This window comes from Hibiscus syriacus, unplaced genomic scaffold (assembly GCF_006381635.1).
Source record: "Hibiscus syriacus cultivar Baekdansim isolate YM2019G1 unplaced genomic scaffold, ASM638163v2 tig00110503_pilon, whole genome shotgun sequence".
In the NCBI taxonomy this organism is placed as follows: domain Eukaryota; kingdom Viridiplantae; phylum Streptophyta; class Magnoliopsida; order Malvales; family Malvaceae; genus Hibiscus; species Hibiscus syriacus.
This window is the reverse complement of record NW_024062764.1, coordinates 1196745-1268833: the sequence shown is the minus strand read 5'-3', so window position 1 is coordinate 1268833 and position 72089 is coordinate 1196745. Positions and strand designations below refer to the sequence as shown.

General features: G+C 34.2%; 2 protein-coding genes and 1 pseudogene across 2 annotated transcripts; 1 reads left to right on the top strand and 2 right to left on the bottom strand.

Moving 5' to 3' along the window:
• The first annotated feature begins 31820 nt into the window (after positions 1-31820).
• LOC120129676 lies at positions 31821-32925 on the top strand. Its single transcript, XM_039147127.1, has 3 exons — positions 31821-32058; positions 32250-32363; positions 32417-32925. The coding sequence occupies exons 1-3, from the start codon at positions 31821-31823 to the stop codon at positions 32923-32925; spliced, it is 861 nt and encodes a 286-aa protein (XP_039003058.1).
• Positions 32926-39283: 6358 nt separating this feature from the next.
• LOC120129833 lies at positions 39284-44135 on the bottom strand (annotated as a pseudogene).
• A 6150-nt stretch (positions 44136-50285) lies between these two features.
• On the bottom strand, positions 50286-56110 carry LOC120129661 (kinesin-like protein KIN-14I). The gene is made up of 19 exons (XM_039147113.1): positions 55807-56110; positions 55304-55470; positions 55060-55203; positions 54694-54936; positions 54532-54603; positions 54302-54370; positions 54125-54202; positions 53900-54031; positions 53732-53813; positions 53562-53657; positions 53292-53462; positions 53099-53205; positions 52836-53014; positions 52356-52517; positions 52018-52271; positions 51739-51902; positions 51465-51650; positions 50695-51173; positions 50286-50599 (listed from the first exon to the last, which is right to left on the bottom strand). Exons 1-19 carry the CDS (start codon positions 55922-55924, stop codon positions 50467-50469), a joined length of 3036 nt encoding a protein of 1011 aa, XP_039003044.1. The 5' UTR covers positions 55925-56110; the 3' UTR covers positions 50286-50466.
• Positions 56111-72089: the final 15979 nt, after the last annotated feature.

Below are 72089 nucleotides of genomic sequence, written 5' to 3'. Positions count from 1 at the left end.
TCTTATAGTTTTCACCAAAAAAAAAAACTACCTCGGACGTATGAAGTCCCACAATAACCGGGATAAACTGTCATCCACGAAACTGTTGGGAAACCAATACCGGAGCGTAGCCAATACTACCCCAGAGTCTGAGCAGAACTACTCAGTATCTCTTTTCACAACTATACAAAAAATATCTTTGAAATTTCCAGGGGCCCTACCAGACTATATCTTCTTCTCTAAGATTTCTAAATACCCTTATACAATCATATTTTGAGATTCCTTTGGGCCACTTTTTCTTGAGGAAATCTTCCAAGAGGGATTAATATGTTTTAAGGCGATGGTAAGACACACGATTAATCTTTCTGAAATGGCTCTGAATCCATATATATAAAAGATGGGCACAACCTAAGACGCGACTTTCATTCTTCTTTCGACATACCTTTAGGGAGCAGAATGTCTCGGCAAGTATGGCTAGACCTAGATTTGTTCCTCTTGGAAGTTGCTCGAATAACTCAACTATGGAGGATTTGGTGTAACTTAGAGCTTTCAGTAAAATTACAAAACCATAAATCCCTAAGGCCAAAACATACAAACAGACTCTCTCGTTGAAATACCCTCGAAGTACTTGATCCAAGAGATGTCCTCTCCTTCTCCTTTGTGCCTAACTCAAGTAGATACCTAGTCTTCATAAACTCTAGTATTTTTGGCCAACTTTGATTTGAACGACTGAGTCTTTAGAGAACTGACATAAAACTTAGTCTCTCGAACATTCTTGATACGCAACAAAGCGATGTACTCTTCAATGGTGGAACCGAGTCTTCCCCATTATAAGTGAAGCAGACATATCTCATATTGCAAAATTGAATCAAATATCTCAACAAATCATCATTCACCTATACAAAGAGCATGTAAGAGATATCTCCGTAGCACTAATAAAATGTTTTCTTTATGTCTAGTCCCAAAATTTGCCAAATCTCTCGAATATCAGAGATGTCATTTCGGTGCGTAAACATAAGCATAAGAAGGGATAATCGGGACGTAACTAGCAGACAGAATATTTCCCTCCTGGCGTTACAAATCCTCTGACCATTGACGTATTTCAAAGATAGGAGTCATTTGACTTGTTTTCTTTATTTCCATTTACTACAAGTTTTCCAAAATTTGTTGTTGACCGGAGATCGAATATCAAATGTTTAAATGATGACGCAATGTAAATGATAGACATAAAAATCAAGAAAACAAACAAGTCAGTAATGGGAAATAAACAATAATAGCAATAACAATAAGTCATAATCCTTATGATATGTAGTTCGCATGCGAATTCAAAAATAAAATAAAATAAATAAAGGTAGAGATGATTTATCCTCTGTGTGCTTATTCGGGTACTTAGGGAAATTTTGGCAGAGTTTCGTATTGGGTGGATCTATGGTTTATTATATGTTGAGTTTCAGCTCTAAAGGATTTAGGTACTCAAATCGTCCTCAATGCCATCCCCCTTGGGCTAGTCAGACCCTCGATCCTTACATGTTTGTGGATTAAGTTTGATTTCGAGAATATGCATTTCCCTATGCTTGAATAGAAAAATAAATTCCCACAAAGACATAGGTATTTTGGACCTCGAAGGCTAGTCGCTAGGTCTAACATGTAGAATAAATACTCACGAAGACATCACTTTCACCCGTACTTAATAAGGGACGGCTCGGGTATAGAGCTCATGTCATGAAATACATGTGAGGTATGCGAGGAAAAATTCTCAAACCTTTAAATGAAGAAACCAAAGAAGATAACCAAATAAATCACACAATCTCGAAAGAAATCTAATATATGAAAATCGCTCAAATCAAACATTAGTATAACTATTTATAACAAATGAAAGGAAAAAGAAAGAAAAACTAAAGAAAATAAATATATAGTAAAATAAAATTAATTCTTACATTTTAATTAGTGACAAATATAATTGCTTTCATGGCCAAACTCACTAAGAAACCATAGATTCTGGGTTCGATCCCTAGTTGAGTCGCCAAGCTATCATGACGGCTTTTTTGTTCGACGAAGATTTCAAAAAATGTTTGGACAAGATTAGAATCGCCATCGACCTTTGGGACTAGGTAGGTAGAAGGCCCAAGAAATTGTCCTTTTAAATAATCTTAATAAAAAAAATTAAAAAGATATGAGTAGTCTGGGTTTTAAGAGATTCAAGGTCCGGGAGGCAATTACGCTTGGAGAATGATTAACACCTGCAGCACCCGAGATTGGTACCTTCAATTATACTATTGTCCCTATTATTAGAAATTTAAGAATTTTATAATACCTTAATCCTCAAAATATTTTCTAAAAAGATTTTTAGCTAAAAACATCATTATTATTTATTTCCAATTAAATAGGAAAACAACTCTCTAGTTGTGTTAAGAGAAATATTTTTTATGTTTTAATCTGAATATTAGAAATTGTTTCATTTTCTAAGTAATAAAAAACCAAAAAATGTCTATTATTATTTCTAATTAATGAAGAAATTAACTCCCTAATTGTGTTAAGAAAGATTTTAACTATTATAATTGCGGCAATAAGGGTCACTTTAAAAGAGATTGTCGAGTACCGAAAAAAGATACCGACGCACAGGAATCTTCCAACATGACAGAGGAAATAGGTGATGCCATGATTTTAAGCATCAACGGTCCGATTGAATCATGGATCTTGGATTCAGGGGCATCTTTCCATGCCACCCCATGCCAAGAAATCATGGAGAACTAGTCAGTGGTGATTTTGGGAAGGTTCATCTAGTTGATGATGAAACCTTGAAGATCGTTGGAAAATGAGATATCCGATTAAAGTTGTCAAACCAGACCACCTAGAAGCTGAAAGGAGTGAGACATATTCCTGGCCTCAAAAGAAATTTAATTTATGTAGGACATCTTGATGGAGAAGGATATTGTACAACCTTTTCAAGCTATGAATGGAAGATTACCAAAGAAGCATTTGTCATTGCTCGTGGTAAAAAGAATGGTACTCTGTATGCAACCTCAAACTTGGAGAATATCATTGCAGTATAGATAATGGAGGACCATCTCCAGTTCCATCTCTTGTAGGCTCACTATATTATGTCACCTTCATCGATGATTCTACAAGGAAGGTGTGAGTTTATTTTCTGAATAAAAAATCAAAAGTTTTTGATACCTTCAGAAAATATAAGGCCATGGTGGAAAATGAGACTGGTTTGAAAGTCAAGCGGTTGAGGTCTGATAATGGAGGAGAGTACAGAAATAGTAGATTCAAAGAATTTTGCGTAAACAATGGGATTAAGATGGAGACAACAGTTCCCATGACACCGCAACAGAATAGAGTAACAGAGCACATGAACATAACTCTGAATGAACGTGCCAGAAGCATGAGGATACATGCCAGCTTGCCCAAATTGATATGGGCTCAAGTTATCAACACTACAGCTTACCTAATCAACCATGGGCTCTCAGTTCCCTTGGATGGTGGAATACCAGAGGAAGTTTGGAGCAGAAAAGAAATGAACCTTTCACACTTAATAGTGTTTGGTTGTATTTCTTATGTACACATAAATTCTGCTGAAAAAAGTAGACTTGATGCTAAGTTCGACAATTATGTCTTTGTAAGTTATGGTGGTGATGAGTTTGGTTATCGTTTTTAGGACTATGAAAATCGAAAGATCATCAGAAGCAGTGATGTCATTTTCAATGAGAATGTGATGTACAAAGACAGGTCAACCATAAAATCAAGTAGCTCCAATACCGAAGCTAAAACAAAGGAATTTGTTGAGTTTGAGGAGATTTCTGGAAATGATGTTCAGATCAATTCTGAAGCAATCAAGAAGAACCATGCACACTAAAATTGAGACACTCCTACAGAATTCCTAAACCAACCCAGAGTTATTCGCCTTCTTTGCACTACTTGTTGCTGACTGACAATGGTGAACCAGAGTGCTATGATGAAGCAATGCAGGTGGAAGATTCAGTCAAGTGGGAGTCTTCCATGAAAGATGAGATGGACTCACTTATGTCAAATTAGACGTGAGAATTAGCTGAATTACCACCAGGCAAGAAAGTGCTCCATAACAAGTGAGTTTACACGATCAAAGAAGAGAACGATTGGAGCATATGCTACAAAGCAAGATTGGTTGTCAACGGTTTTCAGTAAAAGAAGGTATTGACTGCAATGAAATTTTCTCTCCAGTCGTGAAGTTGTTAACAATTAGATTGGTGTTGAAAATTGTAGTCGCAGAGAGTCTACATCTTAAGTAGTTAAATGTAAAGACATCTTTCCTATATGGTGATTTGGAGGAAGAAATCTATATGAGGCAACCAGAAGGCTTCATAGAGGCAGACAAGAAAAACCTTGTATGCAGGTTGAAGAAGAGCTTGTATGGTTTAAAACAAGGTCCTAAAAAGTGGTACTAGAAGTTCGATAGCATAATGGGTAGCAGTGGTTTTACCAGATGCCAAGCAGATCATTTTTGCTACATCAAGAAGTTCGACAACAACTTCATTATTTTATTGTTGTATGTTGATGACATGCTCATTGCAGGCTCAGACATGCAAGAGATTATAAACTTGAAGCAAAAATTATTGAAGCAGTTTGCAATGAAAGATCTGGGTGTTGCAAAGCAGATTCTTGGGATGAGGATTAAGAGAGACACAAAGTCGTGGACTTTGATGTTATCACAGGTTGAGTACATCAACAAAGTACTCTCTAGGTTCAACATTCAATATGCTAAACTAGTAAGTACACCTTTAGGTGTTCATTTTAGACTCTCCAAATAACAGTCACCAAAGACGGAGGAAGAACGTGCACACATGGTGAAGGTGGCGTATGCCTCAACAATTGGAAGTCTAATGTATGCCATTGTTTGTACTAAACCAGATATTGTTCAAGCAGTGGGAGTTATTAGCAGGTACATGAATAATCCGGGCAAGGTACACTGGGAAGCAGTCAAATGGATCCTCAGATATCTGTAGGGTACCATAAAAAAGCACTTTGTTTCAAAGGTGGAGATACAATACTGACAGGCTATGTAGATGCTGACTTAGCCGGAAATGTTGACATCAAAAGAAACACTACAGGGTATGTCTATACTCTAGGTGTACCGCAGTCAGTTGGATTTCTCAACTACAGAAGATAGTTTCTCTCTCCACAACTGAAGCAGAATATGTCGTTGTTACGGAAGCCAGTAAGGAGATGGTTTGGCTCTAAAGTTTCTTGGAAGAGTTAGGCAAGAAACAAGAAAACAATGTCTTGTATTGCGACAGTCAAAGTGTTATCCATCTAGCGAAGAATCCGTCATTTCATTCCAGGATGAAGCACATACAATTGCGTTATCATTTTATCCGGTCTCTTCTGGAAGATGAGATTTTGAAACTTGAAAATATTAATGGAGCTCAAAATACGACAGACATGTTAACAAAGACGGTGACTACGGACAAACTGAAGTTGTGCTCAGCTTCAGTTGGCATGCTAGAGTAACAAGACCATAAATGTTGTTGCATGGTGTAAAGACATATTAAAATCAGTCTTCAAGTGGAACATTGTTGAAAGTCAAGCTTTCTTTCGGTGCATTAATGCACCGAATAGCATTAGTCAAAAAAGGGTGCACCGAATGACATTAGTAAAAAAGGGCAGTTTTTGTTGAATTTTTGGTAAGGGGAAATTACCAAATTTAGTCCCTGTACTTTAGGCTATTTATAAGATTAGTCTTTCAACTTCAACTATAAATACCCTAACCCATTTAGCTTCAAAATCATCCCAAATCATTCTAGCTCTCTCCCAATACTATAGAAATTAGAGAGTTTTTCTTGAGAGCAATTTTCAAGGTGTAATTGGGTTGTGAGTGTTTTTGTAAACACTTGTAAATTTTCTCCCTTTAGTAAAAGATCTGCAGCAGTCTGGAGACGTAGGCATAATTGGTCGAATTCCGTTATCAATTTCGGGTGTTATTATTCCGCTTTATTTCGCATTCTAACTAATATGGTTATAGGAAAATTACTCGTTTAATTTCCCAACAACTTATATTCATCTAATTGTTTATATAAATTCCATAATATGTCAAATGATCATTTTACCATTAAAATCAATTTTAATGCTAATCTTGTCCTTTCTATTCAATAATCCATATTTAATATCAGAAATAATCTTAATTCAGAGGATAATGTCAATCCTAAAATTAGGAAATGACATCTTTGCCTTTACCTCAAATAACTAGAATATATTTATTAATTTTCTACTCGATCTAATTATTCAAAAATTCCTGAAATCTTAACTATTTATTCCTTTTTAGCAAAAAAAAATCATGGACCAATCTCGTAGTTTCGTATTCAATTCACGCACATAGGTAAATTATCTATTTACGAGATAAAAATATCTTTTGGGTGTATTGTCAAACAAATCATCAAATATTTCTTAAAGTTATACTTTTGATGCAAACGTTTACATTTTTGTCATTTTGGTCACCTCACTTTAGACTTCAAACTTTCACTTTTGTCATTTTAATCACTAACCAAATTTTTTGGGTATTACGTTACTGTCGCCACATGTTTAAATAACAACCCAATGCACTTAATCTATCAAGCATAAAGCCTATAAGTATTAGTTCAAGCCGAAGCAATTTTATTCCTGCACTCGTCCTCCTTTGCCCAACAATTGTCAAATATATAATATAGTTCCCTCTTATACTACGTTGGGGACGAATTGTGCCACTAGTATCTAAAAATATTATCGTTTAAAACAAACATTCGAGTAAGCTAAATACTAACTTGCCCATTGTCGGTCCAAAGAACAGCTAAATTCGACATACAAACATTCATATGTAACACTCTTTTAAGATTATCAATCACTTGTCGTTTAAGATGTGTCGCGAAGAAAAGGCAGTCGTGCACCTTTACGAATAATATATTTTCCAATGGATCGAAGTATCTAAAGATTCTCAAAACCTCATTGGTTCCAACATAAAACAATCATGGCCCCGATTGAGTTTCAGCCAGCCTTCACTGGTAAAACAATAGTCGTGGAGGTAGCGCTCGTCTCAGGTTGGCCATTCCCGTAGTCGATCTCAAACAAGTGTGATTTCTTTGTACAAATCGCAGCTCTGCCATTCGTGTCATAAATATTAAGGTAGTTGAAAAGACAATCTGGGCCCCATCCACTTTAAACTAAGGTTAAATTATGCGTTTAGTTTCTAAACTATCAGTTTTGATTTGTTTTAGTACTTAAACTTTTAATTCTTTCGAAATTATACCTAAAGTTTAGGGTTTTTTTCCCATTTTAGTAACTGCAGTTAAAAAGTTTAGTTTTTGGTTTTTTAGTAACACTGTTTAAATTTTAATATTAAGTTTTGAAAAAAATTAAAGTTTAGGTACTAAAATAGATAACAGATAATAAACACATTAAGGTTTTAACGGCGGGGTATTAAATGAAATGAAAACTAAACGTTAAGCGTGGTTTTGAAAAAAAAATAAATGTTCAGATACTAAAAGATGTTAGAAACTAATGGTTTAAGTACTAAATGTCTAATTTACCCTAAAATTAATGATCTCTTTTGCTTTAATTTTTATTTCTCATTCTTCATTTATTATTTTAATTAAGCAATTCATCCTCTTGAGTAAACAATTTTTTAAACTTTTAAAATATATCATTGTAACCCTATTCACATAAAATTTTATTTTAAATCTATGTTCTATTGACTTATTATTTAGCATTGTCCTTGTGCAACGTATTATGTCAAAAATGTATTATTAAGTTTTTTTTATTTATATCTAATTTTAAATTTAAATATTTAACGTTTTTTGCCCCTTCTCCTAAAAAAGTTCATTAAAAATTCCTAAGGAAAATATTATTATCATTAAAATAAACTTTACCATTTAAAACTGGTACTCTCTTTGTTTTACAGACATGAATTAATTCAGTTATTTGAAGCAATGATTATTAAACTGAATTGTCCTCAAAGTCATATCGTTAAACACTAACAATAATGTTAAATTAATCCAATATCTCCCGAATAATGGGAACTGAAAATTATTAATTTTTCACCATAATTATCATAACTGAAAAATCTTTCATCATAATTTGTTGTTTATTAGGTAGGTTATATGCAATTTTTTACCATTTCTTTTTAAGATGAGGGACAATTTTTTTATTTAATAAATAAATATATGTGATTATGCCTACATTTTTTTAAAAATAAAATACTTTATGTTGTGCATGCAATTACAAATAACACCAGAGAATCAAAAATGCTAGATCTTAACTAAAGAAGCCAACTTAAAATACCATCATCTTCCCTCAAATTAACCTAAACCTCAAAGTTTGCATTAATCTTGACACTTGTCAATGAATCATAACTTTGAAAAATTAAAAGAGCAATTCATTCTTTTAATACTCAATGAACTTTTGTTTTATAATTTGTTCCAATTGTAAACTCAAAGTAAGGGATACCATTAAAAAAATCATCAAACATTCTTCAAAATTCTTTCATCAAATATTCTTCAAAATTCTTTCATTAAACAATCTTCAAAATTCTTTTATCAAACATTTTTCAAAATTCAAATATTATTCCAAATTCTTTCATAAAATATTTTCAAAACTTATTCAAAATATTTTCAAAATACTTTCATAAAATATATTCAAGCAGATTGGTTACTGCAGCTAAGCACCAAATAGTACAAGGACTTAGCCACTAGTGCGAAATAATACAGGGACTTGGTCACCAAGGTTAAATAGTACAATGACCAAGGCTTTCAAAGTATATAATAGGGGAAATTTCATCTTCTATGATTGAAGATTGTTCACAAAAAAAATGATAAAGTCTTAGTTTCAAATCAAATCTTGCCAAACTACATCAAACCCATAAAATGAATCAACCATCTCTCTAGATTTTATCACCTATTCTATATTTTTCAGTCGCTGGGTGAATTTTTCCTTCTCATCTAATTCATTTGGGTCAGGGACCTCATTATTAGTACAAAATTCATCTGGCTTCAACCCAGAAGCAGTAGGATAGTCAGTGGGGAATGAAGCTCTAGCCTGATATTGTGGGTTCTTAACAGTGAAGTGGATAGGTGATTGGATTTCCTGATGCACAGAGGTATGCCTCGGATTGTGAACATGTGTAACACCAAGAATATGTGGGGTTTTCAACAAGACTATTTCCAGTGGTCAAATGCTTCCCAAACATTTCTTCCATCTTGTTCAGTAGATCGAGCTGATATTTTGTGATATCATTCTCAATTTATGCCAACTTGCTCATAACTTCTTGTTGCATCTCTTTCTGTTCTCTTTCAATTTCGTCTAGCCTATCCTCAATTTCTTTAGGCATTTTTCTTGTGTCATGCAGATGCTAAGCATTCTTGCTACAATTAAGAACCAAGATCACTTCGTTTGAAATCCTTATTTTATTGAATGAATGTTTTAATGTATGATTTGGAAATGTATTGAGCAATACAAATATAATGCAAACAAAATAAATTAATATAAACAAGTTAGAGAAAAATAAAATGTATGAAAAAATAAGAAAACAAAGAAAAAAAATGGTTAGTACCAATTAATGGAAAGAAAATATCTTATCTATCATTGTATCTATATATATCCTAGCCTCATGTTTTCTAGTTCTATGCTTTGTTTGGAAAAATTAACCTAACCACATAATTTCTAGTTCACATGCATTTTTTCAGAAAAAATTAAATGACGAAAGTTAGAGTTTATTTCTCCTTTGTGTACACCTACAGACAGAGTTTCAGCATTGTCTTAGATCAGGTGAATTTCTAGGGTTTATTATATACAGGAATTCAGTTATAGGAGTAAAGGTACTTGAATTGTCCTTTGTTGGTGCCCCCTTAGGCTGTCAAACCCTTAATTCTCACTCATTATAGGCTTAAGCGGATCGAGTTCAATTCGAGAGGGCACATTTCCCTATGTATGACACGGAGAATAAATCCTCACGAAGACATAGGGTATATGAACCCCGAAAGCTACTTGCTAGGTCTGACACGGAGAATAAATTCTCACGAAGACATTGCTTTCACTCCCACTTAAAAGGGAAAAGAGCTCGAGCATAAAGCTTATGTTATGCAATACAAGTGTTGTGTGTGAGGAGAAATTCTCAATCCTTTGACAAAGAACCACAAAAATTAATATTTAAAAGTTAATCAAATACTAATATACAGGAGTATAAAATAAATTGAAAGACTTCAAAACATCATCAATTAAATAAAATTGAATTCTCACTTTCCAACTATAGAGACAATATATAATCGATTTAGGTTTGACCATGGTCCCCAATGGAGTCGCCAAGCTGTCGTAACCGGTTTTCCCCGGGCATGAATTGTTTCTTGGCGGGAAAAGTAAGTGAATAAATAAATGGTTTTTATTAAAGAAATGTTTTGGAGTCGCCATCGACCCTTTTGGGTTAGGTAGGTCGAATACCTCAAAATCACCTTTTAAAAGAGTTTTTAAGAAAACATCAGTTAAAAAGTAAACCAGACTGCGTTTAACCAAAAATTCATTTTTTTAGTGATTCGTGGTCGGTTACATTTAGGGAAGGATTAGCACCCCTATAACGCCCAAAGTTGGTACCCTTCGATTATAAATTGTCTCTATTAATGGAAATATAAGAATTCTGTTGAAAACATTTTGATGTTTTGATATAACAAATTAAGTGTTATTGAATTTTAAGATTTTATAATCATTTTTAAAGTACATTCGATTTAATTATTCGAATATCACAAATATTACTCCAATTTTTTCAAATGTCAATTTCAAACCTTACTAAAGTGTAAAATTGTGTTTTAAACTTAAAATATTTTTGAAACAAATTTTACATAGTATTTCGAACCAAAATCGAGCCAAAAATCAAATTTATAAAGGGATGTACCGATGCACTACATGATGTATCGATGCACACCCTACTTCGAATGCATTTTGTGTACTGATGGACAGCCATGCATTGATGCACTCTTGATTTTATTGAAACATTGAATGCATTTTATGTACCGATGCAAACACCATGCATCGATTCACTCCTGGATCTTTTGAAACATCGAATGTAATTAGTGTACTGATACACCCCAAGTGTATCGATGAACTAGGTCAACTAACGGTCCAAATATTTGAATTTTACACATAGTGTACCGATACTACCTTGAGAGTGTACCGATTCACCCACGTTCCCATCAGATGTTTAATTGATAATTACACAATAACGACTCTATTGAATTCACCAATGATCCCCCAATGTTCAGAAGTGATTCAAGGTGTATTTAAACAAGCTTAGGAGCCATTGATCAACAACAATTAAGAAGAGAAGCTAGAGAATCAAAGAGAAAACCTTGAACTTATCGTTTGAGCATTTTCAAGCCTATTTTCATTCAATATTCATTTTGCTTTTAAGAACACCATTTGTACTCAATTGTATTCATTCTTGAGTGTTCTTTCTTTTTTCTATAATTGTGCATACATCATGGCTTGTGAGGTTTTTCTGTAAGTTTGCAAAATTTGTGTATTTCTCTTTGGGAGAGAGTGTTCTCATGAATTTAGGGTGTAATTCTTGAGGGAGTTGTAAGGTTACTCTTTGTCCTAAAAAGAAAGAACAAATTAGTGAATTTGTTGGAAAATCCTTAGTTTGGATAGCTAAGGTAGTGGACGTAGACTTTAGTTGAGAAAATCGAACCACTCTAAACCGCTATGCAATTATTTTCTATTTTCTGCAAAAGCTTCCATCAAAATTTTTATTGCCAATTCACCCCCTCTTGGCTATTTCGTTGATCGATTAACTCAACAATTGGTATCAGCGCCTCACTCATTTGAAGGTTTAACCGCCTCTTGATTTGATTCGGGAAGAGTTATATTCAAGTCATCAATGGCCTCCACTTCAAACTTTGACTTTGGTCTTGATTCAATGCCCGTCAACAAGCCTCCTTTCTTCAATGGAGCTAATTATACTTACTGGAAGAATAGAATGAGGTACTTCATTCAAGCAAGTGACATGGGAGCATGGAATATCATAGAAGACGGATACGTCATACCTTTCACTCATTCAAGATCGTGGAGTGAAGAAGATACAAGAATGTTCCAGCTCAACTAAAAGACTATCCATATTAGATTTTGTGCTCTTGGACCAGATGAATACGGGAGAGTTTCATCTTGTACAACTGCAAAATAAATATGGGATAAACTAGAAGTCACTCATGAAGGCACCAACGAGGTAAAAGAATCTAAAATTAGTATTCTAACTCATAGCTATGAATATTTCAGGATGAAACCGGATGAAGATATCAAAGCTATGATGGATAGATTTTCAACGATTGCCAATGGTCTCAAATAATATGGAGAGATCATTCCAAACGAGAAGCTTGTAAGGAAGTTAGTTTACTCTCTTCCAAAAGCTAGGCAATCAAAGAAGACGGCAATCATCGAGGCTAAGAACTTAAAGTCTTTAACTCTTGATGAGTTAATTGGTTCTCTCCTCACGCATGAAATGATGCTTCAAGATGAGGTAGACCTCGAGAAGATTGACGAGACAAAGAAGGAGACAGAGAAAAAGAAGAACGTGGGAGTTGCTCTCAAATCTACAAAAGTTGAGAGTGATTCGGATGAAGATGACGAGGAAATGTCATTATTTGTTAAGCAGTTCAGAAAATTGATGAAGCCCAACCGAGGAAGAAAATTCAAACGAAATGAAGGCTTCAAAACTGAATCGAAGGAGAAAGACCCTATTATTTGAATGCAAAAGTCAGGGCATGTCAAATTCAATTACCCACAATTGAAGAATAAGGGCCAATCGAAGAAAAAGCAAAAGGCTCACGTGGCTACATGAAGCGATGATGAATAATCCGATGAACAGGAACAAGAAGTAGCAAACTTGTGCTTGATTGCCATCGGGAAAGCTCTCAGGTAACCTCTAGCTCACGTAATTTCGAAGATTATTCTTTTGATGAGCTATTAGAGAAATATATTGGGTTAGCTTCGGATTATGAGAAATTATTTTAAAAATACAGAAATGATATTTAAAAATTGAAAAATGAAAATAAACTCATATCCAAGACCAACAACGATCTTGAAAGTAAGATCAAAGAATTGCAAATCAAATTAGATGAATTTGAAAAGAAAAATATTGATTTGCATAACTTACTTTCAAGAGTCAATGACGATCATCAAAAGAAAATTGACGATCTTAAAGCTTCATTTGATAAAGTTGGAACAAAATGTTTTGAAAATGGAGAAAGTTCAAAATCCAACTTTGTTAGAAAAAGTTTTAAAAACTACAATCATAGAGGTCCTCGATAACCTTTAATGGAAAAATCATTAGAAGTATATGGGTTCCTAAAGAACTCATTACTACTAAAGATAAGGATAATCTACACAAATGGATACCCAAGGGGACTATGATTTTGGAAACTAATGAATATGGACCCAAAAGAATTTGGGTACCAAAAATAAAAAATTAATCTATGTTTGTAGGAAAATGAGCATTGCTACAAGGCACGTGAAACAAATTCAAACTCCTGGTACCTTGATAGGGAATGCTCAAGACGCATAACCAGAGACAAGAGCCGGTTCATAGAGCTAAACGACAAAAATGAAGGAGAGGTTACTTTTGGTGATAATTCAAAAGGTCACATTGAAGGTATAGCTACTATAGGTAATACCTCTTCCATGCAAATTAAAAAAGTGTTATATGTGAATGGGTTAAAGCATAATCTATTGAGTATTAGTTAATTATGTGATAAAGGATACAATGTCTTGTTTGAAACTAATGGTTGTAAAGTCATTGACATTGCATCTAATCGTATTATGCTTATTGGTCATAGAATAGGAAACATTGACATGGTGTATTTAGATTCCATTAATATGACTAATTTATGCCTAGTTGCTAAGGATAGCATGATAGTTGGTTATGGCATAGGAGACTAGGACATACTAGCATGAGTGTTTTACAATGACTAATTAAAGGAGATTTAGTTAGAGGGTTGCCAAAGCTGAAATTTGATAATGATAAAATCTGTGATGTATGTGCTAACGGAAAACATAGAAGAGCTTTCTTTAAGTCCATTAATGATGAATCAACTAGTAGAGTATTACAATTGATCCATGTAGAACTTTTTGGGCCAACTAGGACTACTATCTTGGGTTGAAAACAATATGCATTTGTCTTGGTAGATGACTATTCTAGATATACTTGGGTTCTATTTTTAAGTACTAAAGATGAAGCATTAGAAAAATTCATCACGTTTTTAAAAGTAATCCAAAATGAAAAGGTTACTCCATAACTAGTGTTAGGAGTGATCATGGCACTGAATTTGAAAATCTTGGATTTAATGAGTTTTGTAATTCTAATGGTATTAGCCATAATTTTTCAGAACCTAGAACCCCTCACAAAATGGAGTTGTTGAGAGGAAAAATCGAACTTTAGAAGAAATGGTTAGAACTATGCTTTGTAAAAACAATTTGCCAAAATATTTTTGGGCGGAAGCCACAAATACCACTTGTTATGTTATTAATCGAGTAATGATTAGACCAATTTTAAAGAAAACTCCATACGCAATTTTTAAAAATAAAAAGCCTAACATTAGCTATTTTCATCCTTTAAGATGTAAATGTTTTGTTTTAAACAACGGTAAAGACAATCTTGGCAAATTTGATGCTAAAAGTGATGAAGGAATTTTTCTGGGTTATTCTCTAAAGCTTATCGGGTATTTAATAAAAGAAATTTAGTAGTAGAAGAGCCTATACATGTTGTTTTCGATGATAATCCCTTTCCGAGGAAGGATTCTTGTGTGAATGATGATGTAGGTATTGTAAACACAAATGATGTTAGACATGACGTTAGAGAACCATCATCAAAGGAAGAAGTAAAAGATGTGGAAACTCATGTTGTTCTCGAGAATCCAACCATTGTAGAAAGGGGAGTCTCTTACCCAAGAGAGTACAACTATGTCAAGGATGGTGAAATTATAGGTAATTCATCCAAAAGGGTAACAACTCGATCTTCTCTTAGAAATATATGTAATTATGTTGCTTTTATCTAATGCATAGAGCCTAAGAATATTCAAGAAGAATTAGATGATGAAAATTGGATAATGGCTATGCAAGAAGAGTTAAATCAATTTGAGAGAAGTAAAGTATGGACATTAGTTGAAAGGCCTAGTAATAAATCTATTGTAGGTACTAGATGGGTATTTAGGAATAAGCTCGATGAAAGTGGTAATATAGTAAGGAGTAAGGCTAGACTTGTTTCTCAAGGCTATACTCAAGAAGAAGGAATAGATTTTGATGAGACATATGCTCCCGTAGCTAGGATGTAAGCAATTACAATGTTATTAGCATTTGCATGTTTTAATGAATTTAAATTATATCAAATGGATGTTAAAAGTTCATTTTTAAATGGTTTTATAAAAGAAAAAGTGTATGTGGAACAACCTTCAGGTTTTGAAGATTCAAAATTTCCAAATCATGTTTTTAAATTGAAAAAAGCACTTTATGGTTTAAAACAAGCTCCTAGAGCTTGACATGAAAGATTGTAAAAAAATTTAATCAAAAAAGATTTTTCAAAATGGAAGGTTGACACTACATTGTTTTTAAAGAGAAAAGGTAAAGATTTATTAGTAGTTCAAATTTATGTTGATGATATAATATTTGGTTCTACTAATGATGCTTTTTGCCAAGACTTTTCTAAGCTAATGCAGAGTGAATTCGAGATGAGCATGATGGGGGAGCTTTCCTATTTCTTGGGATTCCAAATCAAGCAAAGAAAGGATGACATCTTCATCAATCAAGCTAAGTACGTCAAGGATATACTCAAGAAGTTTGGATTGGAAAATGGAAAACCTCATGCCACTCCAATGAGCTCATTTACAAAGCTTGACAAAGATCAAGGAGGTAAATATGTGGATGTTAAATTTTATAGGTCAATGATTGGTTCTTTACTTTATTTAACCGCAAGTAGACCGGACATTATGTTTAGTGTTTTCTTATGTGCTAGATTTCAATCATGCCCTAAGGAATCACATTTACTAGCTGTTAAGAGAATCTTTAGATACCTTAAGGACATTCCTAGTTTAGGACTTTGGTATCCTAGAGACTAACTTTAGCTTGCATGCCTTCTCTGATGCGGATTATAGAGGATGCAAAATAGATAGGAAAAGCACCTCTGGTACTTGTCAATTCCTAGGAAATATGTTGATTTCATGGTTTTCAAAGAAAAAAAATTGTGTTGCATTATCTACCACTGAAGCGGAATACATTTCAGCCGATAGTTGTTGTGCACAAGTTTTATGGATGAAATAACAACTTTTAGATTACGGAATTGAAGTAGGTACCATACCTATCAAGTGTGACAATACTAGTGTTATTTGTCTCACTAAAAATCTCATCCAACACTCTAGAACTAAGAACATTGAAATTAGACATCATTTCATTAGAGATCATGTCCCTAAAGGAGATATAGTTCTAGAATATGTTGATACTTTTCATCAATTAGCGGATATTTTTACAAAACCTTTAGATAAAGAAAGATTTTGGACACTTAGGAGAGAATTAGGTTTAACCAACCTACCTTGACTTAGTGTTTAAAATAATTTTAGCACTTTTAAATTAGAATTGAAAAATGCTTATAAAATAATATTTTTGATTGCATTCTTTGCTAATAGTTAGGGGTAGTTTATGATCTTGAGTGAAAATTAATTATATGTTCAAATAAAATTTAAGGATAGATTTGATTAATTGAACATTGTTAATTTTCGATCTATGAGTTGCCAATACCACTAGAGTTGATTAATTTAGCATTTTGAATTATTAAAAATGGATTTTAACATTTTTATGCGAAATGCATCGATACACTATGACAGTGTACCGATGCATCCCTTGAATGTGCATCAATACACTCTGCAGTGCATCGATACACTCTGTAGTGCATCGATACACTCGTCAGGTTTTTGGCTTTAAATCCTTAATATATTACTTTTAGCAAAAAACTAAACACCCAAAACACTATGTTGTCGCCTCCTCTCTCGCTCAAATCTTCACTTTGCCTCAAATCAATGTATTTTAGTCGGAATCAACTTGGTTCTCAACTCCCAATCCTGCTACTATCATTAAATCATGCAAAAGACTTATAATCTCTCTCAAATCCAATTTTTCAAGGTAAATTTTCTAAAATCACTATTTTATTAATTTTTGAACTTAAGACTAGATTTGATTAGTTCTAGGTTGAACTATATATCGAGCATTGATTGTATAATGTTTAGAAACTATATTTTACAAATAATTTCATCAAAAACACACAATTTTTCAAAAAAAAATGGAATTTTTGAAATAAAAAAAATTGATTTAAAAAAATGTTGTTTTTGATTGAATTATATTATATTATGAAAACTATACATATTATGATTTTTAAACATTGATTTCAAAAATAATTTTCAAAATTTTGTCCATTAGGATTCGGTTTAGAGAACCTTGAATATTGCGGACTCATATTGAGTTTTGGGATTGATTATATTGTATACATGTGTTTCAAATTTGCAGGTTACCTTACCCATTCTGATTTTTAAACGTGTCTAATCTAAAATGCCCTAGGTCGTCATCTAGTCGGTCTTCAAACCAAAACCGACCTCCCATTCCTCCTCCACCTCAAAATCCAAATCCAAACGAACCCGAAATGACCATTCTTAATTCTTGCTTTAACCAACATGGTCGTCGTCGAGAATAACTCTATCATAGGTTTGTTAATTCTTTCCAATCATACAAAATCTAGGAAGAATGTATCCCCTCTATTCAAGCAATGGTCGATATGAACTTCGAATATCTTCATATCCTCCATTCTTGGAAATTTGATAAATTGTTTCAAATTCAGCCCAATGTTTATCACCAATTAGTCCGCATTTTCTACTCCAATGCGGGCTGTGTCCAAAACAAGCTTCAAACTAAAACTATAGGTATTCGATCCTATCTCTTAGATGAATTCATTTATATAGACTCCGACACAATCGTTAATGCCTTTGGTTTAGATAACGTGGGTCTAGATAATGAAAGAGATATTGTGGCTACTCCCTATAAAGCTAAGGGTAGTGTAAGTACCTTAAGAACTCATCATGAGTGATTCCTTCACTTGATCATCTCTTGGTGGTGTAGACCATCTGGAGGTAGGTACTCATCCCTTAGAGTCTTAGATTTATGGTGGATACATTGTATCCAACATAAAAAGAAAAAAAATTACCATAGATCATTTTCGATGAATTAGTAGATACCGTAAACATTGTCCCATCCAAAAATGTAGAAACTTTAGTTTACGGTTGCTCCTTAGTAATCTGTTTATAAAACTCGGGCTTAAGGTTTCGCTTGATATTCCCATCCCTCTCTAGAACCAAATTAATCTCACATCCTTAAAGAAATCGGGATGGAAAAAGGAAAATGATCAATGGGTTCGAATCACTGAGAAAATATCGAGAGCTAGCTCTTCACAAGCTCCTCCGGCACATGTACCCGAGGATCAGCCGACACAGCAAGAAAGTCATATGCCTCCATGTTTCTGATCGCTTATGGAGACTCTAGACATGAGGTTTGCTTCCATCGAGTCACATCTAACTGCTAACAACAAAGCGATGAATCATCGTTTCGACGCTATGGATGAAAGGTTCGTTGCTCTGACACGAGATTTGGCCAATATATGGGCACATTTATCACCTCCTGCTCCACCGATGGACGATTAGACCGTTTTCTTGGTTAGTTTTCTAGGATTGAACTTAGGATTTATATTTTTTATTGTTTTAACATTTTGGATGTTTTTGGATTGTTATATCTTTGGATGATATGGATGTTGGATGATTTAAACTTGAATGCTTATATATTTGCTTTGGTTGAATTCTTAATTTAAACTTATTGTTTATTAATTTTTGCATCATTTACATCATTTAGGATATGACCAATTTACCATTACATATTATTTATGAATATTGATTTATGAAACTAATGGCTAACCTTTAACAGCTTAAGTTTTAAATTCTATAAATATCAATTGGCTAATTTTACAAAATCTTGTTTTAAAACTGATTATAGAGTTTTTTTTTATTTAACAAAAAGGGGGAGAATATAGTAAGGGGGTAATTTTCAAAATTGATTTCAAAAATGATTTTCAAAGAAAATCTTAAAATTTCTTAAATGTTTTGTTATATAAAAATGGAGAGATTGTTGAAAACATTTTGATGTTTCAATATAACAAATTAAGTGTTATTTAATTTTAAGATTTTATAATCATTTTTAAAGTATATTCGATTTAATTATTCAAATATCACAAATATTACTCCAAGTTTTTCAAAGGTCAATTTCAAACCTTACTAAAGTGTAAAATTGTGTTTTAAACTTAAAATATTTTTGAAACAATTTTTACAAAGTATTTCGAACCAAAATCGTGCCAAAAATCAAATATATAAAGGGATGTACCGATGCACTACATGATGTATCGGTGCACACCCTAATTCGAATGCATTTTGTGTACCGATACACAGTCATGCCTTGATGTACTCTTGATTTTATTGAAACATCGAATGCATTTTATATACCGATGTACAGACCATGCATTGATTCACTCCTGGCTCTTTTGAAAACATCGAATGTAATTAGTATATCGATGCACCCCAAGTGTACCGATGCAGTAGGTCAACTAACGGTCAAAATATTTGAATTTTACACATAGAGTACCGATGCACTCTTGAGAGTGTACCAATGCACCCACGCTCGCACCAGTTTTTTAATTGATAATTACACAATAACGGCTCTATTGACTTTACCAATGATCCCCAACATTCAGAAGTGATTCAAGGTGTATTTAAACAAGCTTAGGAGCCATTGATCAACAACTACTAAGAATAAAAGCTAGAGAATCAAAAAGAAAACCTTGAACTTATCGTTTGAGCATTTTCAAGCCTATTTTAATTCAATATTTATTTTGCTTTTAAGAACGCCATTTGTGCTCAATTGTATTCATTCTTTAGTGTTCTTTCTTTGTTCTAGAATTGTGCAAATATCTTGCCTTGTGAGGTTTCTATGTAGGTTTTCAAAATTTGTGTATTTCTCTTTGGGAGAGAATGTTCTCAAGAATTTGGGGCATAATTCTTGAGAGAGTTGTAAGGCTACTCTTTGTCCTCAAAAGAAAGAACAAATTAGTGAATTTGTTGGAAAATCCTTAGTGTGGATAGCTAAGGTAGTGGACGTAGACTTTAGTTGAGAAATTTGAACCACTCTAAATCGTTGTGCAATTATTTTCTATTTTCGGCAAAATCTTCCACCAAAATTTTTATTACCAATTAACCCCCTCTTGGCTATTTCGCTGATCGATCAACTCAACAAATTCGAATATAGATTTAATTTATGATCCTGTTATTTCAGATTCAATCGAATAATTCTAAAGAAAATCATATTAAAATAATTTAAATAAAACTAAAGTAAATATATATTTTTTAGGTTTTTATAAGTAAGGTATTTATTCATTTAAAAATATCAGAAAATGACATCTAGTTACTTTAAGACAACCCCTTTCTTAATATTAAAAAATAAATAAATATTATCCTTTAACTCAAATTATGAAATAGGTCAATTTATACCTGAAATATAAAATTATAGGATTAAATTAAAAAGTAAAAAAATTTATGGTTAAAAATAAATTTTTTTAAAACATCAAGGATTAAATTGTAAAATATCAAATTTAAAGGGTCTAATTCAAAATATCATAAAATCTATGTGCTAATGGTGTAATTTAGCATTAATCAATTATTCGGGATTAAAATATAAAGGACTAAATAAGATATTTACCCTAAAATATATATAAATATTGGTAAGGACTAAAATATAATAAAATAAAATTAGAAGACAAAATTAAAATATACCAAAACTTGATTTCAGTGACCAGAATGTAAAGTTAACAAAATATAGGGACTTCTATCGTAATTTTCCTAATAGGGAAATTACACAGACACCCCTCCCTAAAACGACGCCGTTCGGAGAGGGGTTTTTTAAACCTTTTATCCAGCCCAAAAGGGCCATTTTCCTTTCATTTTGTTCAATTTCCTTCTCTCTAAAATGAGGAAAGGATGAGATGCGGTTGCATTTCTCTAAAAACCCTCCGCTTGAAGGCCATGCACTACAGCTGGGGCCGACTTTCTTGGAACACCCTTAGTGGCGGTGCATCTAGCTGAATGAGCCATGGAACTAGGGTTTCATTAACTCTAAATGTTCACGGGTCTGCCCGATTGGGCTATGGGTTGCTGGACATTGTAGGCTTGCATTTAGGTTGTAATATGGTTTGAGCCTATAGCAATGAAACATGTAATTACATAATGATATGCATAGATATATATATAGCGTTTCACGTAATCAATATTAGTAACTAACAATTTATTTATATCAATAAAATGTGGGGATGATAGTATACCCAACCAATGATAATAACTAACAATAATATTTTATATATATATATATATATATATATATATATATATATATTATATAGACACATGCATAACTAATAATAATAACTAAGAATTAATCCTAATATAACTAGTAATAACTAACATATATATATATACCCGAATAAAAATTCAAATGAAATCCCGGGACAAAATGAGCATCTACATTGAGTATCCACCTTATTTATTAGGAAAGCTTTACAACCTTGTAGCAATAACTTTGTAGTAGTTCTGCTAAAATCGCATTACAAAATAGATTTACTCTGTTTCCCTACCACTAATATCTCAAAACATTTTGAATTCTTTAAGATCAATCGCTTTAAGCGATAATTTATTGTGAGATGGTAGAGATAATCAATCAATTCTAAAAATTACCTTCGAAAGGTAATTCTATCAAGTCCATTAAAACTCGACACTTTTAATCCTTACTAGACAGTTACTATATACAAATACGACTCACTCTCACACTATGGCCTAAAGGGTTAGTCGTACACATGTCATTTAGGATCAATTCTATCATAATGTTCCATTCTTTAATCAATATTGTACTTATTCATTAACAAGGGTTTCCTTAAACTCACATTGACACTTCTTTCTGTGCCGATGCATCATCTTATTAAACTAAACACGAGAATCATAGCTAGTGCTTTACTATTACTATTAGCTTATTTTTTAACATCACGCTCGGTCACGTACTCCAAACCCTAGATTACACTACATTTATTCACCTTTATTAGTAAGGAGTGGCATCAATCGAACCTTACAATCACCAAATCAGTAACAATGACATCTTAGTGGCATGTATACACCATTTAACTCAAAACAAGCTCAGTTTAGTCCTAGAATTGGTTAAACTTGCAGCTCTGATACCAATAAATATAACACCCTTAACCCTTACACATGTACTATTACAAGTTAAAGCTGTCATATTAAATATCCAAAATGTTTAATAACCCAAAATGGTAAAATTTGTTTCCTTCACAAGTTTCCAAAATTTAACAATTATTATAAAATAATTAATCTGAGAAAAATTCAAAATATAATATTTCAACTTCTATTTCAAGTTCGGTTTCAAGCAATAACAAATAGTTCTGCTCTATTTCATAAAATAAATAAAATTGTCTACTTTAAAATCACATTTAAAGTAATATTTAAAACTTAGTTGAGTATCATAATATTTGTGCACATTAAATTATATTCGATACTAACTATATAAATAGTTTGTAGACATTTCTTATTCGTATACATGCAAGCTAAAAACATTAGAACACCATAGGATGTCATCAATATTACCTGAAAATATTCTTTGGTGATTGACGCCAAGTTCAGTTCCTTACTCCTCTCCCATTCTTTTACCTACGTGCGAAAATCATCACACGCTAAGTATACAATTTCTGAGGCAATTATAGAAATATTGAAAACAAAGCAACAAATAAATGAAATGAGTAACAATATTCAATGCATTATGATCATTTTACTTGCATTCCAACCATGTTACTATATATCAATATGATATAAACCGGATATAAAACTTCTTACCAATATACTTACCATTTATTCTATAAGAACATAACCTTATTCACCTATTTATCATTTATTACTCAATAAACCATAGCCCAAACATAAACCTATGAAGACCCTGGGTATTCGAGTTAAATACATGCACTCAGTGTCCTTGCACACTAGAGTACATAATTAATTATGACACATAAAGTCGTGCCCACAACCTGCACTAAGTGTCCTTGCACACTATAATGCTTAAACCTGCAGCTGTTGGACTTTATGGCATGCCAGCTATACTCTGTCCTTCAATGACTCACCTGGACATCGAGTCTATTTTTTGTTTCATCCATGGCAATATGTATCCATTTAATTTAACAATGGGGCAGTTCATACTCGAAATAACATTCGTAATAATCATCATCATATATATATTCATGATAACCATCATATATAATAAACAGTGATCAGTGCATTATATATCCAACCTTTGATATATTTAGAATATGTCAATTATATGATAAAGGACATAAATATCATGTTAATGACTTACTATTTAGAACAAAAATCTAGGTAGATTTCACCAATTTGCATTTTCAGTTTTTTCACTAATTCTATTAGCTCACCAAATACACAGGTATGCATAAACCATAAATCACATAGCAATTAGGAGTCACTTCTTATCATAGTAACTCTGGCTCATCGCAAGCCAATGTTCGTTTGATAACATAAGTACAAATTAAATTTGCACTTACCTGGTGTCCTTAGCTTATAAACCTTCCTTAGAGATTCACATTTCATCCTTAAGCTTCTCCTTAGCTTTAATAATGTTTGATCTTGATTTCAAGCACACAATCTAAATGAGCATCATTATAAAACATATACAAATTCAAACCACATGTTAGAATCTTACTAACATAGACACACAATATAAAATAAATTCCCAAAAATCTTTCGATGCTCATTAAATACTAATTCCATGTCACAACGTAAATGTTGACCTTAACACTTATAATTGACCAATCAAATTCCTTTTTATACAAATTTCACATAACATTTCACTTAAGTTCCCAGCTTTTCCATATTTGTGATTTGAACCTAAACTTTTACCACCTTCCCAAAATAATCAAATTTCACATCCTAACTTCAATTTCAACTCTCAAATATTAATTTCTAGCGTAGTACATCAGCCATTGCACATTTACACGTTAACCTATAACTTTTTTATAATTACCAAATAGGTCCTCTAACTTTCATAAAATTATAGAAGGGTCCCTATAACTTTCTAAGGATTGAAGAATCCTTCCTACTTTATTTCCAAACCTTACATAATTTTCCATATTTTTTTCACTTCTTAAAGATTAGGTCGAATATCAAGAGTGTAGGGTTTCATGATTTCACTTGATTCAATTCGATTCGAGCATGAAACCAACCACTATTCAACATTTCAAAACCACCACAATTAAACCCCTAACTTAATTTCATCAAATCACATTATTCCCCCAAATTTAGGGTTAGGTCGAAACTTATATACACATGTATAGGTGATTTTAATCATCAATCAAGCTTGGGAATGAATCTACAACCTCTATAACCTCAAAATCCATCATCAATTCTTAAAACCCTAACATGAACATAAACCCTAGAATTTGGGATCTTTGAACTCAAGCAAAACTAGTATGCAATAATGGTACCAAATGATAACGTTTTTCGAATAGAATAATTTTCTTTTTCACGACTCGATCCAAAATCCAAAGAAAATTGCTCAAAAATAAAAAAATTTAATTTAATTACATTGTTCATGGGGAACACGAAATGGAGGCTTGAAGATGAGCTTGTCTCATGAAATTTCTAAGTAATTTCATGTTAATTTGTCATTTATTAAGCTTTAAAATTCATTTAATGTGAAATGACAAATTTACCATTAATGAATCCTCATATTTACATCCATACCAAGCCACATAACCCTTATCATCTTTCCAAAGTCAAACATGGACAAAATATTATACCCTTTACCATTTTATCCCTGAAACTTTCCAAAAATTTCAATCTTACCACTTTAATCCAACGATCCAAAATGAACATGAAAGTAATTCTCAAACCCAATGCTCTATATTATTTTCCATCATTTTAAAATATGGAAATAATAATTTCTAAGCTTAATTTATCATCCTTAAAAATTTCTCAAAATTTATATTTGATCTGATTTACTAAATGTTTATCGTATTTTATCATTTTATAGCTTTTAAGATAAGCTTCAGATAAAAAATTCTAATTCCCACCAAACATTATTCTTAGGGGTGAACTATTTATTTACAGGGCCAAAATACATAACTTTTAAAAATTACACTTATGATCCCTAAACTTTTAAAAATTACCCTTTTAGTCCCCTAAACTTGTTAAACTTTATACTTTGACCACTAAAATTTTAAATTTTACATTTTGGTCACTAACCAAAATTTTGAGATACTGCAGTTTCGGTTGATCAAATATTTATTTTTATTTTTGTATTCAGTGTTAATGGTGTGATTTTGCAGTCAACTTTACCAACATAGGGTCAGTCCTTTTGGCAGATTCTAAGATCTACTTGTGGTGTATAGGTATGGGAGAAGCTTTTGAACATGTTGTTGGAACCGTCTTTCGGTTGGGCCCCGGAATTGGGCTTCGACTTGGATTAAATGAATTGGAGCTGTCACCGACCATTTTAAAACGAATTTAGGTGGGTTGGACACCATATTACCTGATCTGCGTTGTACCAGAAACGTGTCAGGTTCGGGAGTTGGTTATGGTCAAGGAAGGATTAGCATTCCCGCCCTGTCAGTAGCAATTAATTTTTCGGTAGTCTTTAATTGCAAAAATTGAAAAATTTAAATTTAAATTTAAAAACCAGATTCTAATTACTTACCTGAATGGTTGAAATTACTACTGAAAATGAAGAAGAAAAATGTTAGATTAAAATAAAAAAATGAATACAGAAAAGGAAAGAGAAAATGTTAGTATAATAATAAAATTAAAGAAAATGGATAAAGATGAATAATAATAAATATTAAAGAAGTAAATAAAATAAGAAATCAAAAGGGTAAAATGAAGAAAGGGTTAAATTTTAAAAGAAATAAAACATTATGGAGAAAAATGATGATAAAATAAAATAGAGGATTAAATTGAAACGAATGGGAAAAATGGACTGTAAAAGAGAGAAAAAAAGTTAGGGGGTCAAATCACACAATATAAAAATATAAACTGGGACAAAATTGATTAAATTGGGAATTCGGAGGCGAATTTACAATCGGTGACCAAATTGCAAAGCGATTCAAAATACCAGAGACTACGGAAAGGATTTAAGAATCTTATATTTTCGATTTAGTACTCGGTATATAAATGGGCCAAGAGACCCTCTCCCAACTTCATTTCTCACATTTCTTCCAAACTTCTTCTTCTCCAAACGAGAGAAGCTCCCAAGCTCTCTCCCTTTCCCCATGGCCGTTCAAAGTCTGGTGGCTTCTTGCCGTTCCACCGCCATCTCGGCCGCCAACCCTTTAGCAAAATACTCCCCTCAACCTCGTGCACACAAATCCGAGACCCAAAACACCAAGACTCACCCCTACTAGCGTAGATCTAAAAAAACCTTCGGTTTTTTACCTCCCCGGCGAACCTTTCGCTTTCCAGGCGACCCTTCGTTTCCGGCGTGTGCGCTCCTTTATGATTTTTGTTGCTTTGTTTGCTTCCTTTACACTGTTGTACCTGTGTATTTTGCGTTCTGGTTGTTTTTCGTTTGGACTTGTGTTTGGTTATTCCGTACCGTTCTTGTTGTGGGTATTTTGGCTCGATGTTGTGTTTTTGGTTTTCTGTGTTGTGATTGTTTCGGCTTATGATGGTTTCTCGTGTACTTCTCTTGTGGCTTGTTAGCTCCGTTCATTTTTTGATTTGTTTACTGGTTTGGCCTCGATGGTTCTTGTTCGGTGTAGTTGTTTGGCTCTGTTTTGGTCGATGATCTCTGTATGATCCCCCCTTGCATGGCCTCACCGAGGCTTTTATATCTCAGTTTTGGCCGTTTGGGTTCCGACGATCTCGGGATCGTGGTGGGTTGTTGCCGAGTATCCCGGGATGATTCAGTCCCAGGGATCTCGGCCGGACACTTCTGGCCGTTTGGCATGACTGTTGATTGGCTGTGTTGCTTTCCCATACGGCGCAGTGCTGTGAGACGTGTGGGAAACCCTAAGGGTCTTGGGCTGGTTCAGGCCCAACTGCTTGACCTGTGCACTGGACTGGATTCTTGGACCTGTACAAACACCGAAAAAAATGATAAAATAAATAATGAATAAAAAAGAATAAAATACTATATGATAAAAAAAATGTTTTAAAACTTTATATAATATATATTTCGAAGATATTTTCAAAACCATATATTACATAATTTTAAAAAACGTTTTCAAACAATATGTTATAGTTTTCAAAAACGTTTTAAAACTATATTATATGTTTCAAAAATGTTTTTTTAAACTATATATTATATAAATTTTAAAATGATTTTAAAACTATATATTATATAAGTTTTGAAAATGGTTTTAAAAACTATATAATATATATGGTTTCAAAAATATTTTCAAAAACTATATAATATATTTGTTTTCAAAAAATGTTTTCAAAAACCATATATTATATATTTTCAAAATGTTTTCTTTTTAGAAAACCATATATTATATAGTTTTCAAAATGATTTCAAACTATAATATATATATATATAATAAAAAAGATTGACGAAAATGAGTGTCTACACATGTAATCGATAGCTACGGGGGTTTTGAGTACGCTCATTGATCCTTCTATTTCGTTGGCTAGGATTTGGTGTGCTTTGCACTTGCACGGGGTAGGAGTTCCTTAAGATTCGCTGGTCTGGCATTCAAGCCATATTCCAAAGAATTCGGTGATTTCTTGGATGGTGGTAAGGGACAGATTTCCAACAAGGAGTCGATTAATTTCTTTTGGTTGGAATAATGAGGGCACTTGCTTGTTGTGTTTGAGTGAGGTTGGGACTCGTGGCCATCTCTTCTTTGAGTGTTCTTCCTCGAAGTGTGTATGGGAATGGATTTTGAGAGCTTGCAACCATTTTAGGCTAGTTATGTAGTGGAATAAGGAGCTGAGTTAGGCATGTAATAATGCCAAGGGTAAGTCTCTTATTTCTTTCTTGTTTCGTTTGGCTTGGAATAGGCGCATTGGTTTGTTACAGAAAGAAATGAACATGAGATATTTGGGGGAGGGGGGGTTCCAAATCGAAGGCTGATTTGGTGGGTAAATTGAAGGAGAATATTCGTATAAAAGTGGCCAATAAACAGCCGATAAGTTTCTTACAGCTTAATGTTGCAGGTAGTATGGCTTTAAATATTAATGAGTAAAGTATAGCGTATGTCTTTTTTATTTAGTTTTTGTTCTTGTACAGACTTTGTTCTTTGGATATAGAAGTGTAACATTTATCCTAAAAAAATTGGACTTTTGTCAAATGTTTTTGAAAAAGGTAACCGTTTTTTGGTGAATCTTGAGCTTATTTTCTTCATGGGTTTTGTCTAAATTCTAGCCATTTTGATACACGTTTTATTGTGGATACCCATAGTTCATTGCACTTTTTCGACCTTATACAAGAAGCGAAAGAGAATGGATGATTCTAAATCTGCTGTTGAAACAAGAACTGTTCATCTCCCAATAACTCCATGAAAGCAAGCTCAAGAACTAAAATTTCAAAGTTAATGCATTTCATTTTAGAAATGAAAAAATGAAAAATGAAAGAAAGTGAGTGTCACACCCCAAATTAGGGCCTAAATTTTTTTAAGAATTAAATTGAAATTTTAATTAAATTTGGGGATGAAATTAAAATTTTGATTAAATTCGGATCCAAATTCAAAAATTATTAAAAAAAACTGAAGGACCTATGGCATGATTTTGTCATTTTCTTTTTAGGTTTTATATAACCCCAAAATCTGGAAATTTTCCATTTGAAAACTAAATTCCTCTCTTTTTTCAGACATTTTCTCTTATAGAAGGAAACCTTTGATCGTCGATTCATCGTCGAATGTTGCTCCATTTTTGACACCTCATGCACCATCGTGTTCTTTGCATCGTCCTGAGTCCTTCGATATCCATTTTGTCTTCGTTAATCAAGCGGGTAAAACGGTGAAAAAGATTAAGTTTTCGACTTTTCGAAATCGAGCTCTCCGCCGTTCACCGTTGTGAACCGAGCTTGGAAAATGTCTCAAAATCCCTTAAAACGCAATTAGGAATTATTTTTAGAAAATTTTCAACCCCCTAACCGCCGGGTGGACTGCTTGGAAATGGGCTGATCTGACCTGACCTGATCCAACCGCTGATCGTTGGCTTTGACCAAAAAGTCAAAAATTTTGAAAAAGTCATATTTTAATTTTTCGACGCTCTGAGTCTGATTATTCAAACCATTTTGTTAAATTTTGATCCGAAAGCCCCAAATCGAGCTTGTTAACCCAAAAATGCTTAGTATTTTAGCATTTTGCTTATTTATTTGAGACTTGATTACGGAATTGGTCCAAGAAAATATTTTTATGAAGGAACATGTGTTTTACCTGACCGATGGTCAGTTAGATCCGGTATTTCCCTTCCGTCAGATCTGTACGATCCGCACAATCTGCGTTTCTCGAGGGTTACTTGTTGGTGTCTTTATATTATTTAAATAGAGGTTATTATTATTTATATTAGGATTTTGATATGGATTTTTCGATTCACAAGATCTAGCACTACCACTGATTGCGATCGGCAGACTCAGTAGTAGGTTTTCCTATCAAATTACTCAGACTGGTACAAGTGTGTTTCATGATGGTGTTATATTACTGTTTTAAACTATATATCCGAATTGCTTTAGATTTCTGATTATACTAAATATTTTTTATGAGACAGTACATGATTTTCTGAATATTGTTTATCTTATATCTGATTTACAGCATAATTCTAATATGATCTCTGGTTACGGTATTTCTGTACCTGATTTCTAAATATGGAACATTTTCATGTTTTAATGGATTAACTACCGTTTTCACTCGAATACATACATGTTTATTACTATATTAGGGGTATTATTGGAGAAAGTATATCAAGCCTAGTCTATTACTTGTAATACCTTACCGTAGGCTCCTCGGCTTTGTGATCTAGGTAAGTCATTACCGTATGTCCATTTTCTATATGTATAAGGCCCTTATCTGGTGTATAGGTTGGTGTATAGTTCATGGGAACTTACACATTCTGGTGATTAGATTGGGGTAGTGTTCATATTTTTAAAACATGTTTGATAAACCGATTTTGCTGAAATATTTTATATGTATGTTTTTATACACCATAATGAGCACACTCGGTTTTTTAGCTCATTCTTTAAATTTTAAATCTTTCAGATAACAACAGACCTTTATGCTAGTAGACTAGGCATCAGGAGGACCGATTTCTCCTAATTTTTTACTATTGTATATTTCTATATGCATTTCTGTTATATTTTGGTGACAAGTGTTTTTGCTTCTGTCTTGATATATATGTATTATCGGTATTTTGATATGTATATGTTTTATACAGGTTTCTGAGATATGTATACATATATGTTTATCGTATACGTATATGTTTATCGTATGAATATTTTTTATGAATTTTAATGTTATTTTAAAAATGAAAAGAATCTTTGAATAAGATATGTAACTACCTAGATTTGGGCAAAACGTCCAGGCCGGGTCTAGGGGTTACACTTGGTGATATCAGAGCTTTCGGTTTTAAACATTCGGACTATGTATGAGTTATAGACTTTGGATTTTTAAGAAATTTTAGATATTTTCAAAAAATTTGTCACCTTATTTTATGAGTTTTAAATATATTTGAAATCTCTGATGCTAGTCTGACTTAGCTTCAAAATCTTTCTGTTGAGCCCTATAGATTTATCCGATGAGTGTTGCTAGAGGTTGTAAGCCAGGTCATGGTCGTGGTCGTGGGCGAGTGACTTGATATTATATTACGATAGACGATCTTATGCCTCTACAAGATCCTCATGTTCCACATGTAGATCCATCTATTTCTCATGATGACCCGGTTACTCATACGAGGGACCCTCCTGTCACTAAGGACGATGACACTAACATGGATGAACATGCCATTAATAGATATGCCTTTTGTATGCTAAGGAGAGCTGCTAGAGCCCCTGGTAATATGTCTGCTATCTAAATTTAGAGGTCTTTAGTAGTTGCTGAAGTAGTTCTATTTGAGGGCATTACTGGTGGACCTCCGATTGACGATGAGTATTGGTTGGAGGATACATAGAGAATTATGGATGAGATGGACTTGAGGCCTGAGAAAACGTTAAATGGGGCCCTTGTTATACTAAAGAAATAGATTTTTTTATGGTGGAAATCGATTTCCGGTAGTATTTCGGGAAATCAATTGACTTGGGATCATTTCAAGATACATTTTCGGAGTCGTTACATCAGAGAGAGATACTTCCATGAGTGATGCCAGGAGTTCTAGAATTTGGAGCTGGGTGATATGTTTGTTATGGATTACGAGATTAAGTTTATTATATTGACCCGCTATGCTACTAGACTTGTTGATATTGAGTTGGATCGGTACTTAAGGTTCGAGAATTAACTCATGTATGAGATCAGGATTCGAGTTGCTACCCATAGGGAGAGAAACTTTGATGCCTTGGTTGAGATAGCCAAGACTGTTGAGGAGATAGAATGAGTGGGTATAGAGTGAAGGAGATATAGAGATCGAGATCGAGACCGAGACCGAGACCGATTTAGTAGATCTTCTATTTATGTTGACTCTTCTACACGCCCCAGCAAGAGATGTAGGGGTGAGTTTTTTCAGAGAGTTGGTATGAGTGCCAAGCCTCTGGCATCAAGTTCGTCAGCTGTGACGCCTTCTATTCAAGGTGGTCCTTTTGGATCCAAGACTTTGTCGTCATGTGAGCATTGTGGGAGATGTCATTTTGGTGAATGTAAGAAGAAGTTGGGTACCTGTTTTAGATGTGGTTATGGTGACTATTTCTTAAGGGATTATCCAGAGCCAGCTCCTATAGTTCAGACACCAGCTCGTACTCCCGCACGTACTCAGAGTAAAGTTTAGACTCCAACAGGGGTCGTAGTTAGGAGAGAGCATCTGGATCGACTAGTAGAGGCCGAGCATCTCAGAGTAGGGGTCTAGCCAGATCTGAGGCCAGACAGTCTACACTGGTTTACACTGCTAGACGTCGACAGGATCGCGATGAGCTTTATGTGATTTCATGTATTGTTATTATTCATTCAGTTTCCTACTCTACATTGTTTGATAATGGTTCTACCCATTTCTATGTGTCGTATTCCATTTTTGAGGGATTTAATATCCCTGTTGAGAATACTGAGAATTCAGTGATAGTTCAAAGTTCGTAGGTCAGTCCATAGAGTTAGATCGTATTTATAAAGGTTGTCCTATAGGCATCCATGGGAAAATCTTTCTGGCCGACCTGATGGAGTTACCTTTGGAAGAGTTTGACTTGATTCTTGGCATGTATTGGTTGAACAAGCATCGAGTTAATCTCGATTGTGAAACCAAAAGAGATTTTTTGAAGACTCCGGATAACCAAAGGATTGTGATGATCGAGGAATATTGTGGATTCCTGACGATTGTTGTGTCGGCATTTCTAGCTGAAAGGATTATCAGGAAGGGTTTTGAGGCGTCTCTTGCTTATATTCTGTATACTAGGAGTTCTCGATCTGACATTGAAGGCATCCAGATTGTTAAGGAATTTCTTGATGTTTTCCCTGAAGAGTTGTCTGGATTACCATCGAATAGAGAAGTTGAGTTTGAGATTGAAGTTTATTCTGGTTCTACCCCGGTTTCGATGGCTTCTTATCGTATGGGCCCAAATAAGCTTAAGAAACTGAAATTCCAACTCCAAGTGTTACTGGATAGAGGATTTATTCGACCTAGTGCTTCACCGTAGGGAGCCCAAGTTCTCTTTGTCAAGAAGAAAGATGGGACATTGAGACTCTATATTGATTACATGAAGCTGACCAAGCTCACGGTTAAAACAAATATCCTCTACCTTGAATCAATGATATGTTTGACCAATTTCGAGGGGTTTTTACCTTTTTGAAGATTGACTTGAGGTCTAGTTATTACCAAATCAAGGTGAAATATTTTGATGTCCTAAAGACTGCTTTTTGTACTCGATATGGGAATTACAAGTTTTTAGTTATGTCATCCGGGCTAACTAATGCCCCTGCTGCTTTTATGGATCTGATGAATCAGGTGTTTCGAGCCTATCTAGACCAATTTGTAGTTGTGTTCATCGATGACATAATGGTGTATTCTCAAACTGAAGTAGAACATGATGAGCATTTAAGGATCATTCTACAGACTCTGAGAGAATAAAAATTATACACCAAGTTAAGCAAGTGTGAGTTATGGCTCCGCGAAGTGACTTTCCTTGGATATATCATTTATGCTGAGGGTATCCAGGTGGATCCGAGTAAAGTGGAGGCTATTTTAAATTGGAAGCAACCCAAGAACATCTCATAAATCCATAGTTTCGTGGGCTTAGCTGATTATTACCATCATTTCCTTAAGGGGTTATCCATTATTGCAACTCCTCTCACGAAACTGTTAAGGAAAGATGTTCCATTTGTCTAGTCTGATGACTAACAAGCTAGCTTTGAGAAACTGAATATTGTTATAACTCAAGCCCTAGTGTTGATTCAGCATGAGTCGGGGAAAGATTTTTCTGTCTACAGTGATGCTTCTCACTCTGGATTAGGATGTGCTTTGATGCAAGATGTGAAGGTTGTTTCTTATATGTAAAATCAGTTAAAGTCACATGAGCGTAACTACCCCACTCACGATCTAGAGTTAGCTGCCGTGGTTTTTACTTTGAAGACCTGAAGACACTATCTCTACGGAGAAAAATGTTATATTTATACCGATCATAAGAGCCTTAAGTATCTGCTTACTCAGAAATAGTTGAATTTGAGGCAGCGTCACTGGTTGGAGCTTCTAAAGGACAATGATTATGAGATAAAGTATCATCCAGGGAAGGCTAATGTGGTGGTTGACGCCTTGAGCCGTAAGGCGATATCCGATCCAAAACCCTTATTTTCCAGTTTGAGTTTGTTTGATGATGGCAGCCTATTAGCAGAGTTACAAGTTAAACCCACTTTGGTCGAGGAGATTAAGGCTAAACAACTCCTAGATAGCTCCTTACTTCCCATGATTAGATAGATTGAGCAAAGAACGAGTTCAGAGTATACTTTTGATCAAGATAGTATTATGTGCTTTCATGGCCATTACTACATCCCTAAAGATGATGAGTTACGACGGGGTATTCTACAAGAGGCTCATAGTAGTCCTTATGCCATGTATCTTGGTGGGGGACAAAATGTAAAAGAATCTCAAGGAGCGATACTTTTGGAGTGGCATGAAGAAGGATATTTTAGATTTTGTGGTGAGGTGTTTGACTTGTCAACAGGTTAAGGCTGAGCACCAATATCCGTCGGGACTGTTGTAGTATATTAATATTCTTGATTTGAAGTGGGAGCGTATTACGATGTACTTCGTTATTGATCTTCCTCTAACTCCTTCCAAAAAGGATTCTGTTTGGGTGATTATGGATTGACTCACAAAGTCAGCTCATTTTATTCCTGTTCGGGTTAATTATTCTTTAGACAAGTTGGCTAACTTGTATATCTCCAAGATAGTTAGACTCCACGATGTTCCATTGTTCATTATCTTCAACCATGATTCGATGTTTACTTCTAGGTTCTAGAAGGCTTTGAACGAGGCTCTGGGTATTCGTTTGAATTTCAGTACGACTTTCCAATACTGATGGTCAATCAGAGCGAGTGATTCAGGTGTTGGAGGATATGCTAAGGGATTGTGTGATTGACTTTTTTGGTAGTTAGAAAGATTTCTTGCTTTTAGCCGAGTTCGCTTACAATAACGATTACCAGGCAAGTATTCGCATGGCACCGTATGAGGCTCTATATGGACGTCATTGTCGTACTCCTATCTGTTAGACCGAATTTCATGATAGGAAGACTTTGGGTCCATAGTTAGTTCGAGAGACTAGGGATACTGTCAAATTGATATGTGATCATCTGAGAGAGGCGTTCGATAGGCAGAAGTCATATACAGATCAATGACGGAAGGATATTGAGTTTGAGGTCAGGGATCAGGTTTCTTTGAAGGCATCTCCGTGGAAGAAAGAGTTGAGATTTGGACATAAGGGTAAATTGAGCCTAAGATTTATTGGGCTATACCGTATTCTGAAGAAAGTCAGACATGTTACTTATTAGCTTGAGTTGTCTCCCCATCTCAGACGTATTCATGATGTTTTCATATATCCATGTTGAGGCGATATCGTCTAGATCCAGGTCACATCATTCAGATGGGGGAGGTAGAGTTGAGACCTGATTTATCTTATAAGGAGGAGCCTATTCAGATTTTAGATCGGGATGAGAGAGTTCTTTGGAATACTTATATTCCGAAGGTCAAAGTTCAATGGAGTAACCATGGACCCTCAGAAGCTACTTGGGAGACATTGGAGTCAATGGAGGCTCGGTTTCCGCATCTATTTCCATCAGGCAAACTTTAAGGATTAAATTTCTTTTAAGGGGAGAGTTGCCACACCCTAAATTAGGGCCTAATTTTTTTTTAAATTTTTTCGATGACTAAATTGAAATTTTAATTAAATTTAGGGACCAAAGTGAAATTTTGATTAAATTCATATCCAAATTCAGAAACTATAAAAAATTAGAGGACCTATGGCATGATTTTTTTGGTTTTCTTTTTAGGGTTTATAAACCCCAAATCTAGAAAGTTTCCATTTAGAAACTAAATTTTTCTTTATTTTCAAACATTTACTCTTATAGAAGGAAACCTTTAATTGTCGATTTATCGTTGATTGTTGCTCCGTTTTGACACCTCTCGCAACATCGTGTTCCTTGCATCGTCCCGAGTCCTATGATGTCTACTTTGTCTCCATTACCGCCGGCGTGTGAAGGGGTGAAAAAGATTAAGCTTCCAACGTTTCGAAATCGAGCTCTCCGCCATTCACCGTTGTCAATTGAGCTTGGTAAGTGTCTCAAAATCCCTTAAAACGCAATTAGAAATTATTTTAGAATTTTTTTCGACCCCCAACAGCCCCACATTGCCCCCCACGCGCCGACCCTGCACGTAGGGAAAGTCCACCGCCTGGTGGACTGCTTGGAAATGGGTCGATCTGACCTAACACGTCGACCCGATCTACTAACCCGTGTCCGACTCGATCTGATCCGACCCAGTCCGACCGTTGATCATTGAGCGTTGACTGGTCGTTAAACGTTGATCGTTGACTGACTGTTAAACGTTGATCGTTAACTGACCGTTAAACGTTGATCGTTGACTGTTGACAAAAAAGTTAAAATTTTCAAAACGTCATATTTTATGTTTTTCGATGCCCTGAGTTCGATTCGGCGATTCATTTTGCCAAATTCTAACCCGAAATCCCCGAATCGAGCTCGTTAACCCAAAATTGCTTAGTATTTTTAGCTTTTTTGCTTATTTATTTGAGATTTGGTTATGGAATTGATCCAAGAAGATATTTTTATAAAGGTGCTCGTGTTTCACCTAACTGAGGGTCAGTTAGATTTGGTATTTCCTATTTGTTAGATCCACACGATCCGCGTTCCTCGAGAGTTACTCGTAGGTGTCTGTAAATTGTTTAAATAAAGGTTATTATTATTCATATTAGGGTTTTGTTTAGATTTTCTGATTCGTAGGATCTAGCACTGTCACTGATCGTGATCGACAGACTCAGTAGTAGGCTTTCCTATCAGATTACTCAGATTGGTGCAGGTGTGTTTCCTGATGGTGTTACATTACTGTTTTAAACTATCTATCCGAACTGTTTTAGATTTCTAAGGATACTAAATATTTTTACGAGACAATACCTGATTTTTGTAATATTGTTTATCTGATATCTGATTTACCACATAATTCTGATATGATCTCTGGTTACGGTATTCTTGTACCTGATTTATAAATATGGAACATTTTCATGTTTTAATGGATTAATCACTATTTTCACTCGAATATATACATGTTTATTACTATATTGGGGTGTATTATTGGAGGAAGTATATCAGGCCTAGTCTATGACTTGTATGACCTTGTCGCAGGCTCCTCGGCTTTGTGCTTAAGGTAAATCCTTACCGCACGTCCTTATGCTATGTGTATAAGGCCCTTACCGGGTGTACAAATGGGTGTATGGTTCTGGGGAACCTACACATTCTGGTGATCGGATGGGGGTATTGTTCATATTTTTAAACGTGTGTGATAAATCGATTTTACTGAAATATTTTATCTGTATGTTTTATACACCGTAAGGAACACACTAGGCTTTTTAGCTCATTCAGTAAATTTTAAACCTTTCAGATCGCAGCAAACCTTTAGCTAGCAGACTGGACATCAGAAGGACCAATTTCTCCTAATTTTGTACCATTGTATATTTCTATATGCTTTTTGTTATATTTTGGTGACAAATGTGTTTTTGTTATTGTCTTGATATATATGTATTACCAATATTTTGATATGTATATGTTTTATACTATTTTCTGACATGTATACATATATATATATTTATCGTATGAATCTTTCTTATGAATTTTAATGTTGTTTTAAAAATGAAAAGAATTTATGAATAAGATATGTAACCACCTAGATTTGGACATAACATCCAAACCGAATCTAAGAAGTTACAGTGAGAAGTGACAAATGCCCATTAGAAAATTCATAAAATTATTTCTCTATTTGAGAGAGATAATGAAGGGGACAAAAAATATACATGCTGCCATGGATTGTTTTTCTTAATATATTTTCCCTATAACGATGAAGTTTTTAGGGTTATAAAGTTTAATTCTAAAAATACTAATTTTAAAAATATTAATTTATATTTTATTAAATATAAATTTCATATTACTAATAGAGTTTTAATAATAAAATTAATCATGTCATAACAGTGTTATAAAGTTTACAGTCAAGTGAAAAAAAAAACATGTATAAAGTTAATAAGTAAATTGAAAGCTTTTAAAATAAAATGAGTGAAATAGAAAAAAAATTAAATTTTATTAAGTAAATTTATAAGTTACCTTTATTTAATAGACATTGTTCACCAATCGCCGTTTAGTGGCCCAAAGGTGACCAAAGTTTACCAAGAATTACAACTCGATCTCCAGAGTCCAGATGAAGGCATTGATTTACCATAAAACGTTTTAACTCTAACGAAATAGTCGAAAATCAATCGAATCTCATTTCTTTGATCTATTGTTGCCCATCATTGAATCACTCCGTTTTTCAAGTATATTGCTTCGAGTGATCTTCCCTCTCTTCTCATTGTTCAAATTTGTCAACAGAGTTCCCTAATAGTTGTGGATATCTCCATTCAAACATAAAAAACTCTTTTTTTTTCTTCATGTTTTCTCTCTCTCATTCTTCTTATTTTGTTTAGTAGGTTTGTTCGAAGGCCTCCTCGATCAGAGAAGAATGCAAGCAAATAGAATACGAAACAAAGAAAAGTATTTCTCAAAAAGAAAAAGAACTCTTTTATTTATTGAGATGTACAATTGTTGTTTCCAGCTGGCTCTGAATTCTTCTAGAAGGGTGATGTTGGCTTGCTAGGGTTTTGGATGATGTGATTAGGTTTGGGCCAATTGAGCACCGATTAGTTTGGGGCTAATGGGTCTTTGTTGTAATTTGGGTTTAGGTAGTTCGGTTGAACAGCTTGAGGGTTTTGTAATGTGTACTATCAGGCTTTGACCTAACTTTATAATAAATAAATTAGACATTTGTTTATTATAATCAGATGTGGAAAAGGATGAGAATGACTGGACCAGTATGGCTAAATAAGAGAGATGGATAAATGAAGTACGAAAAAATGGGCTAAGAATAAAATGACAAAAACAACGGAGATAAAAAATAATAATGTCAAACGAAAACGAGGTATTGCAAGGGACTAAAATGCAAATTTTGGCAAATATTTTTTGTTTATCTCCAAATGAAAGGTCCCCCCCCCCCCCCGTTTTGGTGTTTAGACAAAATATGAAATTTGTGTGCAACAGAATTGTATGCATAATAACTTGATGATGTCCTCTCTTTTATTTTGTCTCCTCACAAAAATATGGGAGGCTTTCCCCTCGATCCATGGCTATTTTTTTCAGCACAGAAAATGCCCAAACAATTTCAACCCAATGGGAAAGCCTCAAAAATTGGTCTCAAAACTAAAATCTAAGCAATTGTTGCTTAAGCCTTCTCTAGCTAAGAAAGCTTCTTCAGTCAGATTGGCCAATCATTTTCTCAGGCACCACGAGACTGTCAAATTCTTCGCATGTGACGACATCACTGCTCAATGCTGCTTCCTGCAAAAAGATAAAGCACAAACAAGTGTAGGAAAGATTTAGCATTTCAGCCATCAAAGAAAAGGATTATGACAAACGTTTGTCGTCTCCGCTATGAGCATAACTTAAGTGACCAAAATAGGTCAAATAGTTAAGATTGTTGTCGGTAACTACAATGAATATTCTACTAAATTCAATGACGTGTTATTGCTAACAAATCTTACCTTCAAAGTGTAACCTTCCTTGTGCGCTTTCTTGGCAACTGCTGCAGAATTGTCGTAACCAATTTTCTGACAGCAAAGGCATCGTTAGAGGTGAGTTCAAAATGCAAAGACTCCTGGAACAACTGAGCTTAGATAGAAGCAGGGATGAAAACTTACAGGGTTCAATGACGTGACGAGCATTAGAGACTGCAAGACCATTCAAAATGCCATGCAATGTATGATCATTATCTTCGCAATCTATTATACGGTATCAAAATACACTTAAAATATCCAGGATGTACCATCGACTGACCTTGTGCAGTAATTTTGAAATTCTTTCCCTATTAGCTTGAATTCCCTTAACGCAGTTCTTCTCAAATGATGCAGATGCGTCACCCAGCAATCTTAATGACTATAGCAAAGAACGGCAATCAAGAGTGAACAAAAATGAGCAACTCGTAGAAAATTTCAAGTCATGTCAAGCAAATAATTTTCAAAGGTCAAATTCTAAGAATATTTTCATTGCAAAAACTCACATAATTAATATGCATTTAAAAAGTCCCAGCTAATATAAAGAGAGGTAAAGTACACAGATAGTCCCCCAACTATAGGACATTGTTTTGTTAGGTCCCTCAACTATTAAAAATTACAAAATAGTCCCACGATTATAGGATATGATAAAACATCATCCTATAGACGGGGGACCATTTTGTAACTTTTAATAGTCATAGGACAAAACAAAATATCATAAAATCGAAGGACCATTTGTGTACTTTATCCTAAAGAGATTTGACCTTTCAAATTAGTGCAGAAAATTTACATATTCGGTTTTGGAGGTGTTGAAAGTATATTAATCCAATTTTTCAAATTCTGTAACAAAAACACATACGTGCATGAGTGCAGTAGCGATCATTGGCTTGAACACGTTCAATTCAAAGTGGCCATTTGATCCACCCACTGTGATAGCCACATGGTTACCCATTACCTGCAAGAAACTTTTTATTTTTTATAAACTGATAAATGAAATATAGACAGTTTAACCACTCGAGAGACGATACCATTTGAATGTGAAAATAATAGCAACAGAGATTTACCTGGGCACAGACCATTGTAAGAGCCTCACACTGGGTAGGGTTCACCTTCCCCTGAAACAGGATAAATTCAGCCAAACTAATAAGATTATATGGGAAGAGAAATAGTCAATAGTACATAGAATATGAAGCAAAAAGGACTTTGCCGATAAAGGAATCCGTAGAAATCAAGATGAGAATCTTACAGGCATAATACTGCTGCCTGGCTCATTTTCAGGAAGAATGAGCTCACCAAGGCCGCATCGGGGACCACTGAACAAGGAAAATGCTGAAACCATCAGAATAATGCTAAACTGGGGAAAAAAGAAAAGGTTATCGAAGCTGCACGCAAACCTTCCGAGTAAGCGTATGTCATTAGCAATCTTCATAAGGGATGTAGCTACAGTATTTAGGGCACCACTGGTTTCAACAAAAGCATCATGTGCAGCCTGATTATAGAAAAATAAATATTCATGCATGTGTAACTATTTTGCATCACAAGTAGGAGATTGAAAGTAATAATCAGTTCCTTCAAACTAAACTAAAACAGAAAATAAATAAATAAAAGCTTAATCAGATAGTGTTAAGAGATTCACCAAAGCTTCAAACTTATTTTCTGCTGTGACAAAATTCAAGTTTGTTTCCTCAGCTACAGCAGCAGCTATTTTTACATCAAACCTAGATCAATTTCAACATTGGGCACCATCAATTCAGCACGAGACAATCTAAAGGTTCACATTTAGGCCTTTAGCAGTTATGATGATAACTAATGGTCTCAGAATATGGTTCATTCTTCATAATAATTTCATTTTAAGGTTCGCATTTGACAAACTTAGCGATAACTACTTCAGTCCATGACAACAGATGCAGCATCTACAATCTGAAAATAATACATAGAAAGTGTTCACAGGTGCAACAGCTTTAAAGAAACTTTCAATGGTCGATGAGTATCTCCGAGCATAAAGTATAAGAGATAAAACATAAATTATAACTCACAAGAATAGTAGAATCATAAATGGCTAGGAACTTAATAAATCAGAGAGCAAAATTGAAGCAACTAGATAAAACAAATCAGAACAAAACAAATAAAATAAAATTGACAAAGGGTAACAAACACACCCTTTCTTTGTATTCAGTCCTGTCCCAACAGCAGTACCACCTTGTGCAAGCTGTCATATAGCACCCCTATATGCCAGTAGTCAGAACAGGTTACAAGGAATACCATACAATCAAAACGGGATTGCATGCCTGATACATGCGTGGAAGGGTGCACAAAACTCGATCAATTCCATACTTGACCTATAATAATACGAAACCACATAATAATTAAAAGTTGTCCCTCATTGTGGTCCCTCCTTTAAACATAATCAACCCCGAAGTACATAAAAGAAAAGGCATAATGAACTTACTTGTGTAGTATAGCCACTAAACTCTTGACCAAGAGTCAAAGGTGTTGCATCTTGAGTGTGGGTGCGACCAATTTTGACGATATCTTATAATTCAACAGACTAGTGAAAACAACACAAGAAAAATTGAACTTAGAAGTTTGAACTCATCCAAGATAAAATTTCACCGGTATATAAGCAAACATAAAACAAAATTATAGGGTTAAGGTTTAACGTGCCCGGTAGAAAATATGTAGATTCCAAAGCAAAGTAGAAAAAGAAAAGATCGGCTTGTGGCAGAACATATTACTCACAACGATTCACCAGAAGAGACCATGATATTACGGACTAAAAGACAACAGCATTGACAAGAGACATGTTAAAATAACTAATCACACAGTCAAGAACTCAAATAAGAAAATATCAGCATCAACAATCGGCTATGCCAGGAAAATCCTGTTTCTGGCAGTAGATGCTGATGTCTTAATTAATGTGAATAAGGACATGGAGGAAACAACAGCATGTAAGGCGTAGATCTCGATTTAAGAATAAAATAAAAGCTCTTATAAAAAAAAAGAATAAAACAAAAGCAAGTTGAGGATGAGAAAGATCTCACAAAAATAACATCAGAAATTAGAGGCCAAAGTACAACAGACCTTTGAATGTAGAGCAGAATGCAAAACTTTCAATTTGGGTATTAATCTTGAGTTTATTTCCGTAGCAGCTGCAATGTGCATTACATGGATAAAGAAGAAAATGTAGAATAAGTAAAGAGGCAGTTCAAAACATACCATGCTAAACCGAGGATGAACAAGTTGGCGTAAGTGAATTACTGAATTTTACAAATATTAATATAAAGAAGGAAGAAACCAATATGGGTAATTCCAGCTTACAGTCGGGAATGTGTCGTTAGAAGATTGAGATCGGTTCACATGATCATTTGGGTGCACATCCTTTTCACCACGCTTATGCCCAAGGATCTCAGCTGCTCTATTAGCAATAACCTGAAAATTTTCAAAAAGCCGCAAAATAAGCTATAAAATTTAGTATAAAAACTTTTCGCAAATGAGAAAGAAACATCATTTCATTCATGAAGTCGATCAAAAATCAAAGCTGCAAAGACCTCATTGGCATTCATGTTACTCTGGGTAACAAGCGGGAAGTGATCGTTGAGTTTCCCTTCGGCTACTTCATCAGCTGCTTGCATTATAGCTTTCCCAATGGTTGGATCAAGACCATACTCCATGTTAACCTAAATAAGTACAACAATTAAAATATATTCAAAACACTTCAACATTGAGAAATATCAGGATTCACTTAACAGATTAGAGAAGAACCTTGGCGGCACATTTCTTGAGAACACCAAATGCACGAATAATAGGTTCGGGCATTCGTTCACGCTCACCCCCTATATCAAAATTCTGCAAAGATCTTTGAGTCTGCGCTCCCCACAATCTATATAAAGCATGACAACAAAACTCACAAGTACAAAAATTTTTTTGAGTTGATTCGAGTTTATATATTAATTATAAATATTTATAATATTATGATACTATTTGATTATAATTTAAACAGTTATCTATAATCATATATATATATATATATATTAATTATTAAAAATGTCAAGACATTCAAGTTAATATTCGAGTTATTCTATTTTATAACTCGACATGAATTTTTTTTTTAGTTAGAGTCAAGGTTTTTCGAATTAAATCAAGTAAAAAAAGATCAATTTTTCAGTCCAGTTGAGCTCTGCTCAACCAATAGTGGTGCGAATGAAAACAAAAACAAAAAAGAGAGAAGAATACAACTTATCGGTGGGGACATTAATGGGGCCGAAAGTGTCTCGTTCCTCCCTAAACGATGTGGAGTAGGATCTCCAACATGTGGTGTAACGGAGAGAGGTGGCTAGCTGGGAAGAGGTGGATCCAGCTGAGAGTCGTCGAGATACGATATACATCGCCATTTCTTACTTCCAAAGGGGGGAACCCTTAATCCAGAGAAATAATAAAAAGCCAACAAAACATTCAAGATTAAGATTTTTCAAACGAAATGAACTGCAAAAGAAAAAACAATACCTGAGATCAAGAGTTTGGGAGTATGGGTAGTGGAGAATGACAGAGATGGGGAATAGGTCAATGGAATAGGGGATGGGGTGATAATTATTGTCGGAGTTGTGGGGAATTTTTCGGGGTTTTTGGAAGGTAAGCAAATCAGAGCAAGCAATAAAAAAGTGTTGTACTTATATGGGTAGCTTGCTATCTTGGTCTTAGGCTACCGTCTGGGTCAAAGGTGAGCTATGAAGAGTCAATATACGCCCAATATTATAGGCGGGCTAATTATTTAGGTTAATATAGCACCAAACAAATTATTTAGGGATTTATAACAAATGATATAATATATGAGAAACTTATCAAGTCAATTTAACAAGTTTTAATAAAAAATATTTTTATTCAAAATTTTCATCACGCCAATTTAACGAGTTTTCCTCGCACACATTTACTGTAAATCCCAAAATAATTTAAAAAATGATCTAATGGATAAATTTTTTACCCGACTGACATATTGGGTAAGTTTTGCCCATGACGATTGTGTTTATTGGAGATTTTTCATCATCATTCCGTTCGCCAATGGCTATTATCATTCACGCAATCGAAAATGACTTTAGCATCCCAATTTACAATATAGTAATAGAAGTCCTAATTTTAAGATTTGAACTTTTTATTAGGATGCAAATAAATATAGTGTTTGATGAATTGTTTGTATAATATATGTTTATTAAGTTAAATAAATGAGTATAAAAAAATTATATATATTTAACAAATGAACGAACACCAATAAAAGTTTGTTTAATTAGTTTATCTTCACGAACAAGCTCTTTTGTTGGTTTGTTTATAAATTCATTTATTGATTTATTTATAAACTCATTTATTCGGTTTTACTTTTCCTTTTATTTTTTACATTTTAAATATTAATGAAGATAAAGACTAAATTGAACACAAGGTGAATTTTGAAGTTCAAACCATGAAACCTAAGGAACTTAAAGACTAGTAGCAAAATTCATTTTTCTTTGACATGCAAATAAAAAAGGTAAGAAGAGAGTGTTAGTTTTAGAACATTAAGCAAGCGTTAAACGTTGAATGAATGTGTTTGTGAACACTAAACGAACGAATACCAATACCTTCAAAAATAAATAAACGAACACAAATATAATACAGAAAATTTAAACGATCACAAATCAAACATAAATAATTTCAAAATAAACAAACCAACACAAACACAAATCATTCAAGTTCAATTCATTTACACCGGTAATTCATTTTACAACGTTGGCTCATCTTATCGAATATGTTCTTGTCAGCTTGTACAAATTGTAATATAGCATTCCTATGAATGAAGACACTGATATTTTCTCTTGCCTCTAAACCCAGTTTACGCAAGCCAACAACTGTTATTATTAACTGAGATTTAAATCTGTTATTATTAATTGAGAATTCAATTATAATATAACATTTGCAGTTCTGTTATGATTATGGTAATAGCATATACTATTGTAATAATAGCAACAACAACAACAACAAAACCCAATTCCCATATGTATGGGGTAAGGGGGAGGTAGGGTAGTAGGCTGCCCCCAACGCCAGGTTGAGAATAGCTTCCGTGGAAGACCTCCGGCAGTCAGAAAATTAAAAATATAGATAAAATGCAATGCATGTATAAATAATTACATAAATACATAGCTAAACAATATTCATATGCAGTCATTAATATCATATGTGCTTCTGTAATGGGGAGTAATCCCTGCAAAATAATCCCTGCGAAAGAATCTCTGCATATAGACAGAAACATAAGACCCGGCTAAATTTAACAGAGGAAACATGACGAGAATGACGAGAATGATACACAGAAGTCAACGATAGCAAGCCCAGTTCTAATATTTCATAAATACCAATAACAGAAAAGTATAAGAAGTAAAAGTCATGGAAATTACTACAAATGCATTAAAAGAAGACAGAGATGATACACCCTATAGATGTGACCCACACTACTCGACTACCCTAGTCACAAGCCTCCATAATTTCCTATCATAGGTCATGTCTTCGGTAAGGCCTAAATCCATCAAATCAGATCTCAAGCAGTCTTCCCACTTCCGCCTTGGTCGTCCTTTCCTTCTGGCACCGTCGACTGTAATCAACTCTACCCTCCTGACCGTATCCGACGGTAGTCACCTAAGGACATGCCCAAACCACCGTAGTCTTCCCTCCCTCAATTTTTCGGAAACAGACACCACCCCCAAGGACATCCTAATAGCAGAGTTTGTCGTCATATCCCACAGAGTCCTACCACATGTCCATCGAAGCATTCTCATTTCTGCGGCCTCTATCCTCCTTACGTGATCCTTCTTGGTTGCCCAACATTCTGATCCATACAACAGCGCTGGTCTTATTGACATTCTATAAAATTTTCCCTTAAGTTTTAGAGGCACCTTCTTGTCACACAAAACTCCAGTAGCGGCCCTCCACTTTAGCCATCCCGCCTTTATACGGTGTGTAACGTCATCATCTACACCCCCATCTTTATGTATCATAGACCCTAAGTACTTGAAACAATCCTTTGAGGGAAGAACGTGTCCTTCTATGCATACTTCTACATCTTCATCGTTTTGGTTCCCATTGAAGTTTGAACATAAATACTCTGTCTTTTCAATATTGATCCTTAAACCTTTTTCTTCCAAAGCAGTCTTCCAGGTAGCCAGTCTACTATTCAGCTCAGATTTTGTTTCAGCAACTAGGACAATGTCGTCAGCGAAAAGCATACACCAAGGTACACCGTCTGGTATTGCACAATAGATGTCGTCCATAATCAAGGCGAAGATGTAAGGGCTAAGAGCCGACCCCTGGTGGAGTCTGATTTCCACCGGGAAAGCCTCGGTGTCGCCAACTGTAGTCCTGACGTAGGTAGTAGATCTACAGTACATATCACGAATCGCCCGGATATAAGCAGTTGGGATCCGTCTCGTTTCCAAAGTCTTCCAAATCGTATCGCGGGGAACGCTATCATAAGCCTTCTCAAGGTCAATGAACGCCATGTGAAGATCTCTCGACTTTTCCCTATATTTCTCCATAAGCCGTCGAAGTAGATGAATCGCCTCAGTGGTAGACCTGCTTGGCATAAAGCCAAATTGGTTTTCCGAAACCCTAGTAACTTGTCTCAACCTAGCCTCTATCACCCTTTCCCATAGCTTCATGGTATGGCTGAGTAGTTTAATACCTCTGTAGTTACCACAACGTTGGGGATCTCCTTTATTTTTATAGATTGGTATCACCGTAGACTCTCTCCACTCCTCTGGCATCTTGGCAGTCTCTAAAATAATATTAAAGATGTTAGTCAACCACTTAACTCCCTCTTCTCCTAGGGCTAACCACACAGTGATAGGAATTTGATCAGGACCGACAGCTTTCTCCCTTCCCATCTTTCTAAGAGCCATTTTTACTTCCTCAAACCCAATACGACTTGTAGGGCAGTCATTGGCCGTAGTATGATGGTCGCCTGACCCATCAACGATACTATCTCTACATGGAGAGGCACCATCATTAAATAAGCCAAAGAAGTAACTACCCCAAACCCTCTTAATATCATGATCTTTCGTTAAAAGAACACCATTGTTGTCCTTAATAAACCTAATGTTACCTAGATCCTTTTTCCTAATCTCCCTAGATTTTGCAAGTCTGAAGATGCCATTTTGTCCTTCCTTGGTGTCTAATCTCTTGTACATTACCTCATATGCCTTATCCTTTGCTTTAGCTACCGTTTTCTTGGCTTCCCGCTTTGCCTCCTGGTATCTTTGTTTAGCTCTCGACCTTTCTTCGTCATCATTGCATTGTAGAAACTCCTTGAATCAAGTTTGTTTTTTCTTCACCTTAGTTTGGACTTCGTCGTTCCACCACCACGATTCTTTATGTTCCTTGGCCTTCCCCGTCGACAACCCAAGGGTGTTTTTGCCCACCTCTCTGATGGAATTTGCCATATTTTTCCATAACATATCTGCGTTATTTGAGTTTGTAGTTTCAAAACCTGTATTAGACAAAAGCTTACTCCTAAAGTCATCAGTTGTCGCTCCATGTAAGTTCTTCCAGAGGATCCTAGGTTTACCCAGTTTAGCCCTCCTATGAGTGTTCCGCCCGTTGGGTACGCGGAACACCAAAACCAACAATTTGTGTTGTGATGCACATGCCTCTTCAGGGAACACCTTACAGTCAATGCAAGCCCATAGTTCCCGATTTCTAACCAAGATGTAGTCGATTTGGGTACAATGTCCCCCGCTATGAAACGTAATCAAGTTCGCATCTCTCTTATTAAATAAGGAGTTAGTGATCACCAAATCGTGAGCAGTAGCAAAATCAAGAAACGTATGCCCCTCATCGTTCCTGCTACCATAACCGAAACCCCCATGAACACCGTCATACCCGTCGGTTGAACTACCTATATGACCATTGAAGTCTCCCCCTATGAAAACTCTTTGGTCCTCCGGAATGCTCCTAAGTACATCATCTAACTGATCCCAGAAGCAACGTTTTTCCCCCTCCCCTAGGCCAACGTGTGGGGCATACACTGAAAGGACATTTACCACTTCCGCTTCTATAACAACCTTAATCATCATGATTCTATCTCTTCATCTACAAACTTCAACTACATTTTCCTTGAGCTTAGAGGATACCAAGATACCCACCCTATTTCTAGCGTTATCTACACCTGAATACCACAACTTGTACCCATTACACTCTCTGGCGCGAGCCCCTTTCCACCTAGTCTCCTGAATACATGCAAAATCTATTTTCCTATTACTAAGTACGTCGGTCAGCTCCAGCAGCCTAGCATTTAATGTGTCTACATTCAACGAACAAACTCTAAGTCTAGTGTCCTTGACACCACTCTGTCGAGCCCTCCCCCTATACGTCCTATGGGATCTAAAAGAATGACATGACCTCAAGTAATCATATATAGCCGAAGCTATGAGGAACTATGAAAAAAGAATCCAAAGAAGACAAAAGATGCACCAAATAAAACGCTAGAAATATAAGATACTAGGAGTCTAGGACAATGAAAAAATACAGATCCAGTAAATCCTACTCAAAAGAAAAGTACAAAAATATAGATCTAGTAGATCTTACTCAAAGCAAAACTGTTTTCAAGTAAATAACAAAATTCTATAGAAGTTTAATTTTTTTTTAGGTTCCACTTTCTTACCTCCAATAGGAAAGAATAATAATGAAGAGAGAATTACTTAAAAGCCATAAACAAATCATATAAAGAGCAGAGCATAAAAGCCAAAAATGAAATGAAAATTCAACGAATTTACCGTCTAGAAACAGATTTGAAATGAAACCTGCAATGGTTTCCAGTTCTGGTCGACCACTATACGTACCTAGTCCGCAAGTAGGAAGCAATTGCTATTTTTCGGGTGGAATGTGGTTGCCGATGACATTCACCTGCAAGATGCAAAAAGCAAAAAGCACAAGCAACTCCAACGAATAGAGTTCGGATAAAGGAAAATTTTCTGATTTCTGCACTAAATCAAACACACTAAAATCTTGGATTTAACCCTAAATCCGATATAGATCAAGCAAACGTGATGAAGATTGCACCTATATAGCAACTCATAAGACAATGAAATTCAGATTAGAGCGTAAATCTAAATCAAAATTGAAAACCAAAAATAGATCAGAACCCTAATTTCTTCACAAAGGTATGGAATTTGCTTGGTGAATTCAACGAAGACAGATCTCTTCAACAATGGGCGCTTCCGGCAGCAAGAAAATGCGGAAGCCTTGCCACGAGGGGAGGAGCGTGAGGTATCTGATGGACAAGATGAGGCCTCTCAACAGCTAGAGAGAAGCGGCGATGGTGGTGGCGTGCAAAGAGGCGGAGTGGGCGAAAGAGAAGAGGAAGCTGAAGTTTAGATACTTAAATCAAACGAACGATTAAATCAACCAGAAGATGTTATCCACGGATCTGACTTGATACTCAAAATGGAATTTGGAAATTTCGAACGAAACTCAACAAAACCCAGATCAAAAGAAACAAAAATGAAAAATGGATCTTTTTCTAAAGAAACTGTTGATGATGGAAACGATTTTGTCACCCTTCCAGAGTTCAAAAAAGAATAAAAAACCATCAAATGCAGTGTGAATACAGGAAAAACATGGAGAAAAGCAGTCTTTACACGCACAAGTCACAAAACCAAACAAGGCAGAATGCATTATTTACACAGTTTGTCTTCAATAAACAAATACGCACCTTGAATTATTGTTGCATTTAACTATACCACAAAAATTACAGTGAAAAAAAATTGCATGTATATTGAACACATATCTCTCTCTCTCTCACTCTAACAACAAATGTAAGAGGAAAAAATCAGAAATCACTCTGACGTGGGTATAATGGTGTGTATAAAGTTGTTATTTTCTACTCCCGGCTTTGCGTTTCCCGTCGACAGTGGCCGGCTGCCTCATGTTTCGATGCAAAGGTTGGCCAACTCCATTTGCTAGTTTCCTTGATGGTGATGGCCCTGCCATAGGATGTAGATTTTTGCTGCTGCAGGAAGGGAACAGACTTTTTAGTAACATGTCGAAAACTTAAAACGATGGTAGACGATATTCGATGTGGGAGTGTACGTATTGGATTACCTCATATCAGGGTTTCTTGCTGATCTTGAAGTAGGTTTCTTGATCCCATTGGTTATGTTGCAAAGTTTCGTTTGATTGAATTGCCAAAGCAAATCAGGTTCGGATGAGTCACTGGTTGCAGCATCAATATCATCTATGTCATCTGAACCCGCCATGTTGAACCCGTTGGCCCATGTGAACATATTATATGTTTGTTCTGTGTAAACTTTTGAAGAATCATGAAGATATTTCTGGTAAAAGACATCAGATAAGTTCCCATTTTCTGCTTCCCAGCATCCTAGGGGATTTCCTACTCTGTTAATGGCATCTTGCTTGTTCACCATAACCTTATCCACCCACTCACTCGAGCTTAATTCTTTCTCGTCGTCCCTAAAGTTTTGGGCAGGACTCGCTACGGGAGGCCAGGGAGGTGAATTTGCTAATAGCTCATCAAGATCAAAGCTTTGCCTCTTCTGCCTCAATGTAGAGTTAGTGAACACCTGCGAAAGCAGAATAATAAGTTTTGTGTATGTTTGCGGAGAATGCATAACGATGATATGAACAGTTGATCTAAAACTCACGCAACAGCCAACATGTTGAAAAGCTGAAGTTAGTCGTAAAATTTGATCAGAACTTCCACATTTATAGAGAGAAGAAATCGAACGAATTGCACATTTGAGTTAGTATTATGCCACTTTCAGTCACTAGACTGCATATTACTATGAAATTCTGAATTCAACAAACACACATTTGAATTTCCATCCTGATATAATGTGTAAAGCATTATGTACCTCAATGTTGCCCACACTACCCTCAGGTTCTCTAGCCACCAAGACGTCTCCAACTCGCTGATTAGGATTAAAGGGCGATAGAGCACTAGCCTTAGCTCGATATTTTTCAGAGATACCGGATACAGAATGCTGACTTTGGTCCGTGTCTACCTCTTTCCTAGCCAAAGCTGCCTTAAGGCTAGCAATCTGGAAGATATTTGAACAAAAGTTACTCGATTTGCCAACTATCTTAAGATAACCATATCAACCAGTAGGTAAAGGCAGATACAATAACCTGTTCTTTGAGTTCTTTAACATCCGAAGTGTCCTTGTTCACTCTAGCAGCACCAAGTTCAACAGTAGCTACACGCTCCGCGAATTTGAGAGTACTTATAGTTTCACCTATGGCATCGGGTTCAGGACTTATGTGAACGAACATTAGTGTCTTGGCCTGCCCTCCTAAAAATACATTGCCAGCCGAATATATACAAAACTTCTTCGAAAAAATATCAATGCAACAATTTAACTCCTAAATATGGCTGAAACAGCAAACTTGTTGACAATTTAAACTTGCCGAGTGAATCTTGAAGAAGTTGAGTGAGCTTGCTGTTTCGGTAAGGAACATGTGGATTCTTTTGGGCAAGAGAAGCAATCACATCTCCTAAAGCTGATAGAGATTTGTTTATGTGCTGTGCCTCTTTTAGTCGATCTCCCGTCACCTCAGACTTGTCTACTCTCTCACTTCCTGCAAGATCCACAAGATGCATGCAGCCTCGGAGAATGGCGCCAGATGTTAAATCTCTTCCTTGAACATGGACAGTCAAGCAACTGCAAAGCGATAAAAAAACAAAATTTAGCTTCAGAATGAAGAGATATTTTGGGATCAAGTGGCGTAAAGAAATAAGAAATTACCTATGAGAACGGCTGCTACGGTCATTCAGGGCTGTTGCGCCAACTGCACGATTCCTTTGTCCTAGGTTCATCAGATAAATAACGTCGGATGTTGACGAAACCGGCATGAAGTTTGCATCCGGTACGTTAAGACCATTCTGGGAACTGTTGCGAATCTCTAATGTATTAAGAGATTAAGGATAAGCCTATATATAAAACTGGTTGGCAAAACCTACCAGTCAACCTACATTAAAGTGAGAGACTCAACAATCAACATCCATTTTCATATTAAAACCAATTCTAAATTTTTGGTCTTCCTTTTTTCAGAGCATCAACCAACTTTTTGATGAAGCTCTGGATGATTTAGAATGAAGAAAGCTTTTTTTCTGAATTACCAATCTGTCGGGACAAATATTCAGACACCAAGTCACCAACAGATAAGAATGAACTAATTTTATAACCTCATGGGAAGTAAAACCGAATGAATTGAAAAAAGGATATCTTTTGTTACTTCCATCTGTAACAAGGAGATCCCTAACTTGCTCGTTGTAAATTTCGATCATTTGAACGGCAACATCATAGCGAAAGGTATCCTTTCTTTGTTCTGCTAGAAGAAACAAATCACCTAGCGCTCTATAATTCACCCCTTGGTTTTTCTCTGTCAGGTCTTTAGGTCCAGACTGGATGTGTAAACCACCAAATAAACCAGTAAGTTCGAAGGAAAATGTATATATATTTTAGTGAATAGTTCAATCATGTCTTACCATAGTGTAAGTTTTCCCTGACCCTGTCTGGCCGTATGCAAATATGCAAACATTGTATCCATCAAGAACCGACCGAATCAGTGGCTGCATATCAGAAAAAACCTCCGCTGCAATGCAAGAAGATGCGACTTGGTAAAGAATGCTAAAATCGCAGAAACATTATCAATAAGCAATTAAACTCTAGTGAAACAACCTTGAGTTGCAGACTGCCCAAAGACTTTGTTGAAGGTAAATGACTTGCGTCCTTTACCATACTTTGACGGTGTGTTAATGATGATGTTTCCCTCTTCTATATGATCCACAGAGCTTAGATAGCTTGATCCAGACAAGAATGGTCTCACACGGCAATAAACGCGGATACTTCCTGGTCAAATAAAGGAGATAACCCTTTTTAACAAATTAGAGAATCATTACAAGGACAAGCATGATATTAAGAACTTATGTAAAAGATAAGTGAATGTACCTTTAAGGTCTTGAACTTGGTTATATAGCTTGCGGTTTTCTTCTAGAACCCTGTGGTAACCAGAAGCAGCATGAGCCAGACCATGAATATGCATACCTGTACAAATACCTAGCTTAGCAGTTCAGTAAGCAAGAAAATACAAATAAATACTTTGAAGCAAGTCAGTGTACCAAGATTGTTGAATTCTTCATGAAATTTCATTTGTATGAATTGCATGCCGGCCTTTGTGGAATTAATAGCATGCTTCAGTTCCTGCAACATTTACATAGACATATAAGTGCTCTAGTTAAGTACAAAAACAGGCAAGAAAATAGAAGATACGGCACAATATCTCCCACCTGAATATCTCTTTGTTGTTGATCAAAGATCATTTGCTGTTTCTGTGATCGACGTTTTAATTCCTCCTCGTCAATGATGTTCTTTTGAAAGCAGCCTTCTTTCTTGACCACTTTGATGTTCTTTTCCTCAATCTTATTCATTACAATAAATTCACATTAAGAAACGTGTGTTATCTGCGAAAAGCCATCTAGTGACTTGTGAATTAGACGAGGATGATTATTTACCTTTTTATCCCCGAGAGTTTGTTTCTGTAGAGGCTTTCTGAAATTAGAAGGAGAGATGTCTTTTGAAGTCGTTTTCATCTTTCAATTCGGAGAAGAATCCACAAAAAAGCAAAGTGTTAGTTAAGATCAATAACATAGTGAACGACTTCTATTCTTCTGTAAAATTAGACAACATACCATTTCAGATTGGCTTGCAATCCGATGCTCGAACTCCTCAACAACTTTACCGAGCACAGATTCAACCAACTACCAACAACCAAAGATGAACCGAATAAGCAGCAAAAATAGAAAAAAAAAACCATGATTTCCAATAAAAATCATTTCATTATCCCAGTTTATATAAGCAAAGAAACACTAATCAAGTTTGATATGATAAACGTGAGTGTAATCAACCAATAAAAACTTACCAGTGGAACTTCTTCAGGCTTTCTATCTAATAGAATGGCACGAACCAGCATACTTAACGAACAAGAACCCCCCTGCTTGTGTTGTGTGATAAGAAAAACCATTCTCATTGTTCAATGAGAATATAAAATCAGCAAGTACTTAAACAGTTAAAGCTTACCAACCATTTTCTTAGAATCGATTTCATTGGAGTGACCGGCTGATGGTTTCTCAATCATCGATGAGGTCCTTTGCAAGGAATTCGTAAAAGGGTCCAAATTTTTTCTTACAAATGACTTCCCCAAAGTGGTGGTGGCAGGTTTTAAGTTTCCACCAAATTTCCACACTCCATTTCCACCCGAAAGCTTCCATTCTTTGTAGGACTCGAGTGCTAAAACACAATTCACCACCCTTGCAGACTTGCCTCCCTAAAGAATTTTAACCAAATTACAATTAAATTAATGAAATACACAATAAAACATGTTTCTTCCGAAGCAAAAGAATCATAAACATAGACAAGAAAAAGAACAAAATTAGTCGAAAAAACATACTTGTTCTAGATCAGATGCCTCAAAAGTTGGAAGCCCCAATTTTTTACCAGCTACCAAGAAATTCCTTACATTTTCAAAGTACTGAAATGCAGACAATGCAGCTCCATCAGGTATGAGAGCTGATTCACATGGACTTTCCACCACCTAAAACCAACCACCCCAAATGAAGCTAACCATGATCAAATGGAAAATCAATCAGAAATATCAAAATAATAGTAATACTAATAACATCTAGTAAGTAAACCTTAGGCACAGCTCCAGGTTGAACTTTATTGAGGACATTGCAAAGGATTATTCCACTCCTCAAGCCAAGCCTAAATTCTTCCTCCGATGGCTCAGCCGGCAAATCTTTTGCAGCCACGACTCCGACCATCTTCCTTAGCCATCCTGCCGCTTCAGACCTCCTTGACGCTGTGCCATACAAGAGATCATCACATCCAGCTTATTTATTTTTCTTTAATTTTTCACAAAGTAAATTGTCCAAATTCCATCCATAAACATGCTACAATTCACCTAAAAATCCAGAAATATAAGTGATCAATGATCAAAATGATTTCTTTTTTCCATTTCAAGAAAAGGGTGGGGGATCAAATGGGAAAACTGGAAGAAAAACCAAAATTTTAACATTTTCGATGGAATTAAATCATTTTGATTAGTTAAAACAACAGAATTAAAAGAGGAACATGCTTCCAGCATAAAACATTATCATCATTCAAAAAAAATCGAAAAAAATCAAAATTAAAGTACCAGCTTCTTCAGTTTTTCTAGATTCGAAATCAAGATCTTTGGAGCGATTGACATGTTGTTGCAGTACATCCTCCACAACTGAAGCAACTGAAAACGACAACATTCCTTCTGCAGCCATTTTCTCACCCTCAAAGTATTTCAAAAACAATATGGAAAGAATAACAGACAACCTCACAACTCAACCATCCAAAAAATAAATAAATCCAAATTCAAAATTCTCCCAAATGAAAAAGGAAATTGTAAAAACAAACAAAAAAGCTTTGTGGGATTTATTTTTCCTGTGATATCGTTATGTGAAAGTGGGATTTTGAAGGGGTTTCTTTTTTCTCTGCTCTCTCTCCATAGAAAAGCAAGCTATCTCTGCTTTATAGTCTCAACTTCTTTATAAACTTTTTTCCCCCACAGCTGCTATTACTCCAAAGCTGTGTCCGAACCTGATGTATACAGAATCCAAAGAGAGAAAGGGGCCTGGATGGCGGTGTATTCAGGTGCCTCCCTTGGCGCGTGGATTTTAAAACGTGATTATGGAAAGGTCAGTTGGGGTTGGCCAATGGCCCCCTTTAAATTTAATTCATATATTATGAGTTTATATGTTATGCATATAAGTACCATCATGGGTTTGGTCGAGTTATGTTGAGTTTTTATTGGTTATGATTTTGATAAAAAAATAATTTTTTATTCATATTTAAATTGATCCAAATTTAATAAAGTTTCATCTAGTTTGAAGTATGATTTGATTTTTGAGGTAAAAAATTGTACCCAATTTAACATAATCTGATATATATATATATATATATCAAATTAGATAAAATAAATATTTAATTAAAGAAAAATAATATAAAGATGAGTATTACTCTAGTTATTATATATATATATATATATATATATATATCAAAGATAAATATAATATTACATTAGGTCAAGTCGAGGTTTTTTACTCTATACTAGAACCTAATTCGATATGATTTTATCCCTTCAAAAAAAATTCTACCTAAACTAATCCAATTCTAATTTTTTTTCTTCTAAAACTATTAACTCCATAAAAATTCATCAAATTCAAATTAAATGTCATCCCTCTATGTATATTCATGAATCTTATATATTATTGATGTTATTACTCAAAATTTATTATTTTATCAATAAAATAAGATTAAAATAGGAAGAATTTTTTAACAAATATCCGTAAATTCATATTATTTGTTTCTTTTGGACATAAATAATAAATCTCATTTCACAATTTTAAATTTAAAACACTTATTATTATACTTGAGTAGTTGTTACCTGCCAAATTAGCAATCATAAATCTCATACTTTCATATCTAAAATATAACCCCACCTCTATATTCTTTTTCTCAAAAATATCATTTTGAAAGGAACATTCACCATATATATATATAATTTACTTGAATTTTTAACTAAAAAGGAAATGTGAAGAAATTTATTTAGTTAATGCATTTCCATTAGAATATATTTCATTATCTAAATTAAAATATTGTGACCTTTAGTGGCCATTCATTGTGTATTATAAACTAAAATCTCCTTTTAATTACCATTACCATCTATGAGAAAAGGAAATCACATCCTCTAAAAAGGGATCACAATCATTCATTAAAGACATGTTAGTGATAATTTTCCTTAAAATTCAATATAATTACAGTATTCAATTATATAATTATTTGATCCACTAATAATATAAGTTTTTTTAATTTAAAAGTAAGATTAAATTTTATATATATATAATATCTTCTATTTATACTTTTAAAATATAAATAAATAAAATATACTATGATTTTTAATATTTTTCTCATAACTCTGCACATAGGAATAACAAATAAAAACTCGTACTCAATAGATTTTGATCTAATCTAATTTGATACAATTGTAAACTTTAAATAAAATTTGAGTCTTGAGTTTATAATATTGATTTTTTTATAGATTTGATTGAATCGGATTGGATTAAGGGGAGCTCGCTCGACCCAAAATAATACAAAAAAGTGTTATTTTTATATATTTTAAAATTATTAGTTCGATTTTGATAATAAAAATATATAAAAATATTTTTCATATAAGGTACTAAAGTTATGATATTAAATTAATTTTTACTTTTTTATTAATAAATTGAATAAGTTATTATTTAATTATTTATTATTTAACAAAAGATATGTAAAAATTTTAAAAAAATAAAACTAAATCAAGTAAAAATCTAATTTTTAATTACATTTTTATGTCAGATTTATGAAAACTAAAAATATTTTTAAACTCAAATAGATTTAACTTCAAATTTTATTATTAATAATAGTATCATATTTTGATTGATAAAAAAATTCACTCTTATTTACTCTTTGTCATCCATGTTCGCATATAAAAAACTAAATTATTATACCTCGACCATAACTCCTTCGCTACCATTCATTTAAGTTTGGAGTTTCTCAAAGCCTTCAAAGTTACATATCTTCCAGCCAGTTACAATCGCTTAACAAGATCACTAGTAGGCCCACTTGATCTGTTAGTCTAATAAACTATTGGATTTATTTACCCTACCCCTTACAAATAACTATTATTACTTTAGACATGACACCAATATTAAAGACATGTATATAAATCACCATGCAAGGCTGGATGAAAAGGGACTCTAACTCTCTTTTTAGAATGTTCATCATATTCTTCAACTCGCCAATTTTTCTTTTCATATCCATTGAACATCTCTCTACGCCTCTTCGCTTAAACTAGAAGAGATGAACTGCCAAAAATACCATAAATCACATTTATCCCATCAATAATTGGCGCAATGAGTTTAGAGTACCTCACAACCAAAAGAACCAGTGAAGATGAATCTCAAAGAGCAAAATAACCAATCTTACCTCTCATATTCTTCCCAAAATCCCCTTGATGTATCTAATTTTTCCAGCCAACAATAATAAATTGTGTATAACCCGACATACTATCAAGTTTATCACAACTTGCAAAACAAGTAGTGAAGTCTACATGCACAGTTCCAAACTTCCCATGTGGCCCAACTGTAGTTGTAGTAGCAAACCCAGTAAAAATATGAGTTAATCCAAAAAGCTCTTCAAGAGTTGTTAACCTCTCAATGTGTAGGGAGTAGGCGATGAGGGGAGAAAGAAGAAAGAGCTTCATATACCAAATAAATGAGTCAACAAGAGGAGGGTTTTGCTCGTCTGAACACTTTTGATAGAGTTATTTCCTTATGGCTAGTTAAAGGGAAGACAACGTTAAATATGTGTTTCAATATGTTGAGCCAATAAATCAAGAATATATAAGACAAATAGAAACCATGCAAAGATAAATTGAATGCTAGCAACTTTATATCCTCCATACTTCAATTTGTCCAAAGAGACTTATGACGAGATCAGAGACCCCACTGAGCACTTATCACAATACAAGAATTATATGGATATTGTAAGGGCCTCTGACGAGCTGAAATGTAAAGTCTTCACGACCACTCTACAAAAAAGAGCCAAGAATTGGTATGACTCCCTGGTAGTAACAATTGTGGAGGACTTTAAATATATTTCATTGCCAACAAAATCATCTTTCACTTAAAGAACAACCTACTTAGTATGACTCAAGGACTTGATGATCTTCTAAAAGACTACAAGGGGAGATTCTCTAGAGTTACACATAAAACATGTGACCTTTCATATGTTTGGGTAGTTTCTACGTATATCTATAGACTTCGATATGAGCCAATAAAATATGTATTGATAAACATACAAAAGATTAATCAATCGTATGGTATGGATAGTAGGCATGTCCAATGGGAGGAAATGTGATCCATAGCTAATACTGGCTAAAGTTCAACTCCCCTTAATCTACCTCACAAAGCCAGCGAACTAAGAGGAGTCAAAAGACTATATCGAGGTTTTATAAGTCTTAGTGGATGTTACAATGGATGTTCATTACTACGTCGTTATTATATCGTCTGAAGTAGCTTAAAAAAGGGTCAATAGAGATATAGTTAGAGACCCCTTAATCTACCTCACAAAGCCAGTGAACTAAGAGGAGTCAAAAGCCTATATCGAGGTTTTATAACTCTTAGTGGATGTTACAATGGATGTTCATTACTACGTCGTTTCTATATCGTCTGAAGTAGCTTCGAAAAGGGTCAAAAGAGATATAGTTAGAGAACTTTCTAAGGCAAATCACTTATTGGTAATCGATGTCTAGCGTATGATGATTAGAAAACCTCCCGTGATGGCACTTTATACTGCTTCTCACATATGTACCAAGGAAAACTTCATTTTAACATATTGTGTGTTAATAAAGTATTTCTAATACACACAAGCATTGATATGTATATGTTCATTCAATAGTATTTCATTAGAGAGCATTAAGATGCCTTCGTTCGTTCATTCTGCAATGTTTATTCAAAGGTGTCAAGATGTCTTTTCTCTAGCCAAGAGCATTGAGATGCCTCTGCTCCACCCAAGCTAAAAGTCTTTATCCATCATTTGTCCAAGAAATTTAAGAAGCATATGTTATGTATGGATAACGTCAAGATGCCTCTGTCACTTTTTATGGTGTTTCTCCAAAGAGCATCGAGAGGCATCTACTCATTTTGTAATGTCTCTACAAGGGTGTAGAGTTGACTCCATGCTAGCCAACTTACGAAATTTATCCAGAGGTTGAATTACTACTTTAGTAATAAGACTTTCTCTGTTGTGTTTTAAAACATGTCAAGATGTTTTTACTCTGTGATAGGAAAATCCCATTTGCTTCTACTAAGGTGAAGGTGTATATGTTCATTATAGTATTTCTCTAAAAAAATGTTGAGATGTTTTTGCTCATTCTATAATGCTTATTTGAGGGTCTCAAGTTATATCATCTTTAGCCAAGAGCGTTGAGATGCCTCCAATTCACTATAATTAAATGAGTTTTCCCACTGTCTAACCAAGAGAGAGTAGAGATACCACTACTTTAACAATATGAGTCTCTATTTTTAATCAAAAAGCTTTGAGATGCTCCTACCTCTTTCTATAGTGTTTCTCCATAGAGCGTTGAGATGTTTGCTCTTAGTCTATAGTGTTTCGCCAAGGGTGTCGAGTTATCTCCCAATCTAAATTTAGGAATTCTCCAAAGAGTGTTGAGATGCCTCTTCTCCAATAGTAGAAATTCATCTATTGTTTTTATGAGTGTAGAGATAACTTTTCCCTAGCAAGGCGAATCTCTCAGTGTTTTTATCAAGGAAAACATGCCTTGGCCCTTTATATAGTGCTTCTCCAAAAAGCGTCAAGATGCATGCTCTCATTCTATAGTTTTTCTTTAAGGGAGTAGATTCGTTTCCTCTCTAGTCGAGAGCATTGAGATGTACTCACTCCACCCTAGCTAAATAGATTTTTTTGTTATCTCTTCATCGTTTGGCCAAAAAGATTCGAAAAACCTCTGTTACGGATATAGGAATATATCCATTGTCAATGTTGAGTGCGAAATGTTGCCTCTTTCTCCCTTACCTCTTCAAGAATATCGAGATTCTCTGCTACATATCTAACATTGAAATTCCTCAACTTCATTCCTCTTATTATCTCATTAAACCACCAAGAATCTTCTGTTATATATATATATATAAAGTGTCTTCCTCTATAAGTTGCACACCCTAAAATTTGGGGTTAAATTAAAATATTTTAGTGCTTGTTCATATTTTTTATAAGTTTAGGGACTAAGGGAATAAATAATCAAATTTTTAGGTATTAGAACAAAAATCGTTGAAAACCCTAGTATATTTTGATATACCAAAATTTGTTAAATTGTTTTTAGAAATTTTAAGATTATATTTGATTCAAAGATTCAAATATATAAATTATTCTTTAAAGTAAAAAGGTAGTTGACTCCTCACTCTACTGAAAACAATTGAGTCCTATTTTTGAAATAATTTTTACTAAAGGTTTTGAACTCCAATTGAGTCAAAAATGATTTTTAATCATAGTAGTATCGATACTACTAGAACAATATCGATATTGTTCAAGAAGTACCGATACATATATCGATGGTGAAGCCCAAAATTATGAAGTAGTATCGACACTACTAAGACGGTACTAATACTGTCAAAACAAAATACTAAAACGGTACCAACACTATATACAGTATCGATACTACTTAGCATAATAATACTGATAATCTTAATAGTGGTACCAATACTACCTTTTGGTTTTGAATCCGTCAAAATTCCAATATACTAAAATGGTACCAATACTATGTATAATATGAATATAGTAGTACTAATACCCTTATGACAATATCGATACTAGAATTTCCCAACGGTCAAATTTTTGTATTTAATGCAGGGAGTATCGATACTGAAAGATCGAGTACCGATACTACAAGCTTCTGGACAACATTTATGTGGGAAACTACCTCCCAACAGATCTATTCACTTTCACAACAACTCAAATGGTTGGAATTGATTGAGGGAGTATAAAAACAAGATCCCAAGCCATTTGTGAAGATAAAAGACAAAAGAGAAAGCCAAAAACAACAAATTTGAGCCAAATCAATTCAACATTTTTCAATATTTCTTTTGGTTTCAAAGAACACTTCTTGTACTCATTTGTATTCATTTCTCAAGTGTTCTTATTTATTCTTGAATTGTGCAAACACATTCCTAGTGAGGATTTTATAAGTTTGTAATTTGTAATTTTCTCTTTGAGAAAGTGTCTCAAGAATTTGGGGTATAATTCGTGAGGGAGTTATAAGTAGATAAAAATTAGTGAATTTGTGGAAATCTTTAGTGTGAATAGCTAAGGTAGTGGATGTAGACTTTGGTTGATAAAGTCGAACCACTCAAAATTCTTGTGTTCATTTGTTTATTTTTTTCTCTCAAGTTTCCACCAAAATTTTTAATTGTCAATTCACCCCCTCTTGGCTATTTCATCCATTTAATTGACTCAATAACTGGTATCAGAGCTAGACTCATTGGAAGGTTTAACCACCTCTTGAGAAGATCCTAAAAGAGTTCAATCATCAACCAAGTCATCCATGGACTCTACATCAAATTTCGAAATTGTTAGTGAGTCTCAACCCATCAACAAGCCTTCATACTTCAATGGAGCCAACTATTCCTATTGGAAGAATATGATGAAACTCTTTATTCAAGCAAGTGATTTGGGAGCATGGAGCATCATGATGAAAGGTCACTCTACTCCAACTAGAGAAATGGAGATGTGAAGTGAAGAAGAAAAGAAATTATTCCAACTCAATACAAAGGCAATGCACATTCTATTTTGTGCACTTGGCCCCGATGAATATGTGAGAGTATAATCTTGTTCCAAAGCCAATGAGATATGGGATAAACTTGAAGTTACTCATGAAGTAACAAATGAGGTAAGAGAAACTAAAATTAGTCTTCTCAAGCATAGCTACAAAAACTGCAAGATGAGATCGGATGAAGACATTAAATCCATGACTGATTTTCAGTTATTGTCAATGGTCTAAAAGGCTTTGGAGAATACATTCCTAATGAGAAGCTCATTAGAAAGATAATCTATAGCCTTCCCAAGTCATGGAAATCCAAGAAGGCTGTCATAGTTGAAGCAAAGAATCTAAAGACTCTCACTTTTGATGAGCTTATTGGATCATTTCTTACCCATGAAATAATGGTGAATGATGAAGAATATCAATAAAAGAAAAATAAGAAAATAAGGAAATGGAAAAGAAGGAAAAAAATTGGTGTTGCTATCAAATCCACCAAGAAGAGAGTGACTCAAATGATGAAGATGAGGATGAAGAAATGACAATGTTTTCCAAAAGATTCATGAAGTCCAATAAAGAAATAATATTCCAAAGAAAAAGAAGACTTCAAGAATGAATCCAAGCCTATAATTTTGCCATGAGTACAAAAAGTCAGGGCATGTTAAATTCAAATGCTCATAATTAAAGAAGAAGAGATCCTCCAAGAAGAAACACAAAGAACATGTAGTTACATGAAGTGATGATGAGTCATCCAATGAAGAGGAGGAAGAGGTAGCCAACTTGTGTCTCATGGCCATTGAGGGAGAATCTAAGGTAACCTCTAACTCATCTACATTAAATGAATATTGTTTTGATGAGTTGCAAGAGGCTTATGATGAGTTGGCCTCGGAATTTGAGATCATGCTTTCAGAACATAAAAAGAATATTTCAAAATTGAAAAATGAAAATGATCTCTTATCCAAAACCAACAATGACTTGAAAGTAAGGTCAATGATATGAAAGTCAAACTAGAGGATTTAGAAAAGAAAAATCATGACTTGTACAACCTACTTTCAAAGGTCCATGATGATCATCAAAAGAAACTTGATGATCTTAAAGCTTCTTTTAACAAAGTTGAAACAAATCATTTTGAAAAAGGACAAAATTCTAAATCCAATTATGTTATAAATAGCTTTAGACCATACAATCATAAAGTTCCCTTACGAACCATAAATATGAAAGTTGTTATAAGCATATGGGTCATTAAAGGAATCATTACTACTAAAGAAAAGGATATCCTAGAAAAACGGATACCTAAAGGGACTTGACTATTGGGAACTAATGCCTATGGACCCAAAAGAATTTGGGTACAAAAAATCAAAACTTAATCTATGTTTGTAGGTGGAGGAGCATTGCTACAAGGCACAAAACAAAAGTTCAAACTCATGGTACCTTGATAGTGGATGCTCAAGACACATGACCAGTGATAAGAGTCGGTTCTTGGAGCTTAATGCTAAAAGTGAGTAGTAACCTTTGGAGACAACTCAAAACGTCACATTGAAGGAATTGATTCTATTGGTAACAACTTTTCCATTCTTATTAAAAATGTTTTATATGTAAATGGGTTAAAGCATAATATTCTTAGTATTAGTCAATTATGTGATAAGGGATACAATGTCTTATTTGAGTCTAATGGTTGCAAAATTGTTGACATTGCATCTAATATGATTATGCTTGTTGGTCATAGAATATGAAATATTTACATGGTGCATCTAGATAGTATTGACATGTCAAATGTATGTTTAGTTGCCAAAGATGAGTATGATTGTTGGTTATGGCATAGGAAACTTAGATATGCTGGTATGAGTGTTTACAAAAACTTTTTCAAAGCAATATTGTATGAGGCTTGCCAAATATAAAATTTGATCTTGATAAAACTTGTGATGCATTTGCTAAAGGCAAAATCAAAAGGACTTCCTTTAAACCTATAATGATGTATCATCTAGTAGAGTATTATAATTGATCCATATAGATCTTTTTGGGCCTATTAGAACTACTAGCTTGTGTGGAAAATAATATACATTTGTGTTGGTCAATGACTACTCTAGGTTTATTTGGGTTATTTTCTTAAGTACAAAAGATGAAGTTTTAAAAAATTTCATCACTTTCTCTAAAATAATCCAAAATGAAAAGGGTTACTCTATTTCAAGTTTTAGGAGTGCCATGGAACCAAATTTTAAAATCTTGGGTTTAGCGATTTTTGTAATTCAAATGGAATTAGCCATAATTTTTTAGCCCCTAGAACCCCTCAACAAAATGGATTTGTTGAGAGGAAAATAGAACTGTAGAAGATATGGCTAGGACCATGCTTTGTGAAAACAAATTGCTAAATATTTTTGGGTGAAAGCCACAAATATCGCTTGTTATGTGATTAATAGAGTAATGATTATGCTTATTTTAAAGAAAACTCTATATGAACTTTTCAAAAACAAAAAGCCTAACGTTAGTTACTTTCATTATTTTGGATGCAAATGTTTTGTTTTAAATAATGGAAAAGACAATCTTGGTAACTTTGATGCAAAAAGTGATGAAGGGATTTTTATAGGTTACAATTTAAATTCTAAAGCTTACCAAGTCTTTAATAAAAGAATTCTAGTTGTAGAAGAGTCAATACATATTGTTTTCAATGATAATCCCCTTCCGAGGATGGATTCTTGTATTGATGATGATGTAGGTATCTTAAATCCAAATGAAATTAGTGTATCATCATCAAAAGAAATGAAGAATGAGGAAACTCAATATGTCTTCAAGAATCTAACTTTAGAGGAAAGGGAAGTCACATACCCAAAGGGATTACAACTATGTTAAGGATGGTGAAATTTTGGGCGATCCATCCAAAGGGGTAACCACTAGATCTTCTCTTAAAATATTTGTAATTATGTTGTATTTATCTCATGTATAGAGCCTAAGAATATTAAATAAGCATTAAATGATAAACATTGGATTATGGCTATGCGAGATGAGTTAAATCAATTTGAGAGAAGTCAAGTGTGGACATTAGTTGAAAGGCCTAGTAATAAGTCTACTATAGGTACTAAATGGGTATTTATGAATAAATTAGATGAAAGTGGTAATATAGTGAGAAACAAGGCTAGACTTGTTTCTCAAGGGTACACTCAAGAAGAGGGAATAAATTTTGATGAAACTTATGCTCTCGTAGCTATGATGGAGGCTATTAGAATGTTATTAGCATTTACATGTTATCATGGATTTACTTTATTTCAAATGGATGTTAAAAGTGCATTTTTGAATGGTTTTATAAAAGAAAAAGTGTATGTGGAACATCCTCCTGGTTTTGAGGATTAAAAATTTCCAAATCATGTTTTCAAATTGAAAAAAGCTTTATATGGTTTAAAATAAGCTCCTAGATCTTGGTATGAAATATTGTCAAATTTTATTATTGAAAAAGGTTTTTCAAAAGAGAAGGTTGACACTACCTTGTTTATAAAATGTAAAGGCAAATATTTATTAATAGTTCAAATTTATGTTGACGATATAATTTTTGGTTATACTAATGACGTTCTTTGCCAATAATATGCTAAGCTAATGAAAGGTGAATTTGAGATTAGCATGATAGGGGAGCTTTCATTTTTCTTGGAGCTCCAAATCAAGCAAATAAAATATGACATCTTTATCAATCAAGCAAAATACATCAAATATATGCTCAAGAAGTTTAGAATGGAAAAGGTGAAACCCCAAGCCACTCTTATGAGCTCATCTATAATGCTTGACAAAGATGAAGAACGTAAATGTGATGATGTTAAACTTTATAGGTCTATGATTGGATCTTTTCTTTATCTTACCGCAAGTAGATCAAATATTATGTTTAGTGTTTGCTTATGTGCAAGATTTCAATCATGTCATAAGGAGTCTTACTTACAAGCCATTAAGAGAATCTTTAAATAACTTAACGACACTCCTATCATAGAACTTTGGTATCCTAAAGACTCTAGCTTTAGCTTTCATGCTTTCTCGGATGCGGATTATAAAGGTTGCAAATTAGATAGGAAAAGCACCTCCAATGCATGTCAGTTCCTAGGAAATATGTTAATTTATTGGTTTTCAAAGAAACAAAATAGTGTTGCACTATCTACCACCGAAGTGGAATATATTTCATCCGGTAGTTGTTGTGCACAAGTTTTACATATGAAACAACAACTTTTAGACAATGGAATTGATGTGGGTACCATTCCTATCAAGTGTGACAATACTAGTGCTATTTGTCTCACTAAAAATCTCATCCAACATTTTAGAACTAAGCACATAGAAATTAGACATCATTTCATTAGAGATTGTGTCTCAAAAGAAGATATAGTTCTAGAGTATATAGATACTTCACATCAAGTAGCTGATATTTTTACAAAACCTTTAGACAAACAAATATTTTGGGCACTTAGGAGAGAATTAGGTCTAACTAACGTACCTTGACTTTGTGTTTAAATAATATTTTCACTTTTATGATTTTATGAAAAATGCATGCAATGTGACTTCTTTAAATGCCTTTTATGCTATTAGTTATGGGGAGTTTATGACTTTCATAAAATTTGACAATATGTTCACACTATATTTAAATATAAATTTGTTTGCATGAACATTTTTGCTTTGCCTAATTAGAGTTGCGTACACCACTATTTATGCTTTAAAATATGCATCCTACTTGTTTTTGCTACATTTTTGGACCAATTTGTGCTTTCAGTACCGGCATTGTTCATCCAATATCGATATTGTTCTTCGTTAGTATCGATATTGTTCTTCAAGTACCAATATTGTTCTTACAGCCTCGATAGGGTATTGATACTCGATATCGATACCATCAGATTTTTGCTATGTAGTATCGATACTCCAATTGGAGTAACTATACTCCTGGTTGGGTTTAGCTTATAATTCCCCAAAAATCACTTTTCTTCCCTTACTCCTTCACATACAATCGAAAACCTCTCAAACCCCCTCTCAAAAAATTACTTTATTCCTTTGTTTTTGAGTCATTTTTGTGTTGATTTTCACCATTCCAACTTGCTAGCATCATCAAATGCGTGCATTCATCTTCAAATCCATCTCAATCTTACTTTTCAAGGTAACAATTTTAAAAACCCTAACCTTTTTCTTTTCAAATTTAGGCTTAGTTTTAGTTAGTTTTGATTAAATTAGTTAATGAGCTTTACTTATTTTGTATTTCTATACTATAATTTACACTGTTTTTCTCTAATTTCATTCTAATTCGAAATTCCTTAGAAAAAATTTACATATATGTATGTTTGTTTATATATATATATATACTTTTTTCTCAACACTATTTTATTTTTGGCCCATTATTATTTAAAAATAATAATTTTGATATATCATGCCTTGAAATGTGGACTCATATTAAGTTTTGGGATTGATTGGTTGCATATATATATATATATATATAGTGTTTTTCTTTGCAAGTTTTACATTTATCCTGCTACTTACCATGTCTCATAAACGTTCTCGATCATCTTCCTCTCATGCTAATCCACTTCCTAACCCTATGCGAAATCCTAATCCCAATCAAACTGAAATGACCATCGTGAATCCGTGTTTAATGAACCAAATCGTCATAACCTCTATTCACGATATCTTAATCATTTCGAATCTTATGCTCTTAGGGGGTGAGCGTCTCCCTTCCGTTCTGACAATGAACGCCATTGATTTTAAATACCTACCCGATTTCAAAACTTAGAGATTTGACAACATGTTCAAAGTCAAACCTGTCATTTATCACCAACTCATCTGCATTTTCTATTCCAACGTGGTTTGTGTCCAAAATAAAGCTCGTACTTATATAAAAAGTATTCGCTCTTATCTCTTGGGGGAATACATTACTCTTGACCCTGACTCCATTGTCCATGCTTTTGGCCTTGAAAACATCATCATTGATAATGAGCGAGACACCGTTCCTTCCACATTAGAAGTAGGGCAGAGCACTATTGTTCTTGATTTCCATGAGAGGTTCCTTCACTTGATCATCTCTTGGTGGTTTCGACCATCCGAAGGTAAATATTCCTCTCTTCGTAGCATTGACATTTGGTGGATTCATTATTTTCAAGAAAATAAAAGAGTTAACCTTGCTCAAATTATCTTCAGTGAACTAGTGGACACCATTAGCCATATTCCTTCTAGGAGGGTTGAATCTCTAGTTTATGGTTGTCTTCTTAGTCATTTCTTTATAAAAGTCGGTCTTATAGTCGATCTTGACGCTGTTATCCCCTTGGGTACTCATATTGATCTCATATCTCTTCGTAAGTCGGGATGGACTAAAATTGGAGACAATTGGCAAAGGAAAGCAAAAGTGGCACCAGGTGCAAGTTCTTCTCGAGCGGCTCCAGCTCTACCTCAAGACGATGATGTACTACATGACATTGATGATCTAATTAATTGCGTTCCTGACATGCCTCCTAGCGCTGGTGGTAATATGCCTTCTTACTTTCAGTCCATGATGGGGACATTGGACTTGAGGTTTGCTCCCATTAAGTCCCCCTTTACTACCTTGGGGACTCAGGTATCTGAGATCGCTTCATAGTAGTTGGCACTACAAGCAATGTATATGGATTACCGATGCGACATCCTCACTCGATTTGACGTGGTGACAGATAGGCTCGATGCTCTCTCTCTCGAGACTTTTCTTCTCTCCACGCACATCCTTCGGATCTTGATCCTCCGTCAGATGCAAGATGTTTTTACTTTGCTAATTGCATTTTAATTGGTGTTGCTTTTCATACTTTGAACTTGCATTTTCCTGTGTTTTACTTAGCCTTTGATAATTTGGATTTGGTATTTCTATTGTGTTTTGAATGATCTGATAGATTTCTTTTACACTTTATAACATTTCACATCTTTTCAGCCATATTTCCTTTTATTATGACCATGCCCACCGTCTTTTGGATATTAATTATGTTGACTAACTTATTTGGCACATTTGTTCTTCACACCTATATTATATATCTTGTTTATTCTTAATTGTCTTTTTGATTTAACAAAAAGTGGGACAAATGTTAAAGTAAGGGCGAGTATTTTTTTAAGAAAATCTTAAAATTTTTAAATGTTTTGTTATATAAAAAAGGGGTAGATCATTGAAAACACTTTGATATTTTGATATATAAAAAATTGTTAAATAGTTTTTACAATTTTTAAGATTATATTCAATTCAAAGGTTTGAATATATAAATTATTCTTTAAAGTTAAAAGGTCAATTTTACTCCTCGCTCTAGTGAAAAAAATTGAGTCATATACTGGAAATATTTTTGAAATAATTTTTACTAAGGGTTTCGAACTCCAATCGAGCCAAAAATGATTTTAAGCATAGTAGTACCAATACTACTAGAAAAGTATCGATACAGTTATCGATGTTGAAGCCCAAAATTATAAAGTAATATCAATACTTCTAAGGTAGTACCGATACTGTCAAAACAGAATACTAAAATAGTATCAATACTATATACATTATCGATACTACATAGTATAGTAGTACCGATGCTCTTAGTGGTGGTACCGATACTACCTTTTGGTTTTGAATCCGTCAAAATTCCAGTATACTAAAATGGTACCAATACTATGTACAGTATCGAACTACTGAATATAGTAGTACCGATACCCTTGTGATAATATTAATACTAGAATTTCCCAACAGTCAAATATTTGTATTTAATGCAGGGAGTATCGTTATTCAGAGATAGAGTACTGATACTACAAGCTTCTTGACAATATTTAATACGGGAAAACTACCTCCCAATGACTCAATTCACTCCCAAAACAACTCAAACGGTTGTAAATGATTGAGGGAGTATAAAAACAAGATCCCAAGTCATTTGTGAAGATAAGAGACAAAAGAAAAAGCCAAAAACAACAAATTTGAGCCAAATCAAGGTATCTTTTTTCAATATTCCTTTTGCTTTGAAAGAACATCTTGTACTCATTTGTATTCATTTCTTAAGTTTTCTTATTTGTTCTTGAATTGTGCAAACACATTCCTAGTGATGATTTTATAAGTTTGCAATTTGTAATTTTCTCTTTGAGAGAGTATGTCAAGAATTTGGGGTATAATTCTTGAGGGAGTTATAAGGTTACACCTTATCCTCAAAGGTAGATACAAATTAGTGAATTTGTGGAAATCCTTAGTGTGGATAGCTAAGGTAGTGGATGTAGAATTTGGTTGATAAAGTCGAATCACTCTAAATTCTTGTGTTCATTTGTTTATTTTTTTCTCTCAAGCTTTCACCAAAATGTTTAATTTCCAATTCACCCCTCTCGACTATTTCATCAATTCGATTAACTCAACAAAAATGTTATTTTCATTATTTTTTCCTCTCTCATTCATGAAATTGTTGTTTCCTTATTTCATCATTATCCATATCTTTGTGTTTCTCAACACTGGTACCCTTATGTTTATCTCGTCATCCCCACTCGTTTGGTACCATTGGTTCATCATTCGTCATAATTGTTAGTAAAATGTGCAGCGAAAACATTTTGGTTTCACAATAAACCTTATCTTCATCATCCTTTTCTGTAAATTGACCTCAGTAAGTGACTCCCCATACTTTAAAATGTAAATATATAAATATTTGTTCAATTCTTACCATCGCAGCATGTCTCACTCACCACAGTTGTAACTGTATGCTTGTGAGATTATTTTAGCAGTCAGATTGATTTAATTGACCCTAGACCAATATAACTAAACCATTCATGAACTATTATACTCAAATTGAACCACTAGACTAAACCAAATCACTGACCAAATCGAATTGCTAATCGAACCATTGACCATTAATCGTTGAATTTTACAGTTGACTTTTTTTATTGGCTCTTACTTTTATATTTTCAACGTCCTGAGCCCATTTTTAAATTTTTGAGGTCAAATTCTAACTTGAAAGTCCTATATTATGTTATTTATCACTTTAAATTATAATTGTGTTGAGTAAATTAAGATTCTAAACTCACTTTATTATATTTTGAAGGTGAACATGTGTCTCTGCATCACTCTTTGAAAGGTCTCAACAACCATTGCTCAGCTCGGTTTGATT

Excerpts from the sequence above, each read along its gene's own strand:
- LOC120129676 (XM_039147127.1), top strand. The coding sequence starts at position 31,821 with ATGAGTGCCAAGCCTCTGGCATCAAGTTCGTCAGCTGTGACGCCTTCT. Across the intron at positions 32,059-32,249 it reads TACTCCCGCACGTACTCAGA|TTTCCTACTCTACATTGTTT; the intron begins GTAAAGTTTAGA and ends TTATTCATTCAG. Across the intron at positions 32,364-32,416 it reads GAATTCAGTGATAGTTCAAA|GCATCCATGGGAAAATCTTT; the intron begins GTTCGTAGGTCA and ends GTTGTCCTATAG.
- LOC120129661 (XM_039147113.1), bottom strand. The coding sequence starts at position 55,924 with ATGGCTGCAGAAGGAATGTTGTCGTTTTCAGTTGCTTCAGTTGTGGAG. Across the intron at positions 55,471-55,806 it reads TAGAAAAACTGAAGAAGCTG|CGTCAAGGAGGTCTGAAGCG; the intron begins GTACTTTAATTT and ends TGTATGGCACAG. Across the intron at positions 52,272-52,355 it reads CGTAGCAGCCGTTCTCATAG|TTGCTTGACTGTCCATGTTC; the intron begins GTAATTTCTTAT and ends ATCGCTTTGCAG.